The 72,089-nt window shown below is 44.0% G+C and overlaps 1 long non-coding RNA gene across 1 annotated transcript; it reads right to left on the bottom strand.

Annotated features, from left to right (window-relative positions):
- Window positions 1-30,702: 30,702 nt before the first annotated feature.
- On the bottom strand, window positions 30,703-57,808 carry LOC309631000. The gene is made up of 2 exons (XR_014245995.1): window positions 43,711-57,808; window positions 30,703-41,859 (listed from the first exon to the last, which is right to left on the bottom strand). It is a non-coding gene; the product is annotated as an uncharacterized lncRNA (long non-coding RNA).
- Between the last annotated feature and the right edge of the window lie 14,281 nt (window positions 57,809-72,089).

Raw genomic sequence — 72,089 nt, 5'->3', positions numbered from 1 at the left:
TCTCTGAGACACTCTCTAAGATCAGCAAGTGGGTCTGACCCAGGCTCCTTTCAAACTACTGCCTCTGCGCTGGGACTAGGAGCGTGTGAGATTTTGTGCATGCCCTTTAAGTATAGAGTCTCTATTTCCTACAGAATGAAGTCTCTATTTCCTACAGCCCTCCAGCTCTCCTGTTCTCAAGCTCTGCTGGCCTTCAAAGCCAGATGTTTTGAAGGCTCATCTTCCCAGTGCAGGACCCACAGGCTGGGGAGCCTGATGTGGGGCTCAACCCCTCAATCCTTGGGGAGAACCTCTGCAATTGTAATTATCCTCCTATTTGTGGTCGCCTACCTGGTGGTATGGGTCTTGACTATACTGTGTCTCTTTCCCTCCTACTCATCTCATTGTGATTCCTTTTTTAGATCTTTAGTTGTGGAAACTCTTTTCTGCTAGTCTTCAGGCTGTTCTCATAGATAGTTGCCCCATAAATAGTTGTAATTTTGGTGTACTCACAGGAGGAGGTGAGCTCAGGGTCTCCCTACTCTGCCATCTTGGTCATACCTCCTCAACCATAGTTTTTTCAATCAACTAGAGTCGTAAAAGCAAAATATTCCAAAAAGACCTCCTAGAATATTTACAGAGCCCTGAAAACACTTTCTTGGACCCTTGTAATGAGTAGCCCACGTGAGGGTGAACTTCTTAGCTGAAAGAGAATAATCACATTTTGTTGATGCTCCTGCGATGCTGGGATTTACAATCAAATAATAAGGATTAAATCGTATTTACACTCAGGTGTTACAACGTGGTTGTTTGCCAAGTGATATTAGGAAATACAAGGCATGAGAAAAGGTCTTTCATTTCTGGCTATTGCCAACACGTTCTGGTCTCCACTGCTAGATGCTTGATGTCAGTACAGGATGGCATTCAGCTGGGAAGATTACAGTGGACTGAGCATCCCTGCCTGAGTTCAGGGTCACCAGGAATCTTCCAGGGACACATGGGGAGGAAGGTCCCCAAATATAGTAAGAGATCGGACAATTCAGATTGTGGTGACTCACTGCTAAGTAATCTATAGTATCAAAGGGAAAGACTTTGCAGTTCTAAGGAAGGCGTGGGTGAGTCCTGGGAGCAAACTACGGCTTTTGTGTCACACAGAAGGTTTGCATCTTTCTCAAGGGCAGGTCAGGAGAGCAACAACTGGATCACTCCTCTGGCCAAAGAAGTAAGAAAAAGGTCTACAATCATTTCTGAAGTTAGTTGATATTTTTGTGTGTTTGTGTGGCTTAAACAACATTTATTTCTCACAGTTCTGAAGGGTGAGATGTGCAAGATCAAGGTGCCAGCAAATTTAGTATCTGGTGAGAGCTCCCCTCCTGGTTCATAGATGGTTGATAGATTTTTATTATGTTTTCTCCCATGGGAGAAAAAGCCCAAACCTCAGTGCTACTTACACAAGAAAACCATTGATGCTGGTCTGGGCACCAACTTTGCCTGCAGCAAATGTTAAGGAAACGTTTTGTGTCCACCTGGGGCAACATCGCCACACCCCAGCCACTGGTCTAGCTTAGATGGGGGTGGAGTCAGGAAGAACTGTGGCATGTGTTATTTATTTAGTTGATAAGTTTACTGTAGAAGTAAAGTTTGAGTGATGTTAAAAAGCTTCCTTGCCAGTTTCTGGGAAATAATCTGGAACCAGTACTTTGGGGAACAAACATGCAGATGCAAACTGGTAGATTTGGGGTTCAGAAGGAACATGTTCTGAGTCCGTAGTCTGCCTGATGTCCCTCTGTGCAATAACCATGGCAACAGGTGGGCTGGGCAAGCAGGCTGGTTATTCAGAATGATGTGCATGAGAATGTCTGCCTTAGCAAAGTCCTTCAAACCTGTCTACCAAGCAGGGAAGTCCAGCAGGGTAAGGAAGGGTTGGAATTGGGGGGACCTCATGATGTGCTGAAGCACTGGAAAAAGAAGAAAGCAAACACAGGGCACATTAATAAGCAAGCTTCCACTGTGAGCCGTTGCGGCTCAATCCCCCTGGGAAACTGCACCCAACTCACCTTCGAGGGCAAGGAGTCTGCCTATTGGACCACCACCTTCCACCCATCCTTGCTTTAGGGCTGTTTCAGGGCGTTAATCCCATGGCATTCTGGCCTGCCTTGTCCCCTGGCTGGACATGTTTCTGGCCAGTGAACAAGTAGCATGTTGTAGCAGCGTCCCACGTCACCTGATACTCAAGACATGCAACTACAAATCACACTGTTGATGAAACCCAAAGTCTTTTAGTGCATCATCTTCAACTATTAAGAAATGAGGACTGAAGATATGTATCTGCTGTTTCCCATGTTGAGATGCCTGAACAGCACAAAAGTGAGATAGTTCATGTCTCTCTCCTGGTTTTCCATTGCTGCTTCTCTCAGTTAACCCTCACCTTCTGCAGTGCACATCATTAGAGGCTTAAAAAAGGACACTTACCTTCCTATTTTCCCAAGATACATTGTTCTTTATTTCAAACGCAATTATAAATAATATTGGGGCCAAGGTGCTATGTAGGTTGAGTAAATTGTAAATTTATTTATTATTTATTTTTTATATTTATTTATGGCTGTGTTGGGTCTTCGTTTCTGTGCGAGGGCTTTCTCTAGCTGCAGCAAGCGGGGGCCACTCTTCATCGCGGTGCGCGGGCCTCTCACTATCATGGCCTCTCTTGTTGCGGAGCACAGGCTCCAGACGCGCAGGCTCAGTAGTTGTGGCTCACGGGCCTAGTTGCTCCGCGGCATGTGGGATCTTCCCAGACCGGGGCTCGAACCCGTGTCCCCTGCATTGGCAGGCAGACCCTCAACCACTGAGCCACCAGGGAAGCCCATGTTGAGTAAATTTTAAAAGGAAAGGAATTATACTCATTTATGCATATGATGTCTTGTGTATAATTGGAAGTTGAAAATATTTCTATGTGAATAAATTTAAAAACTAATCAGTCTTTAAGTGCACAAAATCTTTTTCTACTTACAAAATGGGTCTAATTTTACTTATATAAATACACTTAAATAAGCAAGATCTGTACTAGAGACAGCCCTTCATGCTTTTAAATAGAGCAATATTCTCAGCAAACTAAGTTTGTTTTTCTTTTTTTTAAAATTGAAGTAGAGTTGATTTACAATGTTTCACGTGTACAGCAAAGTAATTCATATATATATGTATATATATATACATATATATTCTTTTTCAGATTCTTTTCCATTATAGGTTATTGCAAGATATTGAATATAGTTCCCTGTGCTATACAGTAGGTCCTTGTTTGTTATCTATGTTGTATATAGTAGTGTGTATCTGTTAATCCCAAATTCCCAATTTATCCCTCCCCACCTTTCCCTTTTGGTAACCATATGTTTGTTCTCTATGTCTGTGAGTCCATTTCTGCTTTATAAGTAAGTTCATTTGTATCATTTTTTTTAGATTCCACATACAAGTGATATCATATGATATTTGTCTGTGTCTAACTTATCAGTGAAGTAAGATTTTATGGTATTACACGGATTCATTTTAATTTGTGCTTTTTTTTTAACAAGAAAAAGAAAATGGTTTCATGGGCTATAAGCCTAGAGATTATGTTTTCTTTCTCATTTTCTGTGTGATTCACCGTCTCATTCTAGGCAAGCTGCCCTGTCTGGGTGTTCACTATCTCACCTTTTTAGAGAAGCCAAATTGTACCTTTAAGGACCATCTCTCCTCAGAGGGTGTGGATATCCAGAAGGCCACGTAGCCTGCTGTCTATAGATGATAAACATCAGGTCTGAGCTTCTCATCACATCGGGAATTTAGATTCTAAATGCCCAGGGGGCCGGAGTTGTGTCACAGAGCCCACTGTAACTTCTCCAGATGGCTGAGATAGTGTAGGAATTCCTCCCTCCCTGTTGGCTGAATACTGGAGCCCAGTGGATGAACAGTGTCTCTGGGAAGAAGATGGTGAGAATCATTTCTGAGGAAAGGGAGACCCCTTTGCTTCTCCATAGGTGCCCAGTGAAAATTGCTCTCTGGGCTGTACATTGAGTTTTATCCTCACTTATTTATGGGCGTGGACAGATAAAGGGAAGGGTGATGGAGACAAGCCATGGGTAGTTCCTCCAGCTCTCCCTGGAGGTGGGAGGGGTAGGAGGGGTGAACTGACTAGTTGTCTGTCTGAAGCCACCTTTCTGGGATATACTGGAGGACTTGTGTCCTCATCCTGTCCTGGGCCTTCTCGGGGTTTACCTGGGTCTCCTTCCTCCAGACACAGAATCCCACGTTTTACTTTTCTCAAGATCAGAACAGAAAGATCCCAGATCTTGGTCCCCAATTGTAGAAATGGCTAGGATGCAGGTCCTGTGGAAAACGTGACTTTCCTATCTGGGAGTCTCGTCGCTTAACTGGAGGGTCAGCTGGTGAGTCAGCACAGGTGCTACCCTGGTTCTGGAATCCAGGATGATAGCACTTCTTCCTGGGAACTGAAGCAAATATTCTGGGCTGGAAGATGGCTGGGAGACGCAGACAAATTCCCGGCAGTAAGTTCCGATCCAAGCCCTCGGGCCCAACTGTGCAGGCATCTTCTCCAACCAGCTTCCCTCTCTGCCCTCCTACATGGCCAAGACAGCAGCTCACTGTAGCTCTGACTGCCTTGGGTTTGGCCTCTGTATCTAATTTCATTCTGGCTTTTCAAGGTTTCAGACAAGTTGGAAAAATTAATTTCATGTGTTTTGAGAATAAAATTTGTAATTATGACAGAATCCCAAAAATAAAAAGTTTAGAGCTCAGAAAAGGCATCCATCTAGTTACAAACTTATATTGTTGATGAAAGTGAGGGAGAAGCTTCTGTGAATGTAGCCCAGAGGATTTCCTGGAAAGTCCGGCTGGCTGGACCTCGTCAATATCCATTCTTAGACATATAGCTTGGCTTGCAAATCAAGCTGTTTTCAGAAAAGTTCAGCTCAGGGCTCACAAGTTCTTTATTTAACTAGAGGAAATGGTCTATTTTGCAGAACACTCATAACTAAAAATTCACGTGATGTGAATTTTTGGAGACAAAATCTGTTTTTCTGACTGCATAAAACTCAGAGGGAAGGCAGAGTGTTTGGTCTCAATCTCTGCTGATGGGCTGGATCTTCACCGTGACTCCATCTCCACTCAGGCTGGGCGTCCCATCCCACTCACAGGACTGCATGTTCTTCCTTTCAAGGATCTTTGACCTTCTCCATGATTCAGATCAGCCCCTGGGATAATTGGGAAGGAGAAACTCATCCTCACCATGTGATGCTTCTCTTCTTTTTTATGACTCCACCACCCATGGCTTCACCCTCCAGTGATCAGATACAGGCTTGGCCATCAAACCTCCCTTTTTTATCTTCTTCCTTCTATGCAGCTGAAGGGGAACAAGATACAGGAAGTATCTTTAAGTTCTCTTCGTGATTTAACTCAAACAGAATCTGGGCTCCACCTGGTCCACACTCAGCCTGGAGTCAATTCAAAGAAACAATCCCAAAGTGATCAAGACCTTCCCATGTCAATCACCACAAGCAAGGACTCAGGCACATGCTTGCCTTGTACAGAGTCTGAGCCCTTGATGGGGATGGCGCCCTGAAAACAGGTGAGGTCCAATCTCAGGTGGGGCTGACGTAAAACACATCCTGTTGGCCGATGTGAAATATTGAACTCCATTTCAAGTAGCTTCATGTTCTCCAAAGAGAGGTTTGGGGAGGAGATTTAAGCAATCAAGTTATTCCTTTTATGCACCAAACATTTATTGAAAACCTAGTATGTACTAGCTCATGTCCTAGGTACTGGAAGTAGAATAGGTATAAAAATATTAAAAATAAATAAAAACTCTCCCCTCAATGCAGCTTATATTTCAATTGGAAAGATGGACAATCAATAAAATAAAGTTGGTGACAGGAGGGTCATAGAGACCATTGTGAGGCTTGGGCTTTGTCCTGAATGAGACCAGGTCTGCAGAGTTGTGAGTAGCACAGTGGCATCGACTGACACATGCTTTAACAGGATCACAGCGCTTGCTGGGTTGAGGATAGACTCATGGGGCAAGGGCAGAAACAGGGAAGCCAGAGAGAAGATTACTGTGATAATCCAGGTGAGAGCTAAAGTTAATGGAGGCTTGGGTCAAGGTGGTGGCCATGGAGGTGGAGATACGGGCAAATTCTGGATTCGAGATGAGGGTAGAACTGATCAGTGGGAAACGGGTGCTTTCCAGCCTGATGGACTAGAAGAATGAATTTTTTCCCCCCAGCAGGTATGGGAAAGGCTGTGGGAAGAGCGAATTTGGTCGGGGGAGGGGAGATAAGGAGCCTGGCTTTGTGCGTGTTAAGTTTGCTCTGTGTGTGTGTGTGTGTGTGTGTGTGTGTGTCCCATCCCAGAGGACATATAATGTAGGCAGTCGGGGATCCAGGCATAGATCTCAGAAGAGAGGAGTGGAATGGGGTGAGATTTTAGAACCATCAGCACTTGGTGTGAGGGCGGAGAGTGTCCCTCTTGTTCGTGCTGACTCCCGACACTTAGAAGAGGACCTAACTCCCAGCGGGCTTTCAACAAGGATTTGTTGGGTGTGACGGCTCCCTGGTGCTCGACCCAGCTTCCCTCCTCCAGACGGATGCACCCTCCCCAGCTGCAGGGAATATGGGCTGCTGATGGCTCATGGCTGCATCCCTTACTGGGAATTGCCCTCAGCCCCAGGAAACTCCTGACTCAGGGTTCTCCCGGTCCCAGAGGTGTGCCATGGCCAATGACCGCCTGATTTGGGGACACAGAGACCCAACTCTCTCCCCTCTGTAGGGACGACTCTGCAGGAGCATCCCATCTGCAGAGTTACCTGCCGGTTGCTTGGGGGTCTTATTTGCAGCCACGTTATAGGTCGGCTGTCCCCGTGTCCAGTCTCCTCCATGTCCCTGCAGAGTTCCCCTGGGAACACTGCCTGGTAACCCTTCTGCCGGTCTGTTTCCAGGGAGCCCAAACTCACATATACTGAGAGAATCGGTACAAGGCTCAGCTGATTTCACTTTCTCAGGAGAATCTTCTCTGCCTCTTTGGAGTAAATCACGTCCTTGTTAGAGGCACTCACGGTTCTTTGTATTTTTCTTCCAGGCATTGCTTGTTTGTTATTTCTCATATTATTTTGTTCATGTTCCTCTCCCTGAGCCTTTGCGGCAAGGACTAGGGGGTCTTGCCCGATGCCTAGTAGATGTTTAGAAACTATTAATAGAATGAGTGAATCTGCCATCTACAGCCCAGCTATAGCTGAGCCAGATTCACCCCGGGAGTATAACCCTTGGAAAGTGTGTCAGGACTCAGTGTAAAACTCCAGCAGGGTTTGGTCTCCATCCCCTGATGGGTCCCTGCTGTAGCCCTTGGTGTAGGTTTCACGGGCTCCAGCCTGTGGCTTTTGAGGGTCCCCAGCTGGCCCTCCCTCCCCCACCATGGGGGTTGACATTTCTCAGCCCGTCTCATCACTCCCCACCCCACACAAGGTCAAAACCTCCAGTGTGAAGACAAAGCAGCTGGCATGTGGCCGTGTTTTGCCTGAGGATAAATCTTGGGAAAAATAAATAAATAGAGGAAAAAGACAATGATCTTTCTTCAAGGAAAGTGGAGAAACAAATGATCTGGAATCCTTTTCCAAAACAAGACATCAAGGCTTAGTGAGATGCAGCCAGACTCTATCTCAACGGAAAAGTAGTTATTCTGCCTCGCCTAGCTCATGGAGAATCTCTAAGGCTTTTCCTCGGTTTCTGACAGCCTCCCACCAGACCATCTTTGAGATCAGCGCTGCTTTGTGTGGATGTCCTTATAACACCATACTCCGCTGGTCTCCCAGGCCACGCAGCCCTGAGCCATAATTCAAGACCGCTCAGGAGGTGAGCTGACCAGCCTCATTCTACGTTTGACTAATGCGACCTGGAGAGGCCTTTCTAGAGGCACCTGTGTCCACCTGAGTCCGGTTGCCTTCAACGTGGGCCCTGACATACGGTGTGTGCCCTACCTCTTCCTGTGGCATTCAGTTTCATGGGATTCGCCATGACTCTTCGTGCAGGACACCTGACACGCCGCATCACCTCATCTGACCTTCACAAACAGCTGTAAAGCAGGGGATCCAACATCATCATTCTACAGACTCAGAGACTGAGGCTCAGACAGGTGACGCAACATTCCCAAGGACACGCAGCTGGTAAGAGACAGATCTCTGACTCAATCCAGGTGGGCGACACCAGCAAACAGGACTTGAACACCTGTGCTTTACAGCCTCTTGCGACGGCACCTTGTGTTGGCTGCTTTGCTACATTATCTCAAATCTCCACAACCATCCAGTGGGGGTGAGGTATGATTGTATTCATTAGAGGTGAGCGAGTTGAGATTCAGAGCAATTAAGTGCATGTCTAAGACCACACAGTGTTGACTGGTAGAAACAGGGATTGAGTCTTCCAGGCTCAAAGGCCTTGTGACACTTGACACTATGGCATCTGGATCAAGTAGGTTCAACTCTCTGTGTTCCAATACAGTAGCATCTTCGTTGCAACCGTGCACTCGACAGACTGCATCTCTTCCTGATTTTACACTTCCCCCAACGGTGGTTCAACCAAACCTTCAAACGAAAGATTTCAATGCCTCCACGTCAGGATGAATTGGAAGTTATGGGCTCTGATGCAACAGAAGCAAAGCCTCTGTCTTTGAACATATAACTGCCAAGGACCACAGAGCTCTCAGAGAGACCCTTCACCCTTGGGTCACCAGCAATTCTATAACTGTTTGTTGTCCCTTAAACAAGACAGCCATCCTCACAAACCAGAGTTCACATGTTCCCAGGTTAAAGCAGCTCATGTGTACAGTTGCTGACCACGAGCTGGTCCATTTCAAAAGCAGCTCTATTCCCAAACCACTCTGAATTAAATAGACATGTTCTAAGGGAATCACTGGGGAATGTTCCGTTATCAAGATGGTGACATAAATTCTCTAAGAATCCTATTTTGCTGCCAGACTCATGTCAGATTATCAAAGATGTGCTTTGGATAAGATTTATACTTGGGATGAGACTAGGAGAAGAAAGAAAGAAAGAGAAGGAAGCAGTTTTCTGTCCTGGTCTCTACAGCTCTTAGGACAGAAAAGTAAAAAAACAACTGTAGCTATCAAGCCCCTCCACTGACAGAGGGTCAGGCAGGCTGGTGGGGGGATAGATACCAAACAAGTGTGCTAGTAGGGAAAGCTGTGGTCACTGGAACCAGGCAGAGGGGCTCAGCCAGAGGAGTGCCCCTTAGCCCTGCTGCAGGAGTGCACACCACTGAAGTGCCCCGGGAAGTTACAGGATGAGAGTTATGTGTCAGTCCAGTCGATTCTTATTCCTGTGTTTGGACAACTAGACCAGGACAATGCTGATCTCACCACGGAACAGACACTTGGGTCTGTCGAACACACACACACAGCAGCCAGGGAGGTGGGAAGCACTACAGTTTTACAAATGGCTTTGGGCAGTCTGATAGTTTGGGTGATTATCCACAAATACACACCTCCACTCCCAAGCAGCTCCATCACATTGGGACACGCTCTGTCCAACGGAATGTAGGCAGATGTGGAATGAGCACAAGCCTTTGACGTGCTTGGGCAGTTTGCCTTTCTCTTATGCACTGAGGTCTGCTATTAAAAGAGCTTCCTTTGTGTGTCTGCTGCCTCTTTAGCCTTGACTCCTGAACTAAACGTAGCAGCAGACCTGAGTTTATCCTAAAGCCCAGAGCCAAGCCCAGCTGACCCACAGTCTGAAACAGAGCTGCCCACTGAGCCCAGGGCTGACCAGCTCCATGGCATCAACATGTAGGTCCATGAACATGGGGGTAAAAACTGGCAAAAAGCCATTGCATTTGGGAGCGTTTGTTATGCAGCATTACTGTGGAAATAGCTAGCTGATACAGAAAGATTGTGTAATTAACCAAAGTCAGGGAGAAGTTTGATTTCAAGCATTCATATTTTCCCACCTCTAAATCCAGTGTTCTTGTAATTATACCACATAGAGCAAACAGTGTGGAGGTGGGAAACTGGGACAAATTTGAGGAAGAGTCCCCACTGCTGGCTACTGAAGCTTCTAGAAGACAGAAGAAGAACATTCCACAGGAGCTTATTCAGGAGAAGGATTTACTGACAAATATCCCTAGTATCCCTAGATTTAGGTTTCCAGAAGATGTTCTACAGGAATTGTTTGTTATTTTCATCCAATTGAAAAAATTACAGCCATGCCAATTCATGTGTTTATCTGTGAACCTAAAATGTTTCAATATATAGTTCTCCCTGTATTTAAACTTGGCTCAACTACCTGTTTTCAACATTGTAGATAAAGTCCTGAATCAGCAGAAACTATGTGATAGTCTTAAAATTTAGCATGGGAGGATTTTTTTTTTCTTTTTTGGAGGGAGTTTCAAATTTCCATTCTCACTTCAAGAATAAGAATTTATTATTACATGCAAAATTTTTAACATCTTTTTTTTTAACACAAAGCTCTTGAATCATGGTAGATAAACAGATGCCCCTTAATTTTTACTTTTTTAAAATTCCATTGGGAAATGCTATGCGTAAATATTTTTAAGCATCCTATGAATTAAAAAAAAGAGGTTTTCCCATCCAAAAAAAGAAATTTAAAAATCACTCCTGTGCTCTAAAATCCCTGGACTTCTACCATTAAGTTGCAGTTCTTTGAAGAGCCTGAATTGGGATCTGCATTTTTATTGGCTTTCCATACACGACAGGCACTGTGCTGAGTGCTTCATATACACACTTCCGAGTCATCAGAACAGCCCGGGTGGTCTGTCGCGGAATCTACATTTTGCAGACCAGGCTCAGAGAAGTTACTTTCCCAGAGACTTAACTAATAGGTGGTGGAGATCAGGAATGAACCCAGGTGTGTCTGGCTCTGAATTCCATGCATTTTCCACCACTTCAGAATGCCTCTTCCCAGGCTATTTCTTCCTAATTGGGTCAAGGAGTCAGCAGGAGTGATGCTGACCCTTTCAGCAAGGACACGGAGCATGGGGCTGGGTTGGGGCTGGTTTTTGATGCAGGAAGGACCTCAAGCTCAGAGCATCTCTGTCACTAATCCTGGACTTCACCCTGTTCATCTGACCCCTCTCTTTCTGTTTTCAATTTGAGACTCTTTTACTAGCTTGTCTAGTGGAGGGATGTGTGTGAGGCTGGGTCAATTTTCCTTTTACTTAGAAATTAAACTAAAACCTTTGTGTTTAGAGAGGGGGAATTTATGGGTAAAGAAGTTAAACAACAATCATGGAAGGTTGGGGGTTTTAGTTTTTCCTTTGTGCTTGCCTTTTGTTAAAAGAATTACTCATGATTTAGCTACATTATCATAGAGACATAGTTTTTAAAATTAACCTTGACTGTTTCAACTTTAGGGAGAAACATGATACCTTATAATGTACTTTTTTCCCCACAGGATGTCAGCGTCAACAGCAGCTAGGTTGAATCATCAGTGACTTGGTGAAAATTAATGATCAAAACTAAACATTGACATTTTAGCATTTTCTCTAACAATTGCTGACACCACTTTTTTGTTATTCATATATGATAATTTACAATTGCTCAAGCCAAATATCCAGGGATATATTCTTTTTTTTTTTTTTTTTTTTTAATAGTTCACATATCTTTTATTTATTTATTTATTTATTTATTTTTGGCTGTGTTGGGTCTTCGTTTCTGTGCGAGGGCTTTCTCTAGTTGTGGCGAGCGGGGGCCACTCTTCATCGCGGTGCGCGGGCCTCTCACTGTCTCGGCCTCTCTTATTGCGGAGCACAGGCTCCAGACGCGCAGGCTCAGTAGTTGTGGCTCGCGGGCTCAGTTGCTCCGCGGCATGTGGGATCTTCCCAGACCAGGGCTCGAACCCGTGTCTCCTGCATTGGCAGTCAGATTCTCAACCACTGCACCACCAGGGAAGCCCAGGGATATATTCTTGATTCTTCTTTTTCCTCCATCTTTGACATCCAATACATTAGCACAGTGGTCCCCAACCTTTTTGGCACCAGGAACCAGTTTCATGGAAGACGATTTTTCCATGGACCAGGATGAGGGGGATGATTTCAGGATGATTCAAGTGCATTACATTTATTGTGCACTTTATTTTGATTACTATTACATTGTAATATATAATGAAATAATTATACAACTCACCATAATGCAGAATCAGTGGGAGCCCTGAGCTTGTTTTCGCTTGCCACTCACTGATAGGGGTTTTTTTGTTTTGTTTTGTTTTTTAAATTTATTTTATTTATGGCTGTGTTGGGTCTTCGTTTCTGTGCGAGGGCTTTCTCTAGTTGCGGCGAGCAGGAGCCACTCTTCATCGCGGTGCGCGGGCCTCTCGCCGTCGCGGCCTCTCTTGTTGCAGAGCACAGGCTCCAGACGTGCAGACTCAGTAGTTGTGGCTCACGGACCCAGTTGCTCCGTGGCATGTGGGATCTTCCCAGACCAGGGCTCGAACCCGTGTCGCCTGCATTGGCAGGCAGATTCTCAACCACTGCACCACCAGGGAAGCCCACTGAGAGGGTTTTGATATGAGTCTGCAAGTAATTAATTTATTATGGTCTCTGTGCCGTCAAACCTCTCTGCTAATGACAATCTGTATTTGCAGCCGCTCCCCAGCGCTAGCAGCACCTCCTCAGCTCCACCTCAGATCATCAGGCATTAGATTCTCATAAGGAGCGCTCAGCCTATATCCCTCGCATACTCAGTTCACAGTAGGGTTCGCGCTCCTATGAGAATCTAATGTCGCCACTGATCTGACAGGAGGCGGAGCTCAGGCGGTGATGTGAGTGATGGGGGGCGGCTGTAAATACAGACGAAGCTTCTCTTGCTTGCCCACCACTCACTTCCTGCTATGCGGCCCGGTTCCTAACAGGCCACGGACCGGTACTGGGGGTTGGGGACCCCTGCATTAGCACATCCTATAGATTGGTCGCCGAAACCTCATCTCTCTTCACTTCTCTCCGTTGCTATGGCTACGTCTGGTCCTGGATGAACTCTCCCCTGGATGAACTGGGGCATTGGTAATAGTGATGCCAGAACAATAGGTTCTAGTAGGGACTGTGCCCCAAACCTGAATGTCTGGTGACTCCCCCTAAAATCCCTCTTCTTCACTGGGGAGTCCAGGGTCAGGCCAAAATCCCACGTGTGATCTTTCAGGCTGGACCACAAGCAAATACAAGGCTTTGCCCAGCAGACCTCGTGGGGGAAAGCCTCCCCCTCACACCAGACTTGGGGCACAGTCTGCATGCTGCAATTTTCTGGAGGAAGCTGCAGTCAAGGACTCAGGTGCTGCCAGGGCAGCCGTGCTCTGCACATGTCTGCTTCCCCAGCCCAGGTGCCTCTATTTGGAGACCTCTTAATTGGGAACATTGGCTGAGCACTTTGCCCTACTCTAGGCCTTTCCTCTCCCTCTTACCATGGCCTACGGGTCCATAAAGAAGCAGAGGCTCCTCTGAGACGTTCCTCCCATCAGCTCCGCGTCCATCTGGCCCCTGCCCAGTGCCTTTCCCTGGGGAAATGGAAAACTGGGTGGGTGGGGGAAGTGCCTCTTCTTGCCTGTTGCTTGCACCGTTGCAGGCAGGGATAAAGGCTCATTGCCCTACAATCACCTCAATACCCAGCAACTCCATCTACAGAGTAACATAGAGTCACTTTTCTGCACCAAGAATAAAATCCACACTCTACATGGTCCAAAGGCCCAGCATCGTATCGTCTGGACTGTCCCAGAGTCTCCTGCCCATCCTGCACCTCTCAGAAAAACTGCACTTGAGCACACCAACCAGCCCTTCTCTACAGGGTCACCACTTTAATTTCCTTTTAACAATGATCACAGTGTGTCACTATCTCGTTTATTATCTGTCCCCCATACTGGAAGAGAAGCTCTACACATGCAGAGTACAGACACACTTTCACTGTGTTTGCCCAGTGCCTGGCACAAAGCACAGACTCAACAAGGAGGTGAAGAGTGACCATTGGGCTTGTTAGAGGTGCACCTGTGTCCTTCTCCCAACATGAGTTGGATTCAGACAAGGAACGAGTCCTAAATCAAATGCAGGGAATGGAAGGGACCCCATCCAATGACAACTTGTTTTATCTGCAAATGACATGAGGGCGGTCCAAAGGAGCTGTGTGATGTTTTACACAGACAGGGAGACAGGGATGAAATTGACTTCTTCATCATGGTAATTTTTTTAATTGGTCTTTTCTGACTACGATATAAGCTCTATAATGGCAGGACTCTGGAGAGTTTTTTGCTTGTTTTTTACTGTTTATTTTTGGTCTTTTTTTTGCTGCTGTTTCCTCAGTGCCTAGAACCATACCTGGCAGGTAATAACAGGTACTCCACAAATATCTGGAGATATGGGAGTGATGTCAGAACTACTGTAGCCTCTGTCTTAAGTCTCTGAGGACACAGAGAAAAGTAAACGAGCATTCATCAACAAAATACTGCTGATTGGGAGACTTGGGCTTGAGCGAGAGTCACACAGATCAGGGTGGCAAATACCAAACCCCCTCTACCCCTCCCCCTCCAGACCCACAGCAGAGGTGAGAGCTTTTTGCACCTGAGCCCAGAGTAGCTTCAGACTCTGCTGTCAGTGCTCTGCATGCCTCACCCAGATCCCCTCTGATCCTTTCACCACCTCGGTGTTTCCAGCTGCCCAGCTTGTCTCACCATTGAGCACCAGCTTCTGGCCAGCCTGGCACTGGGAAACATTTTCTTCCACGTGGAGGTGACATGAGACCCAAGAAGAAGGGGAGGGGAGGAGAAGCAGAGATTGGATGAGTCCTTTTCCCAGTTAATCACTTTCCTTTTTCTCTTCTTTTCCACACATTTGGGGGTAAGACTCAGTGAGAGAAATCCAGAGAACTGAGTTGACTGCACTAAGGCCTGAGGAGCTCTGAGAGCCTCTTTATGGAGGCTTGGAGCGACCAGTGGTCTGGGCTCCCAGTCTCCTTCCCTACACAAGACACTCACTGCCAGTGAGGTGGAGGGACCTGGGGACTCTAGGATGACTGGCCAGCCTGTTTCAGTGGAAGCATTTTTCTTCCTGTAGCATCAATGATCACAAGTTTCAAGTTCCTAGAAAATTCTATGGTCTGCTTCTCTGCATAGGCCTCTCAAAGCTGTTATACTCAAGGCTTAGTTGAGGTAGGGGAATAAAATTAACTTTTAAATGCAGTTACAACTTTTCCATTTCTTACTTATCTGGGTTACTTTGGCTAAGCCTGAGCTCACAACTTTCAAGCATTCAACTTTTTTGGAATAAAAAATAAGTCATCAGAAAACACTCACCCATCTTGTCCTGCTCTGACTAATTCTGAAACCATGGGTACTTTCTTTGAGCTGTGGGAAATACAATTTGGTGGTCCCATCTTGGCTCTGTCCTGTGTGTGGGTGCCCCCATAGCCAGGAAGCAGTGGGAGGCCCTGAGGTTGAGTCACCCGATTCGATGCCTCTTGACCACATATGTTCAGCTGTTGTCACTGCCCCTGGAATGACTCAGACTCTGAATCCCATGGATGCCTTGGTCCCTGCAGAGCTCTGACAGTCCTCACACAGGACATTTCTTCTTAATTTTTCACCCACCTCCCACTCTGCCAGTGACTAGATCTTCCCACTGGGAGTTGCAACCATAAGCTAAGGACTGCTGACCTAAGGAATAACTATTTTTGCTTTTGAAGGGTCTCAACCCAGGGAATGGAAGTAATTATATTGTTGGCCTTTGAATTAAGGGCTGAGTAGTCTTCTGGGGACAGTATAGGTTATCCCGTTAACAATGGGAATCAGACATTTTCTCAGCTCCTTTGCTGAAGGCTCCCAAGAAACTCAGCACTAGGGAACAAAGGAACAAAGATGAGGTGTCTGAGGTTCAGGGAAGAGAGATAGTTAAGAGACAGCAGACTCAGACGTCATTGCCTTGAAGCAAGGAAAAGCAATCTTCCACGAATCTGCCATGAATCTCTGGGATTTGGTGTGAGGGTCTTAGCTCACAGGCCTCAGATGTGAAGCCCATACTACAGACCCAACAGCCCCATCCACAGTCCTGGACCCCGTCCACTTCTGACATATCCAAAGACCAGGGATGTCTTTTCCATGGGTTGCCTGAAATTCTCATCTGGGTCTTACCCCTCACATCCGTCTTTTCTTGCCATGCCACCAATGCATGGTACACTGTATCTTGCTGTATAAAGCCTGAGAGCTACAAAGCAAATGACTTACTTAACCCGGTTCTTCTAGCGGGTGGCGTCCACCAGAGGCACATGTAATGGCCTAGTGAGAAATGCTAGCTCAGTCAGGAAGAAATAGGACCACAGAGGTCTTTTCAGGGTCACTTGATTCCACTTCCCAACTCCAAGGCAGGAGGCTTGTGGAAGGATGGGTAGAACTTTTCTGTGTTGTAGGTGAAGTGGCATCAGCGATTCCTCTTCTGAAGGCCACTTCCCGGCCATCACTCCTGCTCCTAAAGGTCAGGCCTTTAGCACTAATCACTTCATTGCAGCCCCACAGGATTGAGGAGGAGGTAGTTTTCCTTAAATGCTTTTAGCCATTCACCTAGCTAATAATAAAGAAAGCTATTAGTATCAGCATCTTCATAGATGGGGAAGGATATGCACCTCACCAAATACACACATCTGGGTTGAGACAGAGCCAGGTGATTCCAGATCCCATGTCACTAGGTTCCTGGGAACATCAGGAGGGGAATCCCACAGTGGAGATGCCTGACTTGGGCTGGATCCTGTGGGCAAGGAGAGCTCAGTGTTACTCCTGCTTGTTGCCCATTGTCCTGACGTCTAGTTTTTTAAAATTAATTAATTTATTTATTTATGGCTGTGTTGGGTCTTCATTTCTGTGCGAGGGCTTTCTCTAGTTGTGGCAAGCGGGGGCCACTCTTCATTGCGGTGCGCGGGCCTCTCACTATCGCGGCCTCTCTTGTTGCGGAGCACAGGCTCCAGACGCGCAGGCTCAGTAATTGTGGCTCACAGGCCCAGTTGCTCCGCGGCATGTGGGATCTTCCCAGACCAGGGCTCGAACCCGTGTCCTCTGCATTGGCAGGCAGATTCTCAACCACTGCGCCACCAGGGAAGCCCTGACGTCTAGTTTTTGACACTGACTTTTTATCCTCTGTCCCCACCACCACCTCCTTAAATGCAAGTGGTCTCCAAGACCCCACCCCGGACCTGTTCCCTCTGCCCCCGGGGTTAGTAGTGTCCTGTGCTGCTATTGCTGCCATGACAAATTACCACACACTTGGTGGCTTAGAATAATGCATTTATTCTCTTACAGGTCTGGAGGCCAGAAGTCCAAAATCGGTGTCATAGGGCTGAGATCAAGGTGTTGGCAGATCCCACTCCCTCTGGGGGCTCAGGGGGAACCCATGCCTCGCATCTTCCAGATTCTGGTGACTGCCGCAATCCTTGGCTTGGGGCCACATCTGTCCAAACTCTGCCCCTGTGATCCAGTGCCTTCCCTTCAGTCTGTCAAATCTCCCTCTACCCCCCTCTTATAAGGATACATGTGATCGCAATTAGGGCCCACCTACATAATCCAGGATAATCTCTCTACCTCAAGGTCCTTAATTTAATCACATCTGCAAAGACCCTGTTTTTTTTGTTTTTTTGGTTTTTTTGTACATAAACTAACATTCACAGGTCCCAGGGATTAGGACATGGATATCTTTCGGGGAGATATTTTCCAGCTTACCTCAAACTCAGAATCCATACCTTCATCCTTGGCCTTTGTATTGAGCTGCAGATCTAATTTTCTAACAGCCCACCAAGCACCCAAGTCAGGGAGAGCAGGTTCTGGACTTGCTGCAGACCACTCCCTCCATACAGCTGCATTAGATGTATAATTAATTATGAGCCCCGGCGCTGCAGTGACCCAGGAGGACCAGGCAAGGTCTTGCTTTGTCCCTGGGGCAGGTCAGGCTGCCCTCAGTCAGTGAGGAGGAACTGACCACAGCTGGAAATTTGGGGTCAATATCCCAGGTATTTGGGGAATTTGGCATGCCCGCTGGATCCATTTCCTTGCTTTGTTTTTGCAATCAGAAACCTGTCGCAGTGGTCCAGGTTCTGGAAGTGTCTGCAGGCTCTGGTCTGTGTGGAGCATTCCATGTGGATTCATTTCCTTGCTCTGATACATCTGGAGGGAGGGCTTCTCATCACGAGGGCGACACACTTGATATAAGACACATGAAAGGCACTGGAGGAACAAAAGGTCAGAGGCAGCAGTAAAGCAGTAACTCCCTCCTAGGGTGGAGTCTCTGTGTCAGGAAGGAAACTTAAAGACACACAGGCTGTGGTCGGTCTCCAGCCACACTGGTGTCACATGTACATTGTGAAGACGCATTTCCCCAGGTTGGGGACCTGGCCAGGAGTGCTCAGCACAGATGTTGTGAATTTTGAGTCCACTCTTGCAAGTGCTGGGTAACATCTGGACCTGTAGCTCTGCTGGCTCAGCCACTTGCCAGGAAATGAAGTATTCCACAAAGAAGGGGTTTGTGTATATAAATGAGGGCGTGGGAGAGGTCCCAGAACTGCAGAGAAAGTTCTGTGAAACTGTACAGTTCTCTGTGACTTCTGGGACTTAGGGGGAAGAAACAGCAGCTGTCCTGTGCGGCCCTTAGGAAACTGTCGGAATTTACATGACAAAAGGAAGTCCCCTATCACCATCTGGCATCATTAGACTAGCTTTCTCTTTTCTTTAGCAAGAATCTGAAGTTGCCTCCAAAGGCAGTGGAAAATTCTTATGAAAAGCCTCACTTCGATGGTTCCTGAAACTTTGCACGCACATGACCAAACCATTTGCTGTCAAACTTCACCTCTTCCTGGTTCCTAAATTCTAATTCATTGCTAACAGTATCCACCACAAACTAGCTCTCCCACTGGAAAAATCACCAAACCCACAGTGCTGAAAAGTAATCATTATCACATATGCTTTCAATTCCGATGGAGCTTTGAGGGAAACAGGCTTGTTTTTCCACGGTTGGCCTGTCTGCTCCCACCTATCTGGGAGACCAGCATTAAAACCCTTGTAACTCAAAGCTTTTCCTCTCTGCTTGCCTGTGGTCCCCTCCTTAGCCGTGTTGCTGAGACCCACAGATGGTCCCCAGAGATGGAAAACCCAGTCCTGCCTTCTACTCTAAAAGTCAAAAAGCATACCTAGGGGATTTTCATTCTTTCAAGAAGAATTCTAAGTTATTTTGCTTCTTTCTCCCTCATTTAATTTTTAATGATCCTAAAATGAATCAAAGAGTTGAGTAACATATCTGATTTCTAGAGCACGGATCTTCTGCCAGCACCAAATTAGTGTTCTTACAGGCAATTACGACACAGTGGCAGGAGGGAGGGACTCGCCCCACAGACCTTGCCCAGCCTGAAGGCTTCATCACTGTCCTCCCAGAAAGATCAAGAATGGCAGCCAAGCAAACAGCTTCCAACCCAATGGGGATTGAAACAAATCAGCAGCTGTGTTGATAATTGGTTGTACCAAAGTGTTAGAAACCCATAAGTCTGGGTGGAGAGGGAGAAGTTTTCATGCTATTTTAAAGGGAAATCTATTTGAATTGTGGAGCTTTCTGAGTTTGGCTAGATGCTGCAACTTCAAAGCCCGGAATATGGATGTCTTCTTTGCTAAGAACGAGTGATTACACCTAGCAAAATCCTAAGCTTTACAACAAAACACAGGAGATTGTGGTCCATGTACGTGACTATCCAAAGGAAGATCTTTGCTGGTCCCTCTTCTTCCCAGCCACAAAGCTGCTCCTGTGGTTTCCTTTTAAACGGCTTTGGAAAGACTTAGAAGGGAATTATTTAGGCCTGGGACTGTGACTTTTGTGTCTTCTTGCCCCGTCCTGGGACAGTGTCTCGTGGCTTGGCTTTGAGCACCATCTCCCCTGCTGCTGGAGGAGTCTCAGCTAGAGATGGTTCTCAACCTTGGTTTCCCATTGGAATCATCTGGGGAGTTTTAAAAATGCTGATGTGTGGGCTGCAGCCCCAACGTTTCTAGTTCACTTGGTCTGGGGCATGGCCTGGGGATGACATTTTTGAAAGCTCCCAGGTGACCCTCAAGTGGAGTCAGGGTCAAGAACCACGGGTCCTGGACTCTCCCTCTATGGGCGCTGCTTGTCTCCTTGTATTTAAAGAGTATTTGACTAAAGATAGGGTCTTAGTCTGTTTCAGCTGCTGTAACAAAAAGACCACCAACTGGGTGGGGGGGGGGCTTAAATAGCAAACATTTATCTCTCACAGTTTTGGAGGCTGGAAGTCCAAGATTGAGGTGCAGGCAGATTTGGTGTCTGGTAAGGGTCCTCTTCCTGGTTCATAGATGGCCATCTTTTAGCTGTTTCCTCACAGGGTAGAAGGAATGAGGAGCTCGCTGGGGTCTCTTTTATAAGGGCACTAATCCCATTCATGAGGGCTCCACCCTCATGACCTAATCACCCCAAAGTTCCCACCTCCCAAAACCATCACCTTGGGGGTTAGGATTTCAACACATGAATTTTGCAGGGGGACTCAAACACTCAGTCCATAGCAGATGGGCTCTCAGAGTGTTCCTGTGATGACCTGTCAAGATTGCCAGATGCTTGCTTCCTGAAGGAAGCGGAGCAAAAAAGGATAAGGAATGAAAGGGAAGTAAAGGTACAGATAAATATAAGATGGCCCTAAAAACCCTTTTGCAGGACATGAAGTTCATGCATTTCAGGGAGCCCTATTTAAGAAAAGCAGTATAAAATTAGGAATACAGAAGTAAGAACAGGGCTTTTGAAGACTGGTGAAGAGAGAGGTCTTGATCCTTCATCTCTGTAAGCTGTCTGCAAATCTATTTCAGCTTAAATAAATGAACGATGCAGCCACATGGTGGATTGAGGGTGGTCTTTGGACATGACGGAGTTGAAGCACACTTTTCACATGGAGAGATGTTTGTGAAATATTCACTTGAATTAAAAGGGTCACAAAACAGCATGTAAAATCTGCCCCATTTTTATAAAATGCTGTATGCACACTCATGAAAGTGTGTCAATATAGTCCAATAGAAAAATGGATGATGCAGTAGTATATGTAAGATAGATAACCAACAAGTGCCTACTGTCTAGCACAGGGAACTCTACTCAATATTCTTTAATGAACTATATGAGAAAATCTGAAAAAGAATGAATATATGTATATGTATAACTGAATCACTTTGCTGTACACCTGAAACTAACACAGCATTGTAAATCAGCTATACTCCAATAAAACTGAAAAAAGAAAAAAAGAAAAATGGATTATGGTTCTTGTGAGCTGTAGGACCTCAGGCTTCGGAATGAGGTCACTGAATGGGAATGTCGCTGTCCAGCATGACTTGGCATCAGTGCTACGATCATGGCACACCCAGACCCAGTACGTCCACAAGGCTGGAGCTGGCACACTCAAGTCCAGATGAAACTCCTTGCAACTTGCCTGTGGAATTGCATTTCATGAGCCTTAAATAATCTCTTTCTCAAACTCATTTTTTGGGAGAAAAGGAGAGATAGTTTCATTCATCCAATGACATACAATCAACATATATTGTACCACTAACATATTCTAACAATTTCTAGAATTTAACATTCTAACTAATGTGTGAAGGACCATAAACACATATAATGAGATTCTTTGGGAGAAAGACATCTTTCCTAAATGAGAGGAAAGAGGAGGTGGGAAGGGGCAGAGATTCAGACAACAAGGCTCGCACACTGCACGTTTGCTGGGGAACATTTGGGTCAAGGGCACATGGTGCATTTTGGATTTTCATGGTATTATGTGGAGCATGTCTCATCCTTAACAGATTCCGGCAACATCTAACTAAATACCCACATCATGGAACGGTCCACCTGGCATCAGGGAACTAGCTCTTCCTCACCACACAGACCATCCCTACTTCATCTGTGAGTGAGTTCAGTGAGGCTACAAATTTCTTTATGTTATTGAAACTTGTAGTAGAGTTCTCTCCAGGAGTGCTTGCAAAATAAAGTCTGCAACTTGGGAAAGAACCCCCTTGTTTGGTGTGATATATGGCCTGTGAATACCACGGGCAACCCAAGGAAGGCAGTCAGAGCATCATAATATGCCCCTGGGTGCAGAGACAGTCAGCAGGGAGTTTACAGTGACCTGAACAGGAAGCACTGCCCTGCTTCCTGACACAGAATATGCTTCAATATAATGTTTGGCTGCTTCCACCTTCAGAAAAATCTGAAGACTCTGGTCTAGAGGTTTTGGGCTTTATGCTTTGTTAGGATAGAGACAAGACCAAATCAGAGAAACATCAGAGGCAGTTTTTATAACACTCCCCCTCCAAAAGAAAGAGGAAATGATCTCTGAAAATTGCAAATATATGCTGATGAGATCAATAAAATGCATGTGTGCTCACAGCTGGGCTGTCCCCACCACAAACTCTGAATGTCCCCTCAGCCATCTCAGTAGGATCTGCATAACTATGCATGTTGCCATGTGTGCATCTTTGAAAACAGATTGGAAGCTGTTTTTGGGGGTTTTCTTCAGTTGTAATCATGTTCCACATGCACATGGCTTTGATTAGTGGGCACATACAGGCTCCAAATCTAATGTCATCTGCGGCTTTTGATTTTATGGGACTGGAAAAATCTTAGTGTACAGCCTGGAGATGGTTTGTCTTTGTTATTCTAGTGGCCCCATGGCAGAGCTGACAAAGAAATGGAAGAGAGCAGAGATTCTTCTGACTGCTCGTCCTCAGGACAGTAGGCTGGCTGCAGGCCCGGTCTCTCTCGTGTCCCCGTCTCCCCTTGGCAAAGGCTCTCATCTGCCTTCTTAACTGATCTCTGAGCCCTCCATTGACATACCCCCATGTGAGCAGCTGAGGAATCAGTGTGTGCAAACCTCACACAGCCCAGGAAGGACAGGGCACAGTGATAGCGAGATTGTGCATTCCTAATTCCTAAATACAAATTGCAGACACTAGAATATCTGGCACCAAAGATGGTGCTGGCATGGAGGGAGTTTCTCAGTACACCCCATGAAAACAAACACCTTGTGGTGATGGGGAGGGGGTGCCCTTTGGTGGCACTCTCCCGAAAATGCACCCCAGGAAAAAGCTTCCTGAGTTTTAGGATGACTCCTTCCAGAGAAGGGTAAACAATCCTCACCACCATTTTTGACCCTCTTTTCTCTGACTCAGACTAAATCATTAAATACAGTCCACTTTCTCTTAGAAAAACAATAAAATGATAACTTCGGGGGGGGGATATTTTTAGACTATAAGAAAAAGGCAGGCAGTCACGTATTGGGCAGAGCAGTGAAAAGGGGTAGAAGAGTCTCTGTAGGAATGAGTGACTCCTAAGACCAAGTTAAGGACACTGCTTCCAGGCCAACTGTGAGAGTTAATCAAGGATGTCTCTAAGGAATGAATCTTGCTCTGTAGGCACATAAGATGCAGATAATTTGAATCGTGTGCTGATTAAAATCTGTAGCGTGTCAGTGGAATTGGATCCAAATGCTGAGAAGTAGAGGAAATACAAGGCTATTGTCATCCATGGTCAAACAGTATAATGAATTGCACACCGAACCTTCTCAATCAGTCATTCTTCATTAGGAAGTAGTTCCACGTACCTGGTATTGTACTGAGCACTGATGGGCATCCACACAGGGAGAGGAATGAAACTGGTGCAACCTGCCCCACTTCCTCAAGATACAGACATGGCCTTTTTCCTTTGTGTTTCCAATTAACTGCTCAGATTATCATCTTTCCTATTGCAAACAGTACACCCTTCCCACCCCCAATTTATCCCAAAATTCAGTCCAAAGACGCTTCAAGCTTGAGCCCCAAAGCTCAGTGGAAAAATACACAGAGTCTACTATTCCACCTTCACACAAGTGTGATCACTGTGAGCAGAAGCCATTCAACTGACAGCTGAGATCGCCCATCCACTGCCACCAGCATGACCCTCTCTCTGGTCCAGGCTTTGCCCATGGTTGGGCCCCAAAGTTGCATTCATTCATTCTACGAACATTAATGAGCATTGACTATGTGTCAGGCACTACTCTTGGTTCTGGGGTTACAGCATTGAACAAAACAGAAATCCTTGCACCCTCTTTCTGGGATAGAGATGGACAAAGAATAAAATTAGTCATTAAATTACTTCTAATTAAATCATGAGTAGAAAATATTAAGGTGGAAAAAAATTCAGTTAGAAATGGAGATATGAAAGGGTGGAGGGGGAGGGTTAAATTATCTTAAGCAAGGGCATGAAGGATGTGAAGGGACTCATCCTGCAAATATAGCGGAAGAAAGAGCACTCTGGGCAGGAAGAACAGCCCGTACTAAGGCCCTGAGGCAGCAGTGAGCCTGGCTTCATCTTCATTGAGGAAGAAGAGCAGGCTGGTGTGGCTGAAGGGGTCTGATCAGCGAGGCAGAGAGGTAATGAGGATTGGGGTTTTCGTTGTTGTTCACACTCATGTTTTCAGTTTTGGGTGTGAAAGCACAGGCACCATGACAGAGCAGCAGCTTCGGCCAGCATCCCTTCCCACGGCAAATCCTTAGGCCTTTGTGCCTGATGGGATCATCTCCCAATCCTCCACTTCCTTGATGGTAAGATTTAAAAATATTCTTCAAGGCATGTGTTATTATCCTTGTTTTATGAAAGACACATATGAAGCTCAGACATTAAATAATCTACATAGGAATAAGTAATACAGGGGGGTTTTGAATCTAGATCAGTTTATTGTCTTTCTAATCCACCAGTCTCCTCGTACTCTGAAAAAGATCTCAGTCCAAGTAGGGAAAGACAAGTAGAAAAAATTCACTGTGAAAAAAATAAATAAAACCCACTGTACTCAGGGGCAGAGGTCTTCACTACCCTCTCTGGAAGCTGAGGCTAAACAAGGATAGATTCTATAGAAGGGGGTCAGGAAAAGCTTCAGTGAAGGGGTGACAAACCAAAGAGGCCTTGAAGAGCAGGCAAAGATGCCCACTTTCACCACTCCTATTGAGAATTGTATTGAAGTTCTTGGCCATTGCAATAAGACCAGAAAAAGAAGTAAAAAGTTTAATGATCACAGAAGAGGTAAATACATGCAAGTACAATGATCTCCTCAGAATTGTCCTAGCAGAGATTGAGGAGGAGAGGGCACTTATCATCCACTCCCATCCCCCATTTGTTCATGGCTATCCCTAGCGGACCCCTCCCCTGCCACCTTTCAGAGCTAGTTCTACACACAGCCAAGCAAACCCCCGAGCATGGGAGGAAGCCTCCAGAAGAGAAGTGGGGCACAGGTGCTTTAGGTGGAAAGCTGTCAGCATGCAGAGAACCATTCAAAGCTGTAGGTGGGCTTACAAGAGAGAGGCCATCACTGCAGCCTTTCTTACATTCAAGAATTAGTCAAAATTGCCACTTCTTACCACTGATTAATATCACATTGAGTGTTCTAGTCACTCACATTAAGAAGTGAAAATATTAGAAATATTAAAACTGAGTATAAACAGTTCCATAATTTATAGATGTGGTTATTCCCACAAATAAAAATAAGAATGAAAATTGAATTTGAATTGAGTAAGGTGTCAATTTAAAAAATAATAACCCCCAGTAGCTTTTCCATATTTCATCATTGGCAATCTTAAAAATAAAAGGAGAAAGATTCTCCCTACAATATAAATGAAATATAAAAGAGCTGGATGTATACCCTCTTACCTATAATCACTATCCTGGTTTTTATTTCTCTTGGGTAAATACCGTTTTCTATATACATTTTCTATATACATTTCTATATACATTTTATATCTTGTCTGTACCATGTATTCATTTTGTATTCTAGCTTTGCTTCCCTGAAACAGAATTGTTCATGAAGGCTCCCAAAACTCAATGTCTCTAGTCAGACATCCCTTCTTTCTCTAGTAATAAAATTATTTACACTCACCCCATCCTATTTCGGCCACAAATAGCAACTATGTCCTGCTCTAATGTTTTTGAGGGAACTTGCCTCTATAATATCCAGGTTCAATTTCAATTGCTATGGAAAACTGGCTGAATCAGGAAATGCTTTCCTCAGCAGCACAAACCCCTTGGGATAAAAATTAGCTCCTGTGCAGCCTGTAGACATTATCCCCCTGTACTCTGAAGCATTTCTCTACATTTTAATCAACCGATTTATTGAGATCTTTTAAAATACTAGATGCACCATTTTTAAAATCTGATATTTTTATTAGATATTAAAAATAACGTCATTATACGGTGAAAATACTTTTCTTAAATATGCACTTATTTGTGGCAAAATAAACAGAGACTTCCCATTACCTTAGTTGAGTCAAGGATGGCAGAGCTAAATCATATATGCATTTAAATTAAGCCATTGCGATTATATGAAAACAGGTAGATGAAAAAAAGAATTCCACAGTGAGTCTGTCTGCCCTTCCATGTGACAGCATAATGGCATATGCTCTCCTGAGTGTGGAGTGGGATTCACCAGGCTGTTGTCCCCTCAGTTGGTCTCAATCTCCAGTATGACAAGTCATTCCTAAACTTGAACTGTTTACTTTAGTGACACTGCACTGAATGGGACGTGCATGTTAATGTGAGATATTTTTCAAGCTGTACCCCCTTTATATCATCAACTGTTTCATCTGATGCTCAGCCTTAGAGAAATAAGTGATTATGTTGAATTAACCCACTGGAAAAAAGTGTGTTGGACTTCAGTGAGGCACATAGATAGGATCTATTATATTTACGGATTTTTGCAAGATAATTAGAACCCAATCCTCACCAATGCAATGCCACGCATAAGTCAAGGACTTAATACATGCCAAGATTTTGTTTTCCTTAATGAGACTGAAAACATAGAGGATTTAGACCTAATGTTGAGAGGAAGAGTCTGGGACCAGATACTAGGAGAACGTGTGCATGTGTGTGCATGTGTGTGCACGCGCGCGTGCGTGTGTGAGCGTGTGTGTGTTTGGAGTAGGAGTAAGTAAAGGGAGAGTGTGGCCCTTCAAGTAAGAGCAAAGATACTGCAGAGAAATGCTTGCTGATATTTTGTTCTAAGGGATGCCGTGCAACCGCCTCCTCTCTTCTACTTACAAAAACCATAAATGTCATCAGAAAGCTTGGTTACTGATTGCAGATCTATGGGATACGTTAGTCGTCGGGGCTGTGCTACAACAGAGTTAAAGCAGGAGGATCCAGGGGAGGTTTGGACATAAGGGTTTTACAACATTAAGCTCTAATATCCAACGTTTGGATGTTTTCCTTGGATGAATCAACTGCTTTTCAGAAAGAAGAGAATAATGGAAATGGAGTACTTGGCAGACATAGAAAGCAGCTGCTTATCATCATTAATTTTCAATAAATATGTATTAAGCAACAGGATATATATTACTCTGTGGGGTTCGGGACCTTGGGAAAATAGGGTATCCTAGAGACAATATTAACACAAAGAATGCCTCGAGGCAGATCGGTGTCATCTGCACGCCTCCTTCCCCCGTGCTGCTGGCTCGGCGCCTTCTGTCTGAGGACGAGGGAGAGGTACCACAGACTCCTTGGAGTGATGGCAGTAGTCCTGCTGTATGCCTGGGACTCGTTAGAAAAATAATCAGGGAGAGGTGATGTGGGAAGGGACTTTAATTTCTTTGAGATTATGGGGAGGGGCCATTTCATTTGAGGACATTCATTTCCCAGGGGGGAGGGAGGATTTGTAGTTGAGGCTCTAATTTCTCTAGGGAAATTTAATAATTGAAGAAGGCTCATATTATTAAAATTTGGGGCATTTTCTATTTCTGGCCTTATGATTTTCAGAGTCTACCATGTGGCGGTGCTCACTGCATGACCCTCTTGTAAGTAAGGCTAACCAACTCACCAGTGATGGAGTAGAGCTGGGAGTGAATTTCCAGCTGATCAGAGTAGACATGACAGTCAATTAACGTTCTATTTTCTCCCATGCAAGGGCTTCTCAGGGGCAAAGCTGGACTGCTCTGGATTGTTCTGGGTTGGCAATACCAAAAAGGATGCATGGGGAGGGATTGTTGAGGGACAATTTGCTAACTTGATCAGTAAAATTCCAGACATTGAGTTTTGGAGCAGGCAGAGTCACTGTGAATTAAGAGGTCAAATATATACATGAGAATCTTTTTCACCATACAGCAGAATCTCTAAGTTGTGTATGACTCCCCTTAGGGCCTGATGATACCAATTCCCTCTCCATGCAAACATACATGCATGTACTGGTCATGCCTTTGAGTCTTCTACCATGTGACTGGCAGGAAATGCTGAGATCCTGTGCTTCAGATTGAGATTTAAAGAAAGACATAAAAAATACTGGCCAGATTCTCTGACTGTAATGCAGTGAAGTTAATGTAATACCTTAAATAGAAAAAGTAAAAGAAAGGAAAAAAGCAAAAACAGAAAGCCTTGCCACATGGAAATTTTTTAAAATCTTCCTAATCAAATTTTGCTAAAACTAAAGAAAGAATAAAAATTAGTTAAGTATTAGGCTCAATATTTAGCAAAATAACAACTAAATTATGCCAAAGAAAGCTGATAAAATCAATGATGGTAAACATTGTACTGAATACGTTATAGAGAAAATAATTTCTTAAATGAGGAGTAAAGCATAAACCATTAAGGAAAAAATAATAAATCAGGCTTTGTGAAAATGAAAAACATTGTGCAACAGGGGATACCAAAGCCAAGTGAAAAGATAAGTTGCAAATTGGAAAAAAAGATATTCAGAATGCAGAATAACTGACAGAGAACTGATAGGCAAAATGTATAAAGATGTCTTTCAAATCAATATGAAAAAGATAAGAAACCTACAATGACCCAAAAATGACCTGCAGAGCTGAACAGGCAATTCATGAGAAAAGAAAACCTCGACGGTCAGTAGGTATATGAAAATATTCCCAAACTTCCTAACTATTAGAGGAAATGTTAATTAAGTCAATGAGACATTTCACCCCATCAGATGGCAAAAAATTAATAACTCTGAGTTTTGGTGATGTATGCAGAATTCATGTATATTCTTGGCAGAAATATGAAAATTTTTATGTGCAGTACAGGTCAAAGTTGAAGATATGCAGACTGTGACTCAGCAAGTCTACTCTGGGCCACCTGGAAGTCTGTTCTTGGGAAATCTTGAAAGTGCTGAAAGAAAGAGAAATAGCAATCTAGAATTCTATACGCAGTAAAAGTATTCTTCAACAGTGAAGAATAAATAAAGACCTTCTCAGACAAGCAAAAACTGAGGGCATTAATGCCCAGCAGACTTTCCCTGCAAGAAATGTTTAACCTTTGTCAGAAGCTTGGAACCACAAAAAGAAAGGAAGAGTGCTGGAGAAGGAATAAATGAAGGTAAAATAAAATCTTCACCTCTCCTATTCTTATTCTTAGTTGATAATTGTTTGTTTGGAGCAATAGTAATAGCTATGCATTGGGTTTTTATAACATATGGGTAAGAAATAAATGACAGCAACAGAAGGAGGAATTGGGAATAATCTGTCATAAGGTTTCTGCACCACACATGAAGTGGTACAGAGTTATTTTTAAATGTGTATAGATTATTTAGAAATATACGTTGTAAGCCGTAAGTCAACCATTAAAACGTTTTAAAAGTATAAATGATAAACTATAAGAGGAAATAAAATGGAATCAAATAAAATGCTCAACACTAGAGAAGAAGAGACTTCATTTCCAGGAAGACAGCGTAGATGTACTTCTCCCTATGCCTCTAAGTCCAACTAAAACCCCTGGATGTTATGTATAAATGAACCCAGGAGACTCTGAAAGGTGGAAAGAGGAAGGCAGATTGGTTAGGGAACTGGAGACCCGGAGAATCACACAGCAGTGGGTTCTCTGGGTTTTCTTTATGCCTCACGTATCTAGCTGGGTGCTGAAGAAGGTGGTAACCCAGAAACTCTAATGAGCGTAGCCAGGAAAAGCCCTCCCCTAAAGCCAAAGGAATGGGGCAGCCTAGCAAGACAGAACACTTTCAGACAATAACCACTCTGCCCCAGGCAACCGCTACACACACACGTGCATGCACGCACAAGCACAGATACACAGCTGTGGCTCCAACACACACCAGCAAAGGCTGAGTGGGGAGCCTGTACTTTGACTTCTCCTGGCTGTGATGAGGTTGCAACCCACCCCATCTCCCCACCTTACTCTGCCAGAATGGGTCAGAGGAAGCCAGCTAACACCTTAAGTTTAAATAATATCTAGATTTCATAAAATAATAGCCAAAATGTTCTGGTTTCTATAAAAAAAATCACTATACAGAGAATCAGGAAGATCTCAAACTGAATAAAAATAGATAACAACACCAAGGAGGCAGAGATTAGAATTATCTGAAACAGATTCTAAAGCAGCCATCAGTAAAATGTTTCAAGGAGCAATTACAAACATATTCGAAAAAAATGCAAAGAAATAGAAAGTCTCACAAAAGAAATAGAAGCTATAATGGTGACCCAAATGGAAATGTTAAAATTCTATTCTTGGAATAAATCCCACTTGGTCATGGTATACAATCCTTTCTATGTGTTGTTGGATTTGGGTTGTAAGTATTTTGTTGAGAATTTTCATGTCCATATTCATAAAAGATATTGATCTGTAGTTTTCTTTTCTTGTGATATCTTCAATTTTAATATCAGAGTAATGCTGGTCTTATAGAATGAGTTGGGAAGTGATCCATTATATTCCTTTTCTTTTCTTTTTTTTTTTTTTGAAGACTTTGTGAAAGATTGGTGTTAATTCTTTAAACATTTGATAGAAATGACCAATGAGGCCATCTTGTCCTGGAATTTTCTTTGTGAGAAAATTTTGGATTAATAATTCAATCCCTTTACTTGTTGTAGGTCTGTTCAGATTGATTCAGTTTCAATAGTTTGTGTCTTTTCAGGAATTTGTTCATGTCATCAGGTCAAATGATTTCCATAATTTTTTTTTTTTTAATTTTCTGTAAGGTCTGTAGTAATGTTCCCCATTTCGGTATTGATTTTAGTATTTTGAGTCTTCCCCCTTTTTTTCTTAGTCAGTCTAGCTAAACTGTGGATTTTTTTTAGATGTCCTTTATTAGATTGAGAAAGTCCCCTTTTATTCCTAATTTTCTGAGTTGTTTTGTGTGTGTGTTTTTTAATCATAGATGAGTGTTGAACTTTGTTAAATGTTTTCTCTGTTTCTTTTGGAATGGTTCTCTCCTCATCTACCACAGTAGGAAGACGATAGTTCTGGTAGTATGAATAGTACACATGTAAATACATAAAAGGACTGTTGTTTCCACTATAAATGTTGTAGTGGCATTTCACCTTTTGTGTACATGTGCTGTTTTAATTTTTAAAAGAAAAGTACAAAATAAGATGCATGCCATGTTTTTGTAGGGAAAAATCTATTGTGAATATTAATGATATCAAAACATATCCATAAATTCAAAGAAATGTAATAAAAAATCCAGTAGAAATTTGGCATATTAGCATGACAAGGAGAACAAACATGGGAGTAGAGCTCAGAAAATTCTGGGGAAGGGAGGAAGGAGAGGAATCAGACTTATTCTGTCAGATACTGAAACGTATTCTAAAATGACAGTATAAAATATAGAAGTGACACTGGAAAAGATAGGCAGATAAATGGACTAGAAAGAGAGCCAACAAATAGAAATAAGTATGTGAGAATGGAATTTACAATAAAAGTGTCATTTCAAAATCAGTAGGGAAAATGAATTATTCAATAAACATTTTTGGTACATTTGTAAAAAAATAAATAAATAAACCTGGATCTTTGGCCCATTCTCATTATTAAAATAAGTTCCAGATGGATAAACTATTTAAAAGCAAAATATAAAATCATAAAAGAATGAGGAATTTTTTTTTTAATTTATTTATTTATTTTTAGCTGTGTTGGGTCTTCGTTTCTGTGCAAGGGCTTTCTCTAGTTGCGGCAAGCGGGGGCCACTCTTCATCGCGGTGCGCGGGCCTCTTCACTATCCCGGCCTCTCTTGTTGTGGAGCACAGGCTCCAGACGCGCAGGCTCAGTAGTTGTGGCTCACGGGCGTAGTCACTCCGTGGCATGTGGGATCTTCCCAGACCAGGGCTCGAATCTGTGTCCCCTGCATTGGCAGGCAGATTCTCAACCACTGCGCCACCAGGGAAGCCCGAGGAATTATTCTTAATGAAATCATTAATAATATTGAGATCAAGTGATTTCATAGCCAAAAATTATAAAGGAAAAGAAATAGATTCAAATATATAAAATTGCTTTTTAGCAAAAAAGAATAGTTAAAAGGAAACTCCACTTTAAAACTTCTATTCACCAATTATATATTAAGGAAAAATCTTTGCAGCATGTAGTAGAAAATGGTTGATTTCCTAATGTACAGAGTTTTTTCAAACAGTCAGAAAAAGATGAGCACACCAATTAAAAAAAAAATAGATGAGGCTATGAGCAGACACTTAAAAGAAGAACAGACACTTGAAAAGTTTCAGCCTCATGCCTCATCAAAGAACTGTAAATAAAATTAATAAGATATGAAACCATTATCAGTTTCATAAGAATTTGAAAGATTGGCAAGAGACCTCAACCCTTTCTGTTAAATATTTCTCCCAAGTTTCTATTGGGTTAAATTTTTAAATTTAGGTTACTATAAATCTTTTCCTTTGTGATTTCTTCTTTTGCTTTTGTGAATCAAGTCCTTTCCTATTCTGAAATTAACATTTGCTTATAATTCATATTGTTTCTTAAGGGAATTTTTTTTTACATGTAGTTCTTTATACATTTAGAGTCTACTGTGGATATAAGGTATGAGCCGAATACAATTCATTTCCAAATAGTCTATCAGTTACCCAGGACTATATATTGTGCAATCCTTGCTTCCCAAATTGATAATAAAACCAACTTTATCACGCCCTTTAGATGAGTCTCAGAGTGTTAGACTGTCTACACTTATATTTATATCTACACGTTTTTGTCCACCAGACCTCTCTTTTCACAGGTAAAGAAAATGAAGACCAGAAAAGGTATGTGTTTTGCCCCAGGTCACACAGCTGATGTAGGGTGGAGTTTGGGTGGGGGCCCTCATTCATCCCCTGACCCCCCGGACAAAGTTCTTCTCCTTAAGCTACACTTCCTCTCAACCAGACTTTGATGAACCCACCCTTCCCCACCTGAATATCCCAACCTCTGCTCAGAAGAGATGACCTACCCTGTGGGCAATGGCCAGTCCTCCACCATGTCTGCAGAAGGGAAGAATGTGACTTTGTTCTAATTCCCAGGCTCTGTGCTATGACATTGTGTCCCATGAGAGAAGGTCCACGTGGCTGGAGAATCCAGGCACTGCTTCCTTCTCCTGCCATAGGGGCCAGAGCCCAGGCCTTGATAGGAACGTGAGCACTGAACTCAGCCTGCCTAAGTTCAAATCCCAGCTCTGCCACGTCCTACGTGAGTGACTTGTCTTTGCCTCAATTCCTCATCTTGAAAATGAGGTTAACAAGAGTGCCTAACACAAAGGGATTTTGTAACGATTAACTGAGTTACCCCATATAACGGGCTTACCACAGGGCTTGTAAATGTTAGCTATGACGATTAATTTTCCTGTTTTTATTCAGTTGGAGGGTATCTAGTCAAATTTATACTGCTTCTTTTAAAAGATACAGGTCTTTTTCTCTAGTATTGAAACTGGAGTCTTAGGGAGCTTGCTGTCATCGCCTAACAAAACAAACCCACTGAAAGCCAAACTTTCCCTCCACACGTGTGGCAGGATCACAATAATCATGGTCTGTTGAGTCAAAGATGCAGGTGGTTTGCTGACCGAAGGGAGAAATAGCAACCACAGATGGTGGACTTCCTGTTTATAATGTGCATGGGGAAATGACCATTTTGCTCATGAAGAAAATATTTTTTTTATCTTATTGGGTAGAGAAAAACAACAGACGACAGAGACAGAATATTACTATCACAGCATTTTTGTCTCATGAAAAATTGATTGGCTTCCCCAAATATTGATTAAACATTCTACGTGCAGTTATTCTCTAGGCAATAAAAACCCTGGCATAAAATAAGATTGCAGGCAAAGTTCATTTATGGTCAGGGAAGTTTCCCCAAAACAACAATGTTCCAATATTGTGGATCTCAAAACCAAAATGCCTGAAACCCTTCAGGGACAGAGATTTTTACTGGAGAAAAAAATTGCTCACAGAGCTACTATTTCGTATCCCTTCATTGGTTTCCCTACAACTGAACAACATGAGAGGCAGGATGAAGACAGTTCAAGCTTCATTTACCCAGGTGTGTATGGTCCAGATGTGTGGAGTCTGCCCTCATCTTACCTAACAGAATGCAAAGCAGCTGCAAGGTGGATCTCTGTGTTTGAATGCAAACCACCTACAAGTTGATAACACCAACACACTCTGGAGAAATGCTTTCCTAGGTTCAGATAACCAAGCAGAAAAATTCCTTGCCTTTCTCATGGCTCCCACCTAAAATGTCCCTCCTTCAAAATTACCTTACATCTAGGGAATTCTGTTAGGGGATTTGTCCTCCTCGGTTCTATTTATCCTCTGGTTCTGCTGTTAGCCTTCGTGGTCTTTTCTTGTAGGTCCAAAGTATACAACAATATAAAAACCAGTAATTGTGTTCTGCAGTGAGACACATGACCACATCTCACCAGCCAGAATAGAACAGTAGAGCCCCCATACAGTCCTATGAACATTTTGAATTGACCTAAAAGCCATCCCTTTGTGTGCTCTACACATTGTTCACATGTGCATCTGCATTCTGTGCACACAGACACACACGTGCTCACACTTATGCACGTGCACTTTTCCAGGATGACCTCAGGGTGGTGAGGGTCAAAAGGAACTTGTGGTCCCAAGGGTTGCTCTCATGACAAACTCCAAGATCCAACTCATTCTTGAATTGTGGCCAGGGCCTCAACTGGCCTTAACTGGAAGGGAATCCTTCGAGGAAGAATGTGCATATTGGTCTGGTGTGCCATCAGTCACCCCAGTCTTTCTGACATCTGGGACTGTGGCCTTTGATTCAGAGCAAACAGCGGCCACTGAAACCTTGCAGTGGACGCCCTCTGTACCCTGGCGGCATCTCTGAGCTGGCGTGCTGGTCTCCAGCTGCTGTGAGCTTTGGCTGCTGAGGACTCAGCTGCCCTTTCCCAGAGAATTACCCTTGGGACAATGACAACTTTCTATCCCAGAAGTTCACATCCACATACAAGGCAGTCAGGGGCCAATCCCTGAGTAGTACAAAAGGCCAAACCCTTGCCCCAAAGTGGGACCAACTCTGTGGTGAGATTCACACTCCAGAGCTCCCCGTGGGATCGGGCAGAGGCTAGGCTCCAGCCAAGGCCACTTGCTTGCTCAGCAGATTCCTCCACCCCCTCACTCTGCTGTCCTCACTCCATTTCTGATGTAAGTGTCCCCTCAATAAATCAGTTTCACAAGACTCCCCATTTAGGCTTTGCTTAGGAAATCCCTCATCTTTCCACAGATCACTGAGTCCATTTACAACAGTCTCCTATGTAGGCAATCAAAGTTCCCTTGGGTGGGTAAGGACGTGGACAATATTCTCATCCCCAGGACTATTGGAACAGCTACTGTCCCTTCACTCTGCCCTACGATGGAATTATTGTCAGCATTCACCAAACCTAGGTAAAGAGACACAAACTTGGAGAGTAGGAAGAGAAAATACTCCGTAGGCAAATTGTAGTTTTAAAAATGCATTCAGATATTAAAAATATGATATGCATTTGCTAGAAAACCATGGAAAATTAAGAACTTCAAAATAATTTCTACAAGTAAATGTGCCAATCAGCAAAGATTCAGGGCTCCAGGGTACCATTTGAGTTAATGACCATCGTATAAAATTCTAATTTGTGCTTGAAAATTCGAATTTTATCATTGGCCACAAAGACTGTCAACTTTTTTTCCTTCAAGCGACAGGCTCACTTCATTCATTTTTGAGCAACAGTTTGCCAAATCCCTACATCTGAATAACTATAATTTGTCAGTTATTCTTTCAAGTAAAAATGGTGTTCCATGAAAAAAAGAGATTAGTTCAGGTCACACCTCAATCACACAAGAGCTCTTCTTCAATGTAACCTACCCTTATATTTTGGTGCTTTGTGTGTACTTCTCATTTTGTCACTCAGAATATTCAAAGGAAAAGTACGCAAGGGTCAAGATTTAATAAAATCACTAATTTGTACTGCTGTGGCAATGGAAAACACAAGGTCCACTGATAGAGTTTAATGTCACCACCTAGATTCCTGCCCAGATGTTGGCACCATTGTTTTTGCACATCAGGGAAAATGTCAGCACAGTGGAAAAAACAAAAAATGTTTTGGTGGGTTTTTTTAAATAAGATTTTTATTTTAGAATACTTTTAGATTTACAGGAACATTGCAGAGATAGTACAGAGTGTTCTCAAGAACCCCACACCCATTCTCCCTTATTATTAACATCTTGCATTAGCATGGTACATTCGTGTCAACTGAAAAGCAGTACTGAGATATTATTATCAACTAAAGTCCAGTCTATATACAGATTTTCCTAGTTCTTACCTAATTTGTTTTGTTTTGTTTTGTTTGTCCAAAAATACCTCATTACATTTAGTTCTCATGCAACCTTAGGCTTGACAGTAACAGTTTCTCAGACTTTCCTTGGTTTTGATGACTTTAACAGTTTTGCAGAATATTGATCAGATATTTTGTGGAATGTCCCTTAATTGGGATGGGTCTGATGTGTTCTCTTGATTAGAGTGGGTTCATGGATTTTGGGGGAGGAAGATCACATAAATAAAATATCATTCTTATCATATCTTATCTAGGGTACATATTATCAATATGACATCATCGTTGATGTTGACCTTGATCACCTGAGTGAAGTAATCTTTCTCAGATTTTTCCACTGTGCGGTAACTCTCTTTCCCCCTTCCCACACTGCTCTCTTTGGAATGAGGTTGCTTTGTGTATCCCACACTTAAGGAGCAGGGAGTCACGCTCCGCCCCTTCGAGGGCAAAGTATCTACATGAGTTACTTGTAATCCTCTGACACAGGATACTTTCCTAGTGTTATTTGGAAAATAGATTTGACCTTACAGAATCCTGAAAGGTTCTTGGGGGACCCCCCCAGAGGTCGGCAAACCACTTTGAGAATCACTGTTCTACACAATGGAGACAGGGAGGGATGTTTCTGGAATGGAGGAGCTATGCTCAGGTGCTTCCAGGGTTCCCTAGAGATAACTGCAAGAGGAAACTGCAAGCACTATCACTGGACAAGTGCAAGTCTGCTAATGGGGATGCAGGCCTAATTCCCCTGCACCAGGCAAGGAGCCCAGACCCACAGAGTGCTTCTGTAGGGGGAGGAAAATATAGATTGAGCGATGGAAAAAGGAGAGGTGAATATCAACTGTGGTTTACCGATACGCAGTTTCAGTGATTGTACATTGTTTCACTAACCTTCTTTTTTAAATCTTCAGGGATTGGGTCTGACCACCACATTGAAGGAAACTCTTACAGATCCCACTAGACCTCCCCTTCTCCAAAAGGGAGTGAGAATATCTTGTTCTAATAATCAGCGAGATAACCTTTTTAGAATTGGAACCAGATATAATGTACAGTATGGTTAGATATGAGAGACCCAAATGGACTCTCAGATGTAACGTAGGCAACCTTCCTTTGCTCCAGGCACCACAGTGACAACAGCTCTGTGTGCACAACGCATAGGCCCTGATCAGTTTCATCCAGGTACAGCCTGGCAGTGCCTTGCCCCGGGCCTACACCACACATCTCGTGGCTTCTGATAAAACCAGGGCATGGGATGCCACAGAAAGCTGCTTGGTGCCAATGCATGCACAGCCCAGAAGTACAGGGTACTTGTCTTAGTCCATTCAGGCTGCTATCACAATGTACCATAGACTGCGAGGCTTATAAAAAAACATTTATATCTCACTGTTCTGTAGGCTGGGAAGTCCAAGATCAAGGCACTGGTAGATTTGGCATCTGGAGAGAGCTTCCTGGTTCATAGATGGCTGTCTTTGTGCTGTGTCTTCACATGGTGGAAGGGGTGAGGGAACTCTCTGGCTTTCTTTCATAAGGCCACTGATCCCGTTCATGAGCACTCCACCCCCTGTAGGCCCCACCTCTTAATACCATCACCTTGGAGGTTAGGATTTAACATGTGAATTTTGGACGGGACACAAAAACTAAGTCTGTAGGTAGGTAATGCCCCATTGGAAAAACCTTTGAACAGTGAGATGGGATCCAGTGAATAAATGCTTCCTTCCATCCTACTCCACACACTGATAGTGAGTCCTACTCAATTTTGTGTGGCTTCTCGGAAGGTTTCATGGCATTAAACACTAATCTCCCATAGCAGTGATCAACTGAACAACACTGCTTGCATTTGTTCTGTCTTCTTTGCTGAAACACTTTCTCTATCCCTTAGTTTTGCTCTTAGGATCCCTTCCCAATGAAAACACTAATACATAAATGTTTGTCTCAGGATCCCTTTCCTGAGGAACTCAGGCTAAGACAGATCAATGAAGTGTTCTGACCGTCACGTGTTCATTCCTTCCACAAATATTTATGAAGCTCCTACTGTGTGCAAAGCACTGTGGTAGGCTTACAGACAACTGGGAACATCATCAAACAAATTATTACACGTGTAACTGCAACACAAGGAGAAGCATGGTGTGCTTTCAGATTCTGTAACACCCTAATCTAGGGGAATAAGGAGGGATTCTCTCTAAGAAAAGGACTTCTCCACCAAGACATGAAGGATGAATAGCACTGTTCCTGGGAGGAGGCAGGAGAAGAGGGAGTATATTGAGCAGTGAGACATCAGGTTCAAAGGAATGGAGGCAACAGAGGGCATGACATGTTTAAAGAGCTAAAAGAAGCCCAGTAGAGGTGAGTGAGTGGCTGAGTGGAGAAAGCAGAGAGGCTGGAGAACAGCGTGGAGAAAAACAGGTTGATGAAGGAAACCAGAACCCTTTCTGTGAAGAGCCTTGAGAATTTGTCTTATGAGCAATGGGAAATCACTGAAGGGTTTTGAGTAGAATTATCGTCATTCAAGAGTGCATGCAGGAAGACCAATTGGAAGGTGATTTAACTGATCTAAGCAGAAGATGAAAATGGTGATACCCACTAGAATGGTAGCAGGTGGGGATGGAGAGAAGCTAAAAGATTTAAGAGGTGTTCAGATATACAAAAAATTCATTTTTTATGGTTAAAATGGGAAAGGGTTTGGAGTTTTTCAATTGGTTGGAAGTTAATTATAAGAAGAATAAAATTTGTCAAAAGATTCCACATATCCTGTCCAGAATTTGTGTGAAAACTCTACTTTTTTGCCTAGTATGTTTTCCTATTTGTAATCTTCTTTAGATGAGAAGTTTTTGTTAATTTGAGAATATGTCAAGACAGTTCATTATATTATATAATTCTACATTTTTCATCTTCACATAGGTAAAAATATAAGATCCTTTTACCAGCAAGATCAGAATTCAAACTCTATCTGCCACTTACTAGCAAGGTAACCTTGGGCAAGTCACTGAATATTTCCAGGTCTTTTTTAAAATAAACAAATCAGTAGATGAGGCTAACACCACCTATATTTTGTGCATCTGGTCTTTGTTATTTTTTGCAAGAATTAAGTAAGATAATGGATGTAACGTGCCAAATACAGTGCCTGGCACCAGTATATAATTGAAATTGGTATCTGTCATTTGTAGTGTCCTCGGATACTAATCAGTAACCACTCTCCAACTATGCCAAAATCACCATCTTAAAACTATCCACTCTTGAAAATTAGGTTTACTATTCCCTCTCACTCTTTTAGTCTGTTGGTCCTAAATGGCTCACCTGTTCTCATCTCATCCATCACTTGCATCAACAATTCCAGATCAGGCTCTCCACTCCCCTCCTTCCTCTAATTATGCACTGAGATGCTCTGTCATCTTAGCCTCAACATGCCTGAAATGCCTGCTCACCATCTGTCTCTGCCCAAGCCTCACCTTGGCCATTCCAGAACTAATGCTCACTTTTGTGCCTTTCTGCTGCAGCCACCATGACTAGGGCAGCCCATGCTGCTGCTGCCATAGGTGGGAGAATGGGCAGTCGGTACAACTGAGCTGTCCCGGGTCATGCGCAGCACGCAGCAGCATTGGGGATGGGGATCAAGCTTGCTCTGAGTGTCCTTCTAGAATGGATTCCTTTTCACTGGCATCATTGGCAATAGTCTTGCAGACTTCTTAACTCCATTAACTTTATCCATTAGTTGAGTCATGCTTAAACACATGGTGATAGAGTCAGTACAGTTGAGCTTTTAGCTCAGATTCTTTAGAAAATAGCTTCCATGCCTACGTGCATTTTGCCAGTGGAGACTCATTGGCTGGGAGAGCCAGCGATCATGACAAAGCAGGACCAGATTTTCAGTGAGTTTCCATCTTGGAAAACTCTCAAGAGTTGAGTCCATCAAAGCAGTGACCTTTAATCTTTATTTTTAGTAAGGAAATGCAATGTTTCAAATAAACTTTATACAGAAAATATATGAAACAGATAATGGAGGAGCAAGTCTGATTAAGTGGCAGAGAGGCATGGAACCCAGTCAGTCCCTCAGCTCCTCTCCCCAAATACCCCAGAGGTACCACCACTGAATTTAGAGCACCTAAACCACTGCTTTAAAGACCACAGCGTTCTCAAAAAAAGCCACCAAAGCATGAGTGAACTAGCAGACACCTGGGTGCAGCTTGGGATGGGACACGTGCGAAGGCAGAGTGCAGCCAGACCAGATCTCCACCTCTAAGAGCATCTCCCAGGTGAAGAGCCTCTCTGAGGCACAGTCTCCCCTTCAAACTCATGACAGCTTGACACTTAAAATCACAGAGAATCAGAGGCAGATCTGCGTCACTTTGGATCCTTTGGCTCCAAGCAACAGAAATTGACTCTACCTCAATCCCAAAGAAATTTATTAGATGAATATGGGGTGGCTCACAGAATTAGAAAAAAAAAAAAATAACCCTGGAAAAGCAGGCTTAGAAGGGGAATCGGGAAGTTCCAAACATCCAGGGGGCAGGAGATCACTGACATTCTCGCCTGGGTGGGCACACTGAGACGAATGGAGTCCTATGTGGAAGAAGTGGTGCCCACAAAGGCAAGTCCCAAAGTAGATGGCCAAGCAACAGTTGCTGACCACAGGACCCCAGAGGACCTAGTGTCTGGGGGAGGGAAGTTGCTTGATTCATTGCTAACAAGGTCACCACAAAACTCAAGCTTCTTGCCCCCCATTGGTTGCTCTGTCTGCTCCAGCAATGCTGCAGTCTCGTGGGTAACACCTAGATCATTTGACAATCAGGTATCATAAACTGTCCTGGTCAAGATCCACATCACTTCCAGCTCTGACCTTGGCCATGACATCTGCTCTTGAGTCTCCTCAAGTCTTGGCTCTTCTCAACTCTTCACTCATGATGTTGCTATCTCCTCCCGGAGGCTCCTGTCCACCAGCCCTCAGCTTCCTACAGCTCTTCCTCTACACGTGCTGTCTCAGCAGGGAAGATGCTTCTCCTCTCACAGGTGCCACCATCGATTTCCTATTTGACCCCAAGTTTGTCTTTTCTGGCCCCATTGTAGGGTGGGCTTATCTGGGCTCTCATCCTATAAGCTGGGAAACTCAGGAACAAGAACAGTGGGAAGGTTGTGTGACCAGGCACTCAGGGAGCATGAGCAAAGGACCAAAGTCTCATCCAAATGAGGAGTATAGTCAGGACTCAGTGTGGCCAGAGTCTGGACACTAGGAGAGCCAACTAGATGCTAGAGCAAGAAGCTGGGCAGACTGCAGGATGGTCCAGGGTCCAAACCCTACAGAAGTGAACAGATCGAGTGAAAATCAAGATGTTAGTCTTCATTCTGACTCCTAGACTGAGGGTTTTGACAGCCCAGAGCCATCACGATGAGGAAGGCTGCCTGCCTGCCTGCCACAGGGCGACATCAGTCAGACTCTTCTAGAAAGCCAGAGGACATCTTGCTCAGCTTTCCCTGTACAGATACTCTAGTTTAAATCTCTACCGTCTATCCTAGCCAAAGTTACTTTATTTATTTTTTTCCGTGGCTATCAAGTTTGGCTGCGACCGAAGCCCTTTGTTCTTATCTAAGAACAGCACTGGTTCAGAAAACATCTTTCTTCTCTCACTAAGGGTTAATGATCTGAATTAAAGAGCGGGCTGAGAAGGTCCCGTTGTCACCACGTAGTTGTGGTGTACAATGTGAAGTTTGGAAATGATGCCAAAGGAACAATTCTGAGTCAGCTTGTGAACATTCCAAGCCAAGGAGTTTAGATTTGGTCTCTTTTCACTGCTTCTGAAAGATGGGAAATCAATAAATACTTGTGGAATGGATGAATGCAATGTTTTAGAACAAAAATATTGGTAATAATAAAGAGTGTTGTGAAAAGTGAGGGACAGAGTGGATACTACAGGCAGACACACTGGTTCTGAAATAATTATTAAACACCAAGAAAGATGAGGAGGGTCTGCACGGGGACAGGGGCAAGTGGGGCTAAAGGGAGGTGATTTGCAGAGACCTTTAAGAATTGGAACTGATCATTGATTGAGGGGAAGTCAGAGGAGTCATCAAGGACTTTCAACGTCATGAGGCTGAAAAAATGTGACAGCAGCAGTAGCAGCAATGGAGACTCGTGGGGAGAGATGAGTTTGGAAGAGAACTCTTTCAGTTTGGCCATCAATGTGCCTAAATGGATGTTTCAGTGTGGTCCTAGAGCTCAGGAGAGAGAGGGACAGTAGTGAAACCGTGCCAGGAGGACAGAGGGGATAAAAGTGAGCAAGGGTTTCCTGAGACTGCTCTCACAGTGACCACCCACAATGCAACCTCGGCCGCCCCCCTGCTACTGTCCCATCTGGCCCCATCACATGGTTGGCCTTTTGGACCTGTCAGCCCATCTCTAGGAAAGAGAATGACCAGCCTAACTTCCTCTCCAACTCACTGCCCTGAAAGCAGAGTTTCACCTAAGGACTTATGCACAAAAATTCTACTTGAGATGTGATCTCAGAGAATATAAGTGAAGGATCAAGAAGAGAGAAGGCAGGAAGAAAAATAAATTCCATGGGTCTTTATATGAGTCACTGCTGTGGCAGCTTGTGCTCAATCCCACCCAGGACCTTAGTGCACAGAATGCCTCTTAGAATTGCCCAAACACCCACCACAGCCAGGATCAAAAGGGAAAGCACTTATTTATCAGCCCCCCTGCCACATTGGGTGCCCCCAGGGACATGACTACACCCACACTTCTAGGCTGCTCTTATATGTGTGCCATGTGGGGACCAGCCACATCCACAGCACTGAAGGAGCTCCAAGGCAGAGAGTGAAGTATGTGGGCTCATGCTTGAAGCCAGAGGTGTCTGCAAAATATGAGTGGAAGCCCCCACAGAGCTTCACACCATAGTCACAGCTGGAATCTAGGTGAGGCCAAGAAGGTGTGGGAGGAGCCCACGAGATGTCTGTTACATAAATCCCTTGCACTCCTCAAATATCCACTCCTGCCCTTTACATCCAACCCAACCAAGCTTGAGTCTTCAAGACTTAACATACACAGTTAGTGAAACAAGTTACAGCCCCACTGTGTCAATTGATCTAGAGACCTTCATCAGCATTCATCACCTCCTAACTTCGTCATCCTTTCCAGACCTCACTCACCTTTGGCTAACACTTTGGCTGGTCTATGTTGATGGCCTGGTCATATGACCTAGATCTTCTCCCCTGAAGGGTGTGAGGCTCAGCTCCCTTGCCTCCATCAGGTCATGATTGCTGCCATTGTCTGTTACTCACATCACTGGCCTAAAAGCACTGGGAGATGTTCCAGTGCATCCTGTGGGCTCCAGAGATTCTTATCCTCCAGGAGCAACCCAAGCTCCTGTTGACAAAAAGAGTCAATTATCCTTCCGTACTCACCTGCTGATTCACTGGTATGACTAGTCCAAAATGAACAAGCTGTACTCAGAGCTTCTGAATCAGTGAACTCTGTGTCCCTGGAGGAAGTTTCTGGCCTGAAAATCAGGGCCTGTGGTCTAGAAGAGCCTGATGTTACAAGGCTGGGAAGCACAAATTCCACAAGACGGTTTCTGGAAGCAACAATGTGAGAGGCGGTTCAGCTCCAACCCTTGTTGCCTCCGCCTGTATATTCTAGCTAATGTGACCCATACATCAGCTATGAGCTCAGTCCATATACTGCATCCTGGGGTCCAAGACTCCCATTGTCTGCCCTGGCTCCCCAGACTATAGGATTTTAGTTCAGGTAGGCAGCAGACTTGATGAGACCAAAGTTGCCCAACATCTCAGAGGCTATAATGATCTAGGTAAAAAGGTGGAAGTCTACACCCCTAAGTCCAAGAAGATGAGCACACACTTCTGCCCAAGCATAAAAAAGATGTAGTGAGGATTAGATCTTCTCCTTCAATCTTCAGTAGAGTTGGGAGGTGGAGAGAGGATATAAAGAGCCAGAGGCACATGCACTACATCATCAGAACATATCCAGACAGAGCATCCCCATTGGTCACTCCCAGTTACCTCCTGTTCACATTTCCTCATGCCTTACTACCACCTTCCCATTGTCTACCTTCTTGTTTGACCACTGATTCTGTCTCCTTCATTCAGCTCCTTCTCTGGAACATGATGTCCTGTCCTCATTCTCTACACCATGCATCGTGAGAACAGATGAGGGTCCCCATCCTTCCACCTCCCACTCACCCACCCCTATATTGTCCCTCCCAATGCAACTTTGACCAGACTCCTATGTTAAGAAAAAGACACTTATTTGGAATAAGTGGGGCATTGAGACATGGGATGGGAATATTGGGTAGACAGAATAATCTGAAAACCTTGAAGCGCCAAAGAGTTCCCCTTTCCAGAAGAATTAGACCTTTCTCCAGGTCTGAGGAGGTACCCTTCCCTTGTTTAAAGAACAATGCTTGGGGCCGTTGTCTGAATGACTGTGCTCCTCAAGACCATCCTCACTACCTCTCATTGCCTCTACTCCTACAAGTCAGACCGATCATGACACAAAAGACAATCCCTAGGTCTTCAGGAGAAGGAATGGCTTACGCGCCAAAAGCACTGCAATGACTTGTATATGCAGGAACCTAAGAAAAAGATTTTAAGGATATCAGACCAAGGAGGATGAAATATAACTGGATTGGATTGAATGTGCCAATGTGGGAACACTTGCGTAAGATTCAGGATTTAATGTTCTAGTTTTCACAGCTGGAATGGCTTTACTAGCTGGCATTTTTCATTGACTGAAACTTGGATTTAGTGGGGACCTACATTCAACGAGGTCGGGGTGTCAGAACTTCCTCAGCATTGTGTGGAGAAAGGAATCCAAATGCTGAGGGAGATGAGGATAAAGAAGTAGGTTTTATTATGGGCAGCCCACTCACCTTCATCTTGACTGTATCTTCAAGTGGTCCCAAAGGACACTAAATAAGGAATTGAGAACGAGCATCCTTGAAGATCTTTGTCATAGCATCCTCAGTAAGTGAGGATGAAAGGAGAGATCTGCTGTTGAAATAGACTCCCTGGCCTGATTTCAATAGGAATGATGGTCCAGTGTGACTGAGGCCAGATGGCAGCACTTAACCATCAAGATCAACGGGGGCTGTGAGGTCAGTGTGGTGGTAAGTTTTATACTGCAGGAAATCACAGTGATGGCTAATTTACTGTGTGTCCTATGGATGAAATAGATGTGAAGCCTACTAAAGTGTCACTTTCTATATACAACTAGATATATTCTGAGTCCAGTGAGCAGAAATATGACTGAGTCACCTAGTAGGGAGCCCTGGCACCTCACTCAGTTCTTGTTTTTTCCAGGTTTATTGAGAAATAATTGACACACATCACTGTATAAGTTTGAGGTGTACAGCATGATGGTTTGATTTATATATATTGTGAAATGATTACCACAGTAGGGTTAGTTAACATCCATCATTTCATATAGATACAATAAAGAGAAAAGAAAAAAATTTCTCCTTGTGATGAGAGCTCAGGATGTACTCTCTTAACAACTTTCCTATGTTTCATACAGCAGTGTTACTTGTAATCATCATGTTGTACAGTACACCCCTGGTACTTATTTATCTTATAACTGGATCTCACCCAGTTCTTATAATGAAGCCACTTAATTGAAGGGGAGGCTGGTGTCCTATGTAAGGACCCTGCATCATGGCCACAAATATATACTGTAAATTTTCTATCAAGCCTTCCTCATATGGCCCCATATGGCCATATTGCAAGGGTTCTAGATAGTCAAGATCATACTAGAGGACCCAGTCAGTGCAATAAGACAGGAAAAGAAATAAAAGGCATTCAATTGGAAAGGAAATAAAGATATCTTTATTCATAGATGGTATGATGGTCTACATAGAAAAGCCAAAAGAATTCTGATACTAGAAAAGGTGCATGTATTGGTACATCATACAAAAAAAGCTTCATTTTGTGACAAAAAGAAAATAGTTATTAAGCCATGAAAAAAATAGAGGAAACTTAAATGCATATTTAATGTGAAAAGGTCAAGGAAAAAAGGCAGAGAAGCCTGTGTCAGATTCTGCCTGAGTCTAGCAATGTGAAGAAAGCACTTTGTTCCCTTCTTAGGAGAAAGAAAAAACATTCTTATGCCCTGTTAAATGTTTTAGAAGACATACAGCAGACAGGCTTTTTTTTTAAAGCCAAAGGACAGGGCCATGGAGTCTTCATGAAACAGTGACTTGGGGAACCAGTCCCCATCAATTGAAGTAAATGGAAGCTCTCTTCAGTTGCGGCAAAAATCATAAGGGATTTTCATAAAAGTCACCAACATCCTGAGGTGGTTTACTTTTCTTTTTTTCTACTTTGAAATGAGGTCAAAGAGGAGTTGAGGGGAGAGCAGCACATGAGGAAGAAAACAGGGCTCTTCTGATTATTGTTAGTGGCCCTTGAGCCCTCCTGACCAGAAGGGAGTCACCCTTAGAGGTCCCCGACAAGGGCAATCATGGTGTTCATCAATCTTTGTTGGATGATGATGGAAAATAGTAAGGGCTGTAAATATGTATTTTATTTTATTTTATTATTATTTTTTGGCTGGGCCACATGGCATGGGGGATTTTATTCCCCGACCAGGGATCAAACCCGTGCCCCCTGCACTGGGAGCTCAGTCTTAACCACTGGACATCCAGGGATGTCCCTGTAAATGTACTTTAAATGTATGATATATATTAAGATCTGGCTTTGCATGTCTGTGGCTCTTTGATGGGCCAGATTGCCGAGGTTATCACTCTTGTCTGCTTAAAATCCTTTAGTGGCTTCAAGAAAATGCCGGCTGCCCAGCAAGATAACCCACCTCCTGATCATCAGATCCCTGCCCGTCTCCGCCTCTTCTCCAAAAGCTGTCACCTGCCTCCTCAAGGCCAGCCATTCCCAGTGGCCATGGTCACTTGACGTCCCCTTATCTCAGGCCCCCAGTCTTGCACTTGGTGTTCCCTCTGGCTGGATCCTGCCCCCCTTCTGCTCCCCACTCTGTTTATTCCTAAAGCCTCCGCACAGGCCCCCCCCCTCCCCACTCCAGCCTGGGTCATGGACCCTGTACTTGCAGGTCCCCTTGGCTCTCCCCCAGCAGCCTGAGCCCTGGGTGGAGAAGTGACTGCTCTGAGCCCTCTTACACACGGGTGCTTAAGAAATGCTTGTCGAATTGCTGCGTTTGTGAAATATGACCTCCCCGGAGGAAAAAATGACCTGGCAATAAGGAAAAGTCATGCATTATTTGATTAAAGGGTGGAGTCGTTCATAACTTACTGGTTTCAAAAGGAAAAACACACAGGCAAAGTCAAAGTTGCTAAGGTACCTAAATGCTAAGGTACCAAATTTCACATGGAGCCAAGTGTGAATTTCACCACCATCAAACATTCATCTTAGAGACTGTTTATCAGGCGCATTTGCACTGAATAGATGCGTAACTATGGCATCTGATGAAGGTCAGATGATGGAACTGAGTCAGCAGTGCAGAGGCCATTCGGTAATGAAATATAAGGACAGCCTGGCAGGTCTCTGCCAGTTTCCAGAAGCTGTTCCGTTCTTCTCTGGCGATGCTCTGTACGAGTTCTGTCCCTGCTGCTCACAACCCTGCCTGCCCCCCACCTCCCCCCAGCCTGGCACCGATTCACATGGCTCTGTCATCTCCCTCCCTCCCATGGGACTGTGAGTTCCAAGGCCCACAGCTCAGAGACCAGCCACACACGCTTTTCAAATAACCGAAGTGAATAAATGAATGGAAAAAAAGATAAACGAATGAATGGGTTCCAAATCATCCTTTTGTCTCAGATGCCCTTGACATCCACCCCGAACTTTCTTTCTCTTTATGCCATTTGGGCTTTGGAAGGCTGAAGTTCTTCCCATAGAAGAAATCGGGAGGTGGGCATAGGGGCTAGAAGTGTGCATTCTGGAATCAACTGTCTGAGATTCGACACTCTTCTTCCCAGTTGTGCAGTCTTGGCTAAGTACCTAACCTCTCTCAAACTCAGCTTTCCCATCTGTAAAACTGAGGTATCAATAGGACTTAACCTCACGAGGCCATGGTTCCCAAATTACATGCCAAGGCACCCCAGGATACCGCAGTAAACTCACAAAGGCACCAATGGGCACTTTCAGTCTTTGAGGATGGTGGAGATGTCTATTAGATATAGTGTGGACTCTTGACAGACTACCTTGATAGGCGTCTATCACAATACTGTGACTCTTGGGTTGGTTAGACCTAACTGCTGAAAACTATTTGGTATTTCTTTTGCTCTAGGGACACTGGGAAAATCTACTGAGATGCTAAGGGCACAGTAAACTGAGAAAGACTGGGAGTCCATGTCATGGGGTTGTTGTGACAATTTCATGAGAGTGTATATAACATGTTTGCTACTTGTTAAGCAATCCACAGTTGCTGGCTAATCTAATTCTCACCCCCATTCTCTGGACCAGTTTCATCATGGAATTATATTGTTTGTCTAAATCATTATTTAAATTATGAGCAAACTAAAACTTAAGCAACAGAATTAGAAATAATAATTCAAATTCCTTTATTTTCCCCAACTGCAAATTGGGATGACAAAATAGTTTAAGAAAAAATATGTACATGGACGTTCTTCTAGGAAAGGACACCTACAGACATTACTAAAATGTTAACTGGGAACAAACCATTAGAAGAAAGTAAATAATCCTCAAGCTTACTACACTGGAAATTCACACCAAAGACAGACGTAATCCGATGAGAGATAATCTTAGAAATACATCATCTTAAATAGTAATTTGAATAATTCGTTGATTGTTATTAACCAAATATCAAGCACTCTGCTTCTAAAGAACAAAATGTACTGGAAACAATTGATTCTGTTATCTCTATTTAGTTTTTTCTTTTTAATGGATGTCTTGTTTGTTTGTTTCCAAGGTATTCACCATTACATTCATTACTCTTTTTAACCCAAATGTCATGAGTTGGTTAGTGATTAATAATATATAAATATTATGTGTTTAAGTGGAAATTGCCATGTCATTTTTACAAAAATATTCCCAAGAATCACTGAAGCCAGAAACTAGCTTTTTGTTCAAAGGTACAAACACCAGACAAGACTTGTTGGTTTTTTTCTTCCAAAGAAATTCCAAACCAGTTGCATTCTTGAGTCTCCTTTTTTTAATTGAACCCATATATTAAGTTGTCCTGGAGTCCTGAAGATTGTCAGGGCCCCGGACAGTCTCAGACAGGAGTGGAAGAAACTGGCCACTAACATTTACAGGATGCTGACAAGTCACTTAGGTATTTTGGCCCTCGAGCCTCTTTTGTTAACTGTGCAGTGATGCCTTTTCCTTTCACATCCAAAACTATTCATTGCACCAGGAGCACCAGAAAGTAAAAGAAAAACCTCACATTTAGTTTGAGCCTAAGTCGAACTTAGATGATTGATTGGTGTTTCTAAATGTTCAAATATTTAAAAACAGCGGATTCTTGTGTGATAAAATATCATTGTGAGTAATGTGCTCACCAAGGAGTTCAGAAAGTTTTTCCACCTAAAATATTCTCAGCTCCATCCTTAACGACTCAGGGAGGTAAACATGGTAATCTCTTTATCAGGAGAGGAGCCCGTATGGTCACAAATGCATACTGAGGGTTCGAGCATCCCAGTATCCTGAATTTTGGTCCTAGAACCGGTTGCAAAAGTGTTGCCTCTACAAAACCATTCAAAGCCATACAGTCATTCATGGAACTTGGATATCTTTGCTTTGTGACTTGTGTCACTAGAATGTAAGGTTTTGGGGCGGTGGGTATCGTGTCCTCCTTTTTCACTGCTGTGTCTCCAGTGTGTGAATAGTATTAGGTCCAGTAAACAGTGGTGAAACTGATAGATAAATGTTCAAGTGTGATTATATGTTATAAAGTCATCCATTCAGCCCCATATGCATGGCTTCATTTAATATTTACAACACTATAAAGGAAGTCAGTATCATCTCCATTTTATAAAAGATAAAGCTAAGATTCAAGAAGGCAAATAGATCACCCTCGATCACACAGCCAGCAAGCATGAAGCACAAGCACAGAGCCTGCCCCATGGTAGATGCTCAAGAAACTATGTTGAAAGGAACCAAACCACGCCCACAGGCCCACACATCTCCTGGTCCCATTGGTGTTTCCCATTCACTAGGGTCTAGAGCTTGTAGAAGGGGTGCCCAGAGGCAAAGCAAATGGGAGTAGGAACACAGAGAGGGGCGGGTGGAGGGGTAACCTCTCTCAACACGACTGGGGACTGGGGACAAATCTCCCCAACCACCTTGTGATGTAACCCGTATCTTCTTTGGAAAATGGCAGGATCCAGCTAGACTGTGAGGGGTTCACCAGGGACTGGGGTCTCCCCATCTCCTAACAAAGTTGGAACGCTCCTGAGAGGTCCACTTGGGGTGCAGGGAACGAGGCACAGCAGGATCCCCGGCAAATGCTCCAAGTCCCAAGCGCACCGTGCCTGACCACGCAGGAATCACAGAGCCCTCCCCTCCCCCCTCTTCCCTCGCAGCCCACGGTGGGCTCACACATGAGCGCCCATTTCCCTCCTTCTCCAACCCTGTCCTGCTTGGAGCCTTCTGCCAATTTAACTTCCAAAGCCTTGATCACACACACACACTCCCACCTTTTTTTTTTAGACCATCTTGTGGGACTTACATCTGTGGAACATCCTTTCGCAAACTCGGTCATCTTCATCCTAATGGCTGGAGTAGGTGGATGTGGTCTTTCTCACATCACATGGCTACGCAGACACTTGGCAGGGGAATCCGTGGCTCGTTGCTGCCACAGTCTTTCCAGGGTGGGGTTCTTTATGAGGAATTTAGAAGGAAACTTCAGGTAATAACATTCCTGAGCTCTAAGGAATCCCAACCCTTCTCATTGCCAGTGTGGGCACGGCCCAGAGCAGGGAGGCAGCTGCCCGAGGTCACACAGTGAGTTAACCATGGGGGAAATTCATATTTCCCTCCTTACACTCCACACCCACTTCTTTCCAGAAAAATCCCGGACTCATCTGGAAGAACGACAACACTCCAGAGGAGCCCGTGGATGTGCAGGTTTATGGCCTTCACCCGTGAAGACTACGTCTCCTTTCATTTCAGTTCGTTCCCTAGTTACACGTGTTCCATCTACAAGGCTTCGTGAATAGACATAGGACACATGCATAAATGTTTTCTGGCTTCTGATCCGCATGTGCAGATGTGGAAGGTGGCCGTACACTGATCGGGAGGGGACTTGGGGACGATTCAGCCACATGAATTCAACAAGAAACACCGCTCCCTCTAAAAGTTAAAAAGAAAAACCCACAGTGATCCAGATAATATTTTATTTAGCAGATGGGGGAAAAGGGAAGCCAGCCTTACCGAGAGAAAAACAACCCCCAGAAATCAAAATCAGACAGTTATACCCCATCTGGTGCCCTGGAGAGGTGTAGCCCAGCCTTGGCTGGTTCTAATTGCTTCGGCTGAAGAGGTCTGATATCACGAGTCGAAATAATTTCCCAAATCTATATCCGGTACAGATGCGAGGGCTTTGCTCTTAACTGCCATTCCACTGAGAAATTAAAAAGCACTTTTCCTTTGAAGTTCTGGAGGGTTTTTTTTTTTTTTTTTTTTCATTTAAGATTACAGTTTGAGGTCAGAGAATAAGACACAAGGAATTCACAAACATGTGCGCATTCGATTTGGTAAAATTCCATCCTCCACATCCCCGTTTTAAGTTGTCCTAAGTCCCAGATGGTTTCCAGCTTGACCAAGCTGAGGCTGGCAAGCCCTCGAGGGATTCGGCTTACAACGCTTTCCTGAAAGGGAGGTATTGGATGCATTAAGCTGATCGACGCTGGAGAAGATGAAGCACACACACTGCCTCTAAATAACATTTATGGAGCTATTTTAGCAAAAGGAGCAGAACAAAAGACACACAGGAACCAAATGCACAACCGATGAAGAAGATGTTTCAAGTTGCAAGAGGGGGAACAGTGTGTGGTTTATTCAATGCCGTGTTGATTTGTTAAATTTTCAAACTTGTATTTTCTTCTCCTCCAAAGATCATAGTCTTGTGTCAATTAGAATCCAGTCAAGAGAGGGAAACCACACAGTAATGTAGACGGGGAAAGTTTACTATAAAGAATTGAGTTAAATGGGGGATTGGAGTCACAAAGGATTGGCTAGTAAGACGAGAATAGACCTCGAGAGGGTACGGGGTAGCAGATGGAAGGCGCACCCAGTCCCTGGGTTGATACAGCGCCTGAGGGAGTCCCCGCCCCTGCCAGACCTGTAGGACAGGGCACACGGCAGGACAGGCTCAGTGGCTGGCAGAGAAGATGCTGCAGTGTCACACCAATAGAACTTGCTGGGACACAGCCCTCTAGAACATGCTGGAAAGTGTCCTCTAGAGAGCCAGGGAAAGCTGTTCGTGAGCAGGTGTGTTGGCGGAGGTGCCCTGCCACAAGCCAAGTGCCGGCTGCTGGTACCCATGAGCTGGCGCTGGAGCGGCCATCCACACCACAGACAGCTCACGTGGGAACATCGCCTAGGTTTCGGGAGCTGGGATGCTGGAGAGGCCGCACCCACTGCAGGAACCTGCTGGAAGGACAGTCTAGAACCAGGGGGGAGAGTCCCTTCCTCCTGCAATGTCTTTCCAGAGGCCTCTACTGACAAGGACTGTGCCAGCTGGCAAGGGAAAATACATAAAGGGTCCACCTTTCCCTTTGCAGATCCGGCAGTGAAGGTGAACTTGGGGCTGACACAGCCCACCCCTCTGGCTGCTCTGCTTTCACACCCACTCTTCGCACAACTTGAACTCCTGTGTAACCACAAAACAACGCTATATTCTTCCTGACAAGACACAGGTATGTGTCTTGGAAGTGGAGAAATTCTCACTCTTTTCCATGAATGAGGAGTCAAAGTCCCAATAGTCATTGTATGGATTATCAGCTATTTTAACCGTTCCTCCAATTCAGTCACCTGGGGTTTTTTGCATAAATTATAAAATTAATTTCCAACACCTTGCACATAAAATAAAAATGGGGAAGAGAGTGAAGGATGGCTAACACATAGAAAAAAATACTTATATATAATAAGCATATAGAAAATATACAAAGCCCCTATGATCTTTTGTCGGTAATTTGTCATGAAGCCATGTTGGCATCTATGGCTTCCTTCTTCCACTATTTCGTATCCCTCTTACCCTCAGCCAGAACCTTGGCGGCTCTGGATTTTCTACGTGGAAGAGGAGCTGAAGTCTTAACACCCGAAGTGTCTGTGTCCTCCTGCCTTGTCTTTGGTCTCTCTAGTTTTCCGTTAAACTTTACTATTAGTTTTTACATGGAAGTATGAGGAGGCATTCAGAGAATCCCCCAGGTCCCAGGCTCAGTCTGTGTAGCAGTGGTCCTCTGCGTCCCATTTCCCCTGGTAATCAGTATCAATAACTCCAGCCAGGAGACTAATTCTTTTGGCTGTGGGTCCCGTGGCATCAGGGCCTCCCAGTGGCCATGTGGAAGTCTCTCCTTCCAGTTTAGTGGAACCATTGTTAGGTCCCTTGATGGAAGCGTTCTCACCTGGGAGTCTAGGACCTCCAAGCCAGTGGGATGCAAGCATGGATTCTGGCTGTAACGGTTTCTGAGTCAAAGCATAGAGTGAATCCTGTAAGACAGAGTCCTGCCTTTAAATGATATTTTATGGAGCTATCTTAGGAATACAAGCGGAACAGAAGATGCATAGGAACCAAATGTATAAATCAATCAAGAATGTTTCAAATTCAGAATATTGTTTACTTAATGTTGATTTTTCAAATTTTCAAACTTGTATTTGTTTTTACTCAAGACACTATTGACTATTAAAAAAAAGTTTAAGTAACATCTGTGCCAGGCTCTGTTCTTGGTACTACATTTATTATCTTATAATCATAATCTCACCTGGCAGGTAAGTATTAACCTCCATATTTTGCAGAATACCAAAGGGTCTAAGATGAACTTCTTATTTCTGTAAGCATGGTTCCAAGTTGGAAAAATAAAATAAGAAAGGGAAAAGGGGTTAAATTTGACTACATGGCTTAACAGACTTCTGAAAGCACTTTTTTTATGATTCGGGCAAGTGCTGGGACAATCGTGTATCAGAGTTACCTTCAGTGGGAGTGGTTTTATTAGCAGGGAATTGGGTAAAACAGATGTGGGCCAGGCTTTCACAGCCATCACAGACCACAGACACCAGCCACGTCTTATCTCCAAAGTCTAGAGAAAAGTGTTCTTCATTCTATTTCTTTTGGGAGGTAAAGGAGGAGAACGTCAAGAAGGAAGGAAGGAGGAAGAAGGAAGGCAGGGAAAATAATTCTTTGATGTTTGCTAGATGTAGGATATCTTCCTACGTGATGCTAAGGGCTCTCATCTCTGAGAGACTGAAGCACTTTCTAGGAATGGTAGAGCTGTAAAGTTATAACCTCAAGTCCGTCAGAGACCAAAACCCACTTTAATCTGGTGGTTGGTTGCTTGCACGGTTGGTTGGTTGGTTTTCTGACTCCATACCCATATTTTACATGGGATTCTCCACGCAGAGCTCTGCAAGGTTGAATCTTTCAGGATGACTTTAAATACAATATTTTAAAGTGAATGTAAGGCGAAGTTAAACACAGTAAAGAATTTATGGTTTTGTGCCCTGTAGGACTCAGCAAGAAGGTGGCCTTCATGAAATCTAGAGAGGGACTTCCCTGGTGGTCCAGTGGTTAAGAATCTACCTTCCAGTGCAGGCAACCTGGGTTCAATCCCTGGTCAGGGAGCTAAGATCCCACATGCTGCCGGGCAACTAAGCCCACCCATGCGCCGCAGCTACTGAGCCAGTGTGCCACAAGTAGAGAGAAGCCCGCTCGCCGCAACTAGAGAAGCCCATGCACCACAACGAAGAGCACGTGTGCCGCAAGTAAGACCTGACGCAGCCAAACAAATAAATAAATTTTTTTAAAGTAATAATAAAAGCTAGGGAAAGAGCTCTCACCAGAACCCGACCATGATTTCAGACTTCCAGCCTCCAGTAGTTTGAGAATATAAACGTCTGTTGTTTAAGCCAGTATTTTATCACACGGCAGCCTGAGCTAATGCAACGGTCTTCACAACTTTTCTGTAAATCTAAAACTATTCTAACATTAGAAGTTTCTATTTCAAAAAAGTATAACCTAATCAACCTATTTCATCAGCCAGGGGTTCAAGGGTAGACATAACTCTGGTTTTTCAAATTAGTTGTTTGCCACTCCTTTACCCTTATTGTCAGAAAAGCAGCTCCATCCTAAAGTCTGCTTCCAGACTCCAGGGGGAGAGACCTGGAAAGGCCATGTACACCCAGACCACGCTCCCTGTCCTGAGGTCTTGCTGTCGGACGCTGGCAGGCATCGCTCACGGAAGCTCATCACTTGTCAGGGTGCTTCTACTCAGCCATACTCCTTCCCAGGTCCCCCAGCCGCTGTAGGGGTGCTCTCTTGGGTCCCAGGTTCACACCCATTCCTTCTGCCATTGTTTCCCAAACATCAACACCCACAGACTGGGGGCTCCCCAGGGCTTCTGGCTCCAGGGACCCTGAACCAGAGGTCACGACCTTGGATGTCTCCATGGCCAGGCAGGAAGGTAAATACATAAAGGGGCCCGTGGGTAAGCCTCTGCCAAAGAACAAATTAGAACTTTGACTTTACTGAGCCATACTGCAACCAGACGATAACGATTTTAAAGTCTAAAGTCAAAAAATACGAGTAGAAAAAGAGAAATCGTCTTTTATTCAGTTGTTTATTGGAAATTTATTACTTTTTTAATTTGAAATCAAAATCCTGATTTTTTTTTTCCATCCTAAATTGTCCACAACAGGCATTGCGTTTGGCGTTGCTTCTGAACACTGTATACTCTTGGTAGAACGGGACCTCTCCCAGTGGAGTGGTGGAATTCAGGTATTCCAAAGTTATCCTGTGGGATCTTCAAGCATCCTTTGGTTTTCTATGCTAAATGGAATGGCGGTTCAACAACTCCTATCTCTAGCTTTCATGCACACTGCCATACAAACGAGGGAGGCAAACTGAATGATGACAGGTCACATTCAGAAAGCTTGAAATCAGAAAACCTTTCCTGGGTCTCTGCGTTCATCCCTGCAGTTTGAGGGCTGCCATTCAGGCTGAACTAAGGAAAATGGGCCATATCGTTCTACATGAGTTGCCCAGAGAAATGTTGCTACAATACACAAACTGAATCTCAGATTCGTGTATCAACCTTTACGTCCCAGCAGAGACCAAAAACCCAAGTGTGATATAGATTTGTTGAGTTTATGAGAAAGCTGAGTCTTGATTCCAAGTTTGCTCTTGGCAATACGGATTTTTCCGTGTAAGATGCTACCTTTTGAGTTTAAAACACCTTCTTGGCACAACACCAAGCCTAAAGCCCCTGAAGGTCCCATAGCACAGCCAACAGTGACGTTGCACATCAATTCTGCAGTCCCCGTTCACAGCTGCCAGTGGGCCTGGTGCAGGAAAGCATGATATTTACTGAGTTAACTCTATGTCCGAGACACATCCTGCTTTAGCACAAAGCATCTCCCGGGGAATGATGTAATTGACTAACCAAGCTGTTTCTTGGGGAAAGCACTGCCACTTTGGATTGAACATCTTGGACTGGATCACAAGCCCGGCATTTGGAGCAACTATGGAAGGAGACTAGTGTGTGGTCACATATGTTAATTTTGACTAGTCTGTGCTAAACTGTAAGACTTTTCTCAATATTTCAAACCAAGTCACTTCTCAGATATCCAGGCTTTCTTGCACAAGAGGTCCGAAAGCTCTGTACTCACAAAGATCCTCCCTAATGCCTGGAATCCATGCGGCTTATTGGGGAGCAGTATTTATATCTGGACTCTCATCCATTACAAGAAAATAAGGCTACAAAAGATTAACTTATTCTTACTTTATATCTTGGCCTATAAGTTCTTTTTTTTTAAAATACATCTTTATTGGAGTATAATTGCTTCACAATATTGTGTTAGTTTCTGCTGTACAACAAAGTAAATCAGCCATATGCATACATATATTCCCATATCCCCTCCCTCTTGAGCCTCCCTCCCACCCTCCCTATCCCACCCCTCTAGGTGGTCACAAAGCACCGAGCTGATGGCCCTGTACTATGCAGCTGCTTCCCACTAGCTATCTATTTTACATTCGGTAGTGTATACATGTCAATGCTACTCTCACTTCGTCCCAGTTTCCCCTCCCCACCCCACCATGTCCTCAAGTCCATTCTCTATGTCTGCGTCTTTATTCCTGCCCTGCCACTAGGTTCATCAGAACCATTTTTTTTAGATTCCATATGTATGTGTTAGCATACAGTATTTGTTTTTCTCTTTCTGACTTACTTCTCACTGTATGACAGACTCTAGGTCCATCCACCTCACTGCAATAACTCAAGTTTGTTTCTTTTTATGGCTGAGTGAGGCCTGTAAGTTTTTGGCTGTGACTCTAACAGACTGAACAGCATATTTCTACTTAGATTTTCATTTCTAAATGTTTTTCTCTGTTCAGAACATAGCATTTCTACTGTACTCAAGTGAAACTCTTTCATGAACTTACCATCATGTCTGGACAATTTTTTTTCACTTAATTCTAGGTGCATTTCTGAGTCACATCAGTTACTGAATTAAAATTTAAAAGGCCTATTGAATTTTTTCTTTTTATAATTTGTTAAATTTTCCACCATATATCTCTTTTGCATATTAATCATAGATCTTATTACTATTATTTCTTTTCTATTGCTATCTTAATTTGCATTCATTCTGAACAGATACACTGGGTGTGCAAAGTAAATATATAGAATTTTTTCTCATTTTTACTCCTCAATTAGTTTGCTCCAATTTTTCTTCTTGGAAACTATAGTCTTCTTATTCTATTTTTGCATTTTTAGTAGGGCACAAGTAAGATATAAGAAACATCTTATTCCCATACAGCATACAAAGGATGATTGATGGCAACTGAATACCTTGTGTGGGAAACAGTGGGAGGTGCTGGAAACCGTAGCTATGGAACAGTTCATGTCTTACTGTTCAACAACTGTGGCTGGCCTGGAACATGGCTCAGTGTCTGCAGAACTTGGTGAGTTTTAAAGAGACACATGAAATCAAGATTTTTGTGGTTTTTAAACCTTCTCAACTAATTTAATGATAATCAAACAAACATCCCCACCATGTAGACCAACTCTGGGCAGAATGGACACGACTCCTTGGGGCAAGATGTGGCCCACAGGTCCGCTATTTGAGACCCTTTCCTGGAAGAATGAGGCCTGGAAGCAAGCACATGCTCAGGTCGGCCTGAGCAGGCCAGTGAGTCACCCAGCCTTTCCTCCCACAGGACCCCCACTCCATCAGTGCATCCTCGGAGGAGACTTCCACGTCAGCCTTTGCAGCTACTGGTTTTGGCACCCACTCCCAGCGCTGACTCACAGAGCTGAGGCTCCACCAGCTCCCAGGGGCCCGGCACGCACACTGCTGAGCCCCGCCCACACTGCAGGGCTGCTCGGTCCACTGTCCTGGGTCTTTAGAGACAAGGGGAGCCTAGGAATCGTCATGGCCTGCCATTCGCCTTTGTAGACAAGGAGACTGGATCCGAGAGAAGGTAGCCCACTTGCCCAAAGTCATGTCTTATCAGAAGTAAAGTGAAAATTGATCTTTTTTAAAGCTGGCTGATCCCTGTCTGGGCTCCCTCCCTCTCTCCCTCCCTCCTTCCTTCCCTTTCCCCCCTTTCTTAAATATATATGAACTGTCTTGGGTGTGCCTGCTGAATTGCAGAGTGGCTACAAGTAGAGTCCCAAGGATGGATCTCGATCACCCAACTTTGTCTTCTTTCTCCCATCCCTGTAGCTCCCCCTTCCTTCACCAACAATTTTAAAAGGTCTTATGTATACAAGCAGTACCTGTGCCACAAAATCACATACACACATACACATAGTGTTAAAAAAGAAGGAACATGGGCGATCTCTTATATTTTTCCCCACCTCCCCCTTTGTGTATGACATGGCCTTTCTGTCCATTACCAAATAAATATTCCTTGAATTTTATAGCCCAGAGATAAAAATTCATCTATTTTTAGTTATGACTGTATAATTTAACTGGTCTATCAAAGAAATATAAAATGTAGAGATTTTCTGATCAAATAATTTCAAATATGTAAATCTTTTATCTTTAAGATCTCTGGGGGGTACCTCTATTTTTTTTCTTTTGTTTGGGATTTCCCTAAAATAAATGGAACGTCATCTTTAAAAAATAATAATAATAATAATAATAAAGCTGGCTGATCCCTGACTCAACCTTCCCCTCCCCTCCCCCACCTTCCCAGAAAAGAGATGTGAGCATGGTTGCATGTGCCCAGAAAGCACGTCTCCAGCACCTCCCAGTTCACACTGACTCCAGGACTCTGGTGTGAATTAGTTTCCCATACAAACAGAAAAGAGAGAAACGTGATATTTAAAATTGACAGGTAAAGTATACTACCAGGAAAACACTATTTGCCAAAAAAGGTTCTGATTTCACACTCGACCTACAAATCATGTCCTTCCTGTTACCAAACACATATTCATGCGCCCGACTCGCAGTGAGGCCAAACAATACCAAAACGTAGGAGTTTGGAGCACAGAAAGGTTTATTGCAAGGCCATGCAAGGAGAACCGGTGGCTCATGCCCCAGAAAACCCTGAACTCTCCAAAGGGTTTCAGCAAAGCATTTTTAAAGGCCCGGTGAGGGAAGGGCGTGGTTGGTTGTTGCAGACTTCTTGGTGTCGGAATCCTTTGTTCTCACAGTCTTCCACCTAGGTCAAGTCACAGTGTTCCTGTAAACCTCCAACAAGACAAATGTTATTTTCTGTTCTGCAACTTTGTATCTCTATAAGAAAGGGAAAGGGCTATACCCTTAAGGGTCAGAGCCTTGAGAATGGGCTCTCCTGTATATTTCAGGCTCTAGGCAACATTCTTAACTCAAAGCAATAGACTTAAAAGAAACAGATCCGATATGGAGTCAGATTTGTTCTTCCCTATTACATACCTTCTCCATCTGTCTTAAAATAAGTTAACTCAAATGGACTAAATAATTAAATGTATTAAAATAAAAGCGTAAATTACTACAGAAGGATTTGTTGACTTTATAATATCTGAGGGTGGCAAAGCCCTCTCTAAGCAAAACCTCAGGTAGAAACCACCACAAAAATAATTTGCTACATGAAGTAAAAGTGTTTTGTATATCTGGAAATACCATAATCAAGTTTAAAGACAAATGAGTGGAAAGAAATTGTTCCAAGATAAATGGCAAATGTGTGATAGCCTCAATGAATCAAGAGCATTTACAAATCATTAAGAAAGTGATAAATATATACAAATTGAAAAAAAGACAAGTTGAGGAATTACAAAGAAGTAACACAAGGAACCGAAACATACATTTAAAAGGTTTGAATTTAGTTTATCAAAGATTGATTTTAAAATAATTAAGATGACCACTTTAAAAATTCTAAGTGAAAAAAGAAAAGAAGATTAACAAAACTCCTTTGTTGGCAAAAATGTAGAAAAGTAGGCTTATGACTCTGCTCCTAGGGGAAGACAACTTGGTTTAAGGTTTTCAGAGAACAATCTGGTCACAGACCCTCTGGCCACTTGAAGAGCTTTAGAAAATCCTACTAAGGGGCAGTTAGTCATGTAGATAAAGTTGTTAATCACCTCACCGTTGTAATAATGAAATACTGGGAGAAATCTACATGCCCCAAAATAAACAATTGAAAAGCCAAGTAATGAGATTCCATATAACCATTACATGAATCATGTTGCAGGAAAGTGTCTGATGGCACAAGGAAATACTTCCCCTTTAATTTTAAGTTAAAAATTGGTCCATTCACATAAACATCCATATATGGACAAACATTTGAAGATTTTATACCGAATATTAATGATGGCTATGGTTAGGTGATAGGCTGTAGCAAATTTAATGACATGGGAAAATATGCATATATTAATGTTACAGGAAGAAAAATACAAATTTATGAATGATTGTAATTTAGTAATATTTTAACTTTGTTTAGAATTATATACTTATTTTAATTTTGTTCAAAAACAGAATAAAGAGTAGGCATAATATCAATATCCAGAGTACAACCTTAAGAGAAGAAAAGCAAAAATATTATATAAATTATTACACTTTTTTTAAAAACACAGAATGAGGAATAAAAGGAGTGAATAAAAGAATGACACCTAGAGTCAAGGATAGATGTGGAAATTAGGGTTTATTTTCTCTTTTATGTTCTTCATTCTTCCAGTGTTCTTCAATGAATATTTATTACTTTTATAATAAAAATATTGTTAAAAATAGTTTTTGCCTTCACTTCTTTATAAAAGAAATGAAATAGCCTGGGAAAGGACCCAGACAACATTTGAGTTTCATGGGAAACAAATTCTACTGTTCATATGTTTATAGATTTCCTTTTCATCAAACAAATGTTATATTGCAACCTATAAATCACGGATCTCATTTTTCTTTGATATTCGATCATTATATTTCATCTGCAGTAAAATGATTAACGACTTTCTTTGGGAAGATCATTCAGATACGTAAGTGTAATAAGAATTTTATATACATAAAGGCAGAGAGTCTTTAATTCTCCTGTTGACTGAGAGGAACACCTAAAAGTCACTTTATTCTGGAACGGATAAGATGGTTCTATTTCTGTCCCAAGTGACTTCATGCCGTTTCTCTGGTAAAGAGTCTGTATCAATGGAAATAGCTCTTTCATGGAACACTCGGGCCACCCAGGTTCGATGTCACTTCTATACTTGGTGCCCTTTTTGGAATTGTCACCAATGGGTGATGGTGAGTTTGGACCATCTACCAAGTACCGTCTGTCAAGGAAAATAATTCAGAAGCTGCCACATTGGACCAGGCGTTTGCCTCTTCTGGAAGTTTCCAGACCTTATCTCTTGTATATCAAAGACAGCTTTTGGGATGGCTTCATTTCTGCCACTGGTGAAACTTTAGTCTCAGGGTCCATTGTGTGCACAGGCCTCCTCCAGGGCACGGTCCATCTGGGGCTCTCCTCCCTCATCCCAAGCCCCATCTCCTCTTCCCCCCGGAACAGCTCTACCCCCAGTGCCCAGAGGCACAGCTCTGCCTTCCTTTTCGGCAGGTCTTCACTCTGCCCTCTTTTTTTGTCACACGTGTCCTTCCTCCTGTCCTTTCAGCAGGTGCAGGGGAGAATCTCACAGCTCACTAGGACACCTTGCTTGCACGAGCTCCCAAAGAAGCAAAGAGCTTGGACTCTGGATCCACACAGCCTGGGTTCGAATCCCTGCTCGGCCCTCACTGGCTGTGGGGTCCTGGGGAAGCCCCTCGCCTGCCCTGGAAAGCGGAACAGTGAAGGGACCAGGCTCCACAGAATTGTTGGGGGAAAAGAAGAGCTAATGCTTTTTGTCAACTGAAAAAAAAAAAAAGCACAATGTGAGAGCCGTGAGTTCAGGTTTATCTGGGGCAAAATGAGGACTATAGCCCAAGAGACAGCATCTCAGATAGCTCTGGGGAGCTGCTCCAAAGGGGGCGGGGGCAGGATTACCTGTGATTTTAGTGGAGAAGGACGTGCAGTCAAGCACACCTGTTGGCAGAGGCTGGCTGCTCGTCACGAGGAGATGTCACCGTTAATAATTTCAGTGCTTTTCCAGATACGAGGAGATGCAAGAAATTGAGCTCATAAAATCTTCTGCTGAAAGTCCCTATCTGAAGGCCTCTTCTGCCAGTTTTTCCCAGAGCACAGAGGGCCTCATTCCTGATCTCCATCCTGAACTCCTTTCAGGGGGTGTTGAATGACTGCGGTGGCTAGTGACTCAATCCCTGCAGAGGCAGGTGGCAAGTGCCCATGTTTAGTTGGCATCTCCAAGCGCTGAGCGTGGGGTCTGCAGATCCTGCACGTGGTGAAAAGAAGTAGGTAGCATTGTTTCCTGAGCACCTGCTTACAGGTGTTGTACGTACGACTTAGTTCATTCTTAGAAAAATCTTCTGAAATGTACATTATCGACCTAAGACCGAGGCTCAGAGGGGTTCTGCAGCAGCCGGCGCTCCCGGGGACCAGGACTAGTGGAGCCCCAGGCAACCCTCGCTCCCAAACCCTGCTCCTCTCTGCTTTCCCAGGCCTTTCAACTCAAACGGTAAAGGGCCCTCCCTGAACAGAGCATCTGCCCGAGCACTTCCCTCTGTTATTTATTTATATAAATAAATAAATGTACCATCAAGTCACTGGGCGCAATTACTGTGTGATTAGGTACTTTGATCTGTAGTGTTTATTCACATGGCTAAAAAATAATCACAACTAAGTGAAAAAAAGAAAAACCCAATTAATGAATATGTAAATGCAGCCACCTAGGAAACACAACGTGGGCTTATGTTTGAATGGCTTGAATGAATATCAGTATTTCTGCCTATGAACATAGACAAAGAGGGCTACCGAGTTCCCTGTAGCTTTTCCGTTGTCCTTTCCTTTGGCAAAGGCTAGTTGCAGAACTTGAAATTAGAGTTTGAATTCTTTTTCCCTACTGGGCTGTTCGCTGCCAACTGGGGATAGGAGTTGGCCTCCCAATGCTGCCCGCTGGCAGAGGCCCTGGAGGCCAGGGTCCGGGCCAGGAGAGGAGGGAGCACGCTCCGCCCTCCCCGTGCCCCCAGCAAGCTGGCAAGCGGGGCTCACGACCGCCTCTGTCTGTGTCGAGTCCAGGGAGCAGGTGCAGCCCTGCAGGTGGGAGAGTGTGTGACGACCCCATGCAAGAGACAGGGCAGTGCTCGTCCTCCTTTCGAGTCTTCTGGAGCCAAGCAGGGAAGCAGCTGTGAGACTGCCCTGCGGACGAAGCCACAGACATCCACCCTGTGCCAGGCCTGACTCCCAGGCTTTCGCCCAGTCCTCTGACTCTCCTGCAAGGGGGCTGCTGGTACATCTTCATAGACCTTGATGTGATTATTCTCAAGTGGGATGAAGAGTCTTCCAGGGACTGTGCTTTGCAGAGTTCCAAACCAAGGACCGCTCCCCGGCCCACTCCCCACGCATCTTGTTTCCCTCCAGTACTGAGATGGCAGTTTGGCTGCCACATCCAGCCTCGTGGGTGTCGGGGTCCCTGGAGGGGCCGCGCATGTGCCCCACACTTGCCTCCTCTGCTCTCTAGCAAGTGTCACACGAGTTTCCTGTCTAGGAGAGCCGGGGAGACTCCCTTTATCCCTCGGGGACGTGTTGGGGGACCCCTGAGCTGATCTGGTTAGATAGGAAAGGTGGCAGTAAGCAGGGAATCCTCCTTCCGTTCAAGCCTGTGATAACAGTTCCCTTAATTTGGTGAGCTACCCCGGTAGAGACTGCATGGATTTAGGGGAGATAGGACTTTTATTGCCATTACCAACTGTTTGTTCATCAGCTGGGGCCCAAGCACAGCAGCAGGTGATGGTACAAGAACCAGCCTATTTGCAGCCATTCCAGGCCTGGGTGCCCCACGCTACCCAGCATCTGACCACCTTGTAGCAAACTCCACTGAGATTCAATCCAAGTCCCCTGGGCCCTGTCTCCTCGCAAACATGAACTCCTAGGACCACCGGGCTGATGACAGTGAAGGGTCTCCTGACGTCCAAAGGCAGTTTCTCAGGCTCCCCGGGGACCCCGCTCCCCTCACGGTGTGTCCCCCCCCAGGGCAAGCACATCACTTGCAGAGCAACTGAGACCTTTATGTTGACTTGAGCCGAGCCCAGGAGAGGCTGCTCTGGCATCCAGCTGTGCAGATCCCCGGGTTTCAAACTCCCATCCCCTACCCACTCCCTCAGGGAAGGCAAGAGGCTCCCTCCACAACGCCGAGGGCCAGGGAAGGTTCTCAGAGAAGGCGGTGCTTATGCTGAGGCTGAAGCAGGGTAAACCCTGTGGGGGAAGAGCGTTCGCAGAGGGGAAGGACGGTGAGCAGAGGTGAGGCAGTAGGCGGGGCCTGGCAGGACCAGGGATGGCCAGCGGGCGCGATGGAAACAAGATACAAAGAAGGGGTGGGAGGGGACATGAGGACGGAGAGACTGTCAGAGCAGCAGTCCTGAGATGACCCCAGCGTCTAGGGTGGGAGGAGGGCATGGCAACCGTGACCATGACCTCTCCTGTCAGCCAGCCAGAAGTCGGACTCAGACACTTTCTAGACCGTGCGACCACGGGTGGCTCACCATCCTCTGTGAACCTCTGCTTCCTGTTGCAATAGAAGCCCCGGAGAAAAAGCAAAGGCATCTCAGCAAAGGATGGGGCCTGGGAGAAGACAGAAGGGATCTTGGAGAAGGACAGGGACCCAGGAGAAGCCCTGCCTGTAGCAGTAGCTGATCTTTCTCTCCATCCATCTCTCCGTCCCTCCCTGGGCCATCTCCCTTCCTTCCACATTCCAGCACTCCTGGCCTCTCCTCCCAACTCCTTTCCCTTTAAAAAAAATAAATGCAGTTTGTAAAGATAAACAGCAGAATAGATTAAAACAAAAACTGAGTACGAGAGGGAAAAGAAAAATAATAATGATCCAGGAATAATAATAATAATGATAAAGAAAGAAAAATAATCCAGGAGTGAAATCAGCACCCAAGATGCAGCCTATGAGGATCATACGCTTGATACAGTTGTGGTTAAATGTGGTTCCGCTCTTTCCAGCAGCAAGAGAGGAAAACTCGATTGAGTGCATGAATCAGAGTGCCCCTGAGGAGAAAATAAACGAAAAAGTTATTTTGACGGATGGGCAATGATACCTGGTTTTCCTCCTACAGTTCATCCTAGGTTTCATATCTATCTATCTATCCTTCTATCTACCATCTGTCCATTCAACCATTCATTCATTCATCTCTCTACCTGTCATCTATCATCCATCTGTCCATCCCTCCCTCCCTCCCTCCGTCCATCCATCCAACATCCATCATCCATCCCTTCCTCTCTCCATCCATCCATCCATCCATCTAACATCTATCTAGATCTCTTGATTATCTATCCATCACGCTTTCTATTTTCACAGAGAATGCAGGATCAGATTCAGTATACAGAAACTCCTACCCTTCCATACTTTCACCTTGGAAACTTTAATATCATGAAAAGAATTGTGACCTGAGCAGAAACTCCAGCTAGACCTTCCTCCCATATGGGTAATGACAGTAATCTGTATTGTGAGGCTCTGGACCCAAACACAACAGAACTTAAGGAAAGGAACCTGGACATGTTTAGCAGACAGGACTGAATGCAAGCCTGCATTTCTAAGTCACAGCGCAGAACAGCCTGATTTTACAATTGTTCAGAACTTACACGGCTCAGCTTCTGGGAGCTGGAATGTTGACCTCCGTAGGGTGATTAGTTTACAGTTATAGATCCTTAGACTTAAATGAAGCTGAACACATGGAATAATTGCCTATTTTTTTTCCAGAAATGTACATTAGAGCATGAAAATGTTCGCAATAATTTCGTAGGTTAGACAGATATTTGAAAACATACACTTTGACTCAGCTCTTATTTCGTCCAACTACTAAACACAGTAAGCAACAGGAAAGCTGCCACGTGTTTGCTCTGTGTTTGGGGTAACAGTAGTTTGCTACTCCTTCGTGTTAATCATTTTAATAACTGATTAGGGGTGTACATCTCTCCTCTATCAGTCCTAATGCGGGATGAAATCTAGAATATCCTCTGTCTATATTTTTAGTAAGAAGGATCTAGTAAACAGAGAGAGAGGATATTCTATCTTCCGTCCATTGTTAGGACTGACGGAGTCCCGCTTGTTTATTTTTGCTCCTGTTGCTTTTGCTTTGGGTATCATATTCAAGAAATCATCTCCAATCAAGAAGTAGAAGAGTTTTGTTTTTATAGGTGATCATGTGATATTAACACAAATTTGACAAATTCATCTTCTCTGTTGAAATGAGTCACTTTTTTTTTTTTTTTGCGGCTTGTTCAGTGGACCAAATTACAAAGACTTGCCCTAGACTTTTGATCTTTTTATTTTGTTTTGACAGCTCTCACTTGACTACCAGGCTTTCTGAGCCATGATCTGATCTGTAAAATCCCCTCATGGGACATTAATCTCATAGAAATTCATCACAATTGCTCACAGTCTGCCTGGCCTGGTTTAAGTTAAGTTAGTCCTGGTTACCAAATGAGGCCAGTGCATCTCGTTGCTCAGAAATGTTACACCCAGCGATCACCAGAATGCTGACCAGTGATCCATTTTATGACCCACCTTGGAGAGAATGATTTTAAAGAAAAAAGATTGCCTACCCTGCTGTCACTGTCAATATAACCTCGTGACGTTGCTTTAGAATTGCTCTGCAGTGTATTTAAATATTGAATGAGCCTTTCATTCATAGCCTAAACTACATTTGTAATCTGTATTTACGCACAGAAGTCCTGCTGCCTCTGCTAGGGCCTTGTTTACTTTAAATTGGAGGCAGAGACCCCTCTAACTTAACCTCTTACTGACTCTCAGATCTGAAGGCTGATTCCAGCTTGACCATCACCCCTCCCAAGGCCCCCGAGCCACAACTGTAGTGTGCACGCTCCTGTGTGTGTGTGACGCGGGGGAGGGGCGGTGGGTGGCAGGAAGCATTAGGGGGAGAATGAGAGGAGACCAGAGACACAGACTCAGACCGGATCAGGCAGGACACTGCAGCGAATGGAAGGAAAACCAGGAGACAGTAGAGTCATGGCAGCTGAGGGAAGAAAGGTTTTCAAGGAGGTCAAGGGTACTAAAAGCCCCAGCAGTTTAGGTAGGGTGACAACAGAGTCATAGCCGTGGAATTGGCAACATGGAGGGCATTGATGATCTGGGGAAAAGCCACTGCAATGGATACAGAAGTCTGGTTATAGTGGTTACATTATAGCCGAGGGAAGGGGAGGCTTCACCAGGACGTAGCGCTGAGAAGTGAGTGGCTGGAGAAGTTCGTGGAATGAAAAAAAATTGACGATGTTGTTTGTTTTAGGACAGGAAATATTAACGCTTATGTTGCTGATAGAATGGTGTAGAAGAAATAGCTAATGACGCAGAAGAGAGAGAGATTTGTAGGATCAAGTTTCTTAGAAGGAAGAGAGGAGAGGATTCAGAACACAGGTGGATGGGTCTGCATCTGATGGGAGCAGGGTACCGCCGCCCGGTGAGAAGGGGCACGATGGAAAGAGGCGCAAGTCCCCACAGGTAGGGGGCAGGGGAGACCAGGGAGGGTAGTGAGTAATGAGGCGGCACCCCAAGGACAGCCTCTATGTCAGATGCCAGTTCTGGAGTCTGTACGGGGTTGGCTGTTCACACATTCTGTGGTTCCGAGCCAGAAGCTTCACTGAAGAAAAAACAAGAAGTGATTCCTGTCGCTGAGATTTCTACTGTCCTCACTCACTGGTGGTTCCAGGGCAAGATACTGTCTGCATTTCACATGCCCTTTCACATCGTGGCTTGTGATGTGGCAGGATTCTAGCAATACAGCACTGAAGAAAGAACGGCAAAAAGGCTTGTATGTTCCATTCTGATCCCCTCATTTTACAGAGCAGGAAGCCAGAAGAGTGAGTCCAAACTAACCAGCTGGGACTTAAAAGGGATGGATATGAACTCCTTTACTTAAGTTTAAAAAAATTCAGGACATGTTTGAAATTAGAGGAAACCTGACAACTAGTGTTGTACACGTAGGGGCTGATCTACTGGAAAGTTCCAGTAAATGAAAACACCAGAGACCACTGCCCTCCACGTCACGTCATAGTAAATTCTCCCACTGAGTCATCCAGGAAGGAAACATCTTCAGTAGCGCCCAGTACAAAGCAGGAGAGTCATCCACTATCTGCATCTTGCAGGAGTTCTGTGGTCACTCACACCAATAGCTTGAGATGAAAAGTTGGCCCTATGAAGCCAGCTGACCTGCAGTCTCTGGATGAGGTCACTCCAACAGGCCCTCGCTGGGAGAACCCCCCGGACCATCTACATCTGCACTTGAACTGACTGAGAGTCACTCACTTTAGCAACGTAATCTAGGCCACTCTCTCCACAGTGTTTCATCTCACTTTCATTTTTAAGCCTCCATGGCAGATAGAAGAGGGCTCTACACACAGTAAACACTCAAAGCTATGCTTCTACTCAACTGTAAAATAAGACTGATAACATCTGTATCTGTATCACCAACCTCACCAGGTTATCAGGGGGCACAAAGGAGAGATACTGCTGGGAGTCTTCGCAAACATGGACGTTCTCCAAAAGGTATATTTAGCCCTTTCTGAAGTATGTATAACACCTCAAATAGGTTGGAAATAAGTTTCTAGTTGACTGAATTTGGGGGTTAATCTTTTTGTTTCAATCTATGTGGATGGACCTAGAGTCTGTCATACAAAGTGAAGTAAGTCAGAAAGAGAAAAGCAAATATCGTCTATTAACGCAAATATGTGGAATCCAGAAAAATGGTACAGATAAACCTATTTCCAGGGCAGTAATAGAGACGCAGACATAAAGAACGGACATGTGGACACAGTGGAAGAAGGGGAGGAAGGGGAGGAGGGGATGAATTGGGAGATTGGGATTGACATAAGTACACTATCATGTGTAAAATAGATAGCTAGTGGGAACATGTTGTATAGCACAGGGAGCTCAGCTCGGTGCTCTGTGGTGACCTAGATGGGTGGGATGGAAGGGTGGGAAGGAGGTCCAAGAGGGAAGAGATATATGTATACATATAGCTGATTCCCTTTGTTGTAGAGCAGAAACTGACACAACACTGTAAAGCAATTATACTCCGATAAAAAAAAAGTTTCTAAAATGTTTGTCCATGTTCATTCTTTAGTAACGCCATCTAGGAGGCACATTTTAGCCCCCTTGGCTGAGGGGTACAGAGTCAGGGGTAAAAGGTTGGAGCTGAACAGAAAGGATATTGGCCCCATTAGTACGTATGTTTCATTTCTAATCAGTTTCCTGGCTGAGACAAGCTCCATGAAGGCAGCAGCCATGTCTGCCTTGTTCACAACAGGATCCTCAGTAACCAACAAAGCATCTTACCTTCAGGAGGTGCACAATAAATATTTGTTACATGAAGAAGTTCCTGATATTAATCTTGTTTTTATTTCTTTTTCTTCCAAAGAGATAGTAATTAATAAGATTGATGTTCTAATTGGTTGAAATAATTTAGGGTGTTACAATCTTCACAAAATAATAATTATCTTCAAATGGAAAATCAGAATGTTTAGAGAATGACCACTGATTGCTCATCTACATGTAATCAAAGTGTAAAAGGAATTAAGAACTTTTTAAAACAACAATTCTAATGTCTATCATCCTGGTGGCAAAGCCCAGAGGCTCTCATTGGCTTGGGTCAGGACATAGGGTCCTGCAGGAGAAAGTAGGCAGAAGGATGAACATCAAGGAGATGGGTCAGGTTAATTATGAAGACTAGAAAAGTCCAGGACAAAAGAGGTTCCTCGGCAAGAAAATTCTAGAGACCTAGACGAAAGTGTCTACATCTCCTAATATCGTACAGACAAAATCACGATGAAATTACTGTAACTTTGAAACAACTAGAACCAAACAACAAAAAGCCTTAGCTTCAGAGTTACTTCAATTTCCTTTTATTAACAAAGATTCAGTGTAAAATGTAATGTCATTTTTCTCCCAAAAGGATCTGACTCGATGATAAGCGGTGATGGAGGTGGTAAGGCAGTGGATGAGTCTTTGGCACTTGCCCCGGAGAATAAATTGAATAGAGCTGGAGGCCCCTGTGACCACAGCCCAGGCAGAAACCCAGCCACTTCTCGATGGTAGGACTACTCAAAGACAGGCTGGTTTGTGGGAGATCCCAGGACATGTGTTCCAAGTTCATTGACCTCAGTTTGGAAATCACTCATGTCTCATCTCAAAGACAAAGGAGCCCACACACAGGGATATGGATTATAGGATTTACAAATCCAACCACAATTTAAATGCCAAAAGCTTGCTAGTTCTGCAGTTTCAGTTATGTCTACAGGGATAATCATATATTAATGTGTGGAACAGTGCATACCTTGTGAAAAACACTTACTAGAGAAATGTTTGCAAGAGGAAATGGGGAGGGGACAAGAGAAGGCTGGGGAGCCATCAGACCACGAGGAATGTTTGACGTTTTGTCAAGGAAAGAGGGCAGGAATGGAGGCTAGTGGAATAGTCAGAGACTGCAGTGAAGTTCAAGAAAGTTTGCTAAGGCCAATGGGGAGTTCTTGGGCCAAAATCAGCTATCAGAAGAGTCAATCTTTCCTGGAACAGCATGCCTTAGAGTTCCTGCTCCGCCCTCTTATGGAGAAGCATGGTTTCAGTATGAACATGGTGTAGATTTCAGAGTGCAACAACTAGGGCATCAGTTCACTAAGGTCCCCATCTTTGGAGATCTAAGAGGTACATTTTCAGTCTCCACAGCCTGAAGATCCTAAGGGAGACGTCCATACTAGCTCAAGACCCTACATTGGAACTTCCATACCACCCAACACTCTTTCTTTATACAGCTCATTAGATATTTAATTGTTTACTTTA

The sequence above is a fragment of the Balaenoptera borealis genome (assembly GCF_965194805.1).
Source record: "Balaenoptera borealis genome assembly, chromosome: 6".
NCBI classification, from domain to species: domain Eukaryota; kingdom Metazoa; phylum Chordata; class Mammalia; order Artiodactyla; family Balaenopteridae; genus Balaenoptera; species Balaenoptera borealis.
The sequence above is the reverse complement of the archived record's forward strand: the minus strand, read 5'-3'. Positions and strand labels throughout refer to the sequence as shown.